The 60,948-nt window shown below is 48.0% G+C and overlaps 1 protein-coding gene and 3 long non-coding RNA genes across 9 annotated transcripts in view; 3 read left to right on the top strand and 1 right to left on the bottom strand.

The window, feature by feature from the left end:
* Positions 1-966: 966 nt before the first annotated feature.
* ZC4H2 (zinc finger C4H2-type containing) lies at positions 967-14,401 on the top strand. Of its 2 annotated transcripts, none has more exons than XM_050902073.1 (5): positions 967-1,098; positions 7,051-7,222; positions 8,507-8,679; positions 9,824-9,986; positions 11,149-14,401. In XM_050902073.1, the coding sequence occupies exons 1-5, from the start codon at positions 1,046-1,048 to the stop codon at positions 11,260-11,262; spliced, it is 675 nt and encodes a 224-aa protein (XP_050758030.1). In that variant the 5' UTR covers positions 967-1,045; the 3' UTR covers positions 11,263-14,401. The 2 variants fall into 2 exon arrangements, with proteins under 2 accessions (XP_050758030.1, XP_050758029.1); XM_050902072.1 differs by lacking the exon at positions 967-1,098 and adding an exon at positions 1,200-1,225.
* Positions 14,402-21,204: 6,803 nt separating this feature from the next.
* LOC127019834 (uncharacterized) lies at positions 21,205-33,067 on the bottom strand. 4 transcript variants are annotated; one of them, XR_007766984.1, is made up of 7 exons: positions 32,979-33,067; positions 31,276-31,421; positions 30,258-30,502; positions 29,145-29,321; positions 28,763-28,837; positions 24,621-24,693; positions 21,205-23,086 (listed from the first exon to the last, which is right to left on the bottom strand). It is a non-coding gene; the product is annotated as an uncharacterized LOC127019834 (long non-coding RNA). The 4 variants fall into 4 exon arrangements; XR_007766986.1 differs by lacking the exon at positions 32,979-33,067 and adding an exon at positions 31,606-31,664; XR_007766983.1 differs by lacking the exon at positions 32,979-33,067 and having other exon boundaries at positions 31,276-31,633.
* Positions 33,068-45,706: 12,639 nt separating this feature from the next.
* Positions 45,707-47,701, top strand: LOC127019734 (uncharacterized). Its single transcript, XR_007766969.1, has 3 exons — positions 45,707-46,422; positions 46,901-46,961; positions 47,654-47,701. It is a non-coding gene; the product is annotated as an uncharacterized LOC127019734 (long non-coding RNA).
* A 6,840-nt stretch (positions 47,702-54,541) lies between these two features.
* The window catches only part of LOC127019825 (uncharacterized), an 8,183-nt gene continuing 1,776 nt past the window's right edge, over positions 54,542-60,948 (top strand). Inside the window, exons 1-2 of one of the 2 annotated variants that reach the window (XR_007766981.1) lie at positions 54,542-54,820; positions 60,671-60,735. This is a non-coding gene — a long non-coding RNA (uncharacterized LOC127019825). Of the gene's footprint in view, positions 54,821-60,670 lie in introns of both variants that reach the window. The other variant, XR_007766980.1, reaches the window with a different exon arrangement.

The following is a 60,948-nucleotide window of genomic DNA, read 5'->3' as shown; positions in this document are numbered from 1 at the left end:
TACTGACGGACAAATGGTCCGCTATATTCGCTAAGACTATGGTACTATGCTTGTACATCTGTAACACACAGAAGTTTATGTTTGCAGAATCCAGTTTCCCTACTGACCTTGAGCTTAACATTCATTCTAATGTGCTGAACCTTCAGCCCAGCATGACCATCAGAGCTGGTAAACCCTTGGGCATACAGGTGTAGGATCATGAATTTACACTGTGGATCCCTTAGGACAGATCCTGGAAGAGACCTTCCAAAGTGTTGAGATATAATTGTTATCTTCATATCTTAAAACACAGTGCTTAGTACATTACAGAAGCCAAAGGAAAATAATTATCTGGCTTGAGGAAAGACTGAGAGCCTGTTCATCAATCTCTGAAAAGTGCTCTGATACTCTTGGCTAGAATGTCCATAGAAAGACAAATGGTCACTTTCCTCAATCCAGCAGTTTTATTTGCATTCTGTTTTTCTTTTCCATAGGTACAAGTGCTATGTATAGTAGCAGAAGTAAAAACGAAAAACCTAAAGAACAAAATATGTCTCTTCTGAACTCCAGACACAGTCACATCACTCAGAGCATCTAGTAGAAAACAGCATGGTAGTAATAAAGGCTACAGCATGCCTTTGTGTCAAAAAAGTTTTTAATCAACATCGTGAACTCATTCAACAGTCTCTTAGTGCGTATTCGATAATTTTAACGAAGTGCTAAACATTGCACAGATCTCAGGAGGAAGCCTTCTGCTCTTTTTGCACTCCTAACAACCTTTGACATAATGAGGTGTGACAAATTGATTTAAAATATAGTTGCAGGAAGAAGGGCAGGAAAGCTCTGCTCTGCCTTGTGGGTGTTGTAGTCTTTCTGCTGCCTGTCTGCCTAGGCAGCAATAAGAAGCCGGACTCTAAGTCCCATAGCTCCCACTAGAGCCTACCGCACAGGCTCAGAGACCATATGCTAGGAGGGGGTGACTACATTGTGTCTATTGTATGTTTTTTCTTTTTTTCCTCTGGCATTTTGTACATTTCACGGGAGGTTCAAATCGGGAGTGAAAAGCATGGCAGATGAGCAAGAAATTATGTGCAAACTCGAGAGCATCAAGGAGATCAGGTATGTTTGCTTTGTGCCGCATCAGTTACGTGAAGCAGCTTTTTCCTCGGGGGAGCGGAGGAGTTGCATCGATCTGGAAGTAGCTATTGTGCTACTGAGGGAAAGAAAACCACCCCTAGGCTTTATGGTAAGAGCTGAAAATACATTTTTCTAAGTAGAGAAGGAGCATCTGCTGCTGGGAATCGCCGCTGGAATGCGCAGTGAAGGGCGGCAATGGTCGTGCATTTCCAGAGAATTAGCCCGGGGTGATAACACGAGAAGGAAGAGTGCGCGGGTGGGAAGGACGCAGCAGCCCCACGCAGCTGGGGGAGTGGTGTCGGGCCGCGGGTGGGTTTTTTTAAGCCCTTTGAATCATTATTTCTTATTCCTGAGGCTCTCTGTCATAAATCTATTATCTTGCCCCACTCACTCCCCGGCAGGAGCCCCGACGGGCTGGGAAAGGAAGGGGATGGCACGAAAAGCAGAGCGTGGCACCGAAAGCCGAGGACGGACGTGCCCCCGAGAACGGCACGGATCCCCGAGCGCGGCCGGGCAGCGCAGCGCGGCGGGCACCGGGCGGAGACCAGCGGGAGGGCACAGGGCTGCTCAGCTGCCGGGGCGGCCGGTCCCCCCCCCCCGGTCACCGTCAGGGGGGGGGTTCCGGGTCAGCTTTGCGCTGGGGCTGCGGCCCGCGGCGGAGCGTGGAATTTGTGCGCGTTATGAGAGGGGAGCAGCCGAGCCTGCGAAGCAGCCAGCGCTCAGCTGGCTTCTTTCTGCCCTGCCTTCCCGCCCGCCCGACGGCGGAGAGGCGGCCAAGGCGGGCGAGGAAGCCCCGCGGAGGTCTCCGTACCTGCCGTTTCTGGCCGCCACCCCGAGGCGGCGAGCAGGGCGGCGAGTGCCGGGGTGGCAGGGTGTCGCGGGCAGTGATGGATGGGGACACAGCGGGACGGGGCTGCGCCTGCCGCCCCTCCAGGACCTGCCGCAAGGCAAGCAGCTGGCTCCCTGATGTTCCGCGCAACGCGGCACACCGGGAATTCGTACAGAGCGTCCTTCGTACGGTGAATCGCAGGACGCATTGAAAGAGGGGGCTCATAAACAAGAAGGCACGGTGCCGTGTGTGCCCGCGTCGGGGGCGTGCCTTTTTCTTAGCTTTAGGTAGGGCGTTTTCACTCTTTGGCTTCGGGCATTGGTTTTCAGGATAAGGCCTGAGCTGTCTACATTTAGTAGGAATTCATGCAACCAAAAGCCACAACACGTTACAAAGAAAGTGAGGGCAGTGATTTTCGGTGTAGCTGGGAGGTGCAAGGCATGCCGACAGTGGGCAACCCCAGAGCCATGAGCAGTGTTTTGGGACACGACAGCTGGAGAGGGGCTATGGGGGAGAGAGGAGAGAGGGCAGGGGACAAAGGCGCTGCCACCGGCAGCGCGTGCAGGTGGTCACAGAGACTTCTGGCTGGTAACGGCACCTCTAAGAAGCACATTTTACCCATGGAAGAGGTGAATTAGGCAGCAGCAGTGTATGGGCCTCGGCCTTCTTCACGCAATACCACAAAGGTGAACAAAGATCAAGCAAAAATATTTGTGTGTCTAGCATCCCAAAACTATTTGTAGAAAGAGATGGGACAACACATACTTTGCAGAGTAAGAACAATGCTTTTCTACTCAACTGTTCGGCAGGCTGTTTTAAAATACAGACCTAAATATGGCCTACTACAGTTTGTGGTCCAATTATTATAACACTTAATTTAAATATCTCATTAAATTATCTTTTCAGAGAGAGTGGTATCGTGTATTTGGAAATTCACAGTGCATTCAGTTTTCTGATAATATATTCAAAGGTGATATATAAACTGTAATTAAGACATTTTTGCTATTAGTTTGTGGCATAAGGTACTGTAAAGGTGACGTGACTAGCTTTAGTGTACAATGAAGTATCAAGGAAGTTGCTTGAATATATTTTAAATTAAAAAAAAATCAACGTCAGAAAGTCAATCCTACTTGCAACACTGATGTAAATTTTGAGTCACCTTTAACAAAATCTGATCAAATAAACCTATTTTTTCATCCCCAAATCTTTTTGAAGGAGCTTGCATTCTATGAAGAATTTCCTTCAAAATAAACATGAGAATTTATGTTTATAGACACACTTTTGATAGATTTGGCAGGCTTTGTTTTAATCTGCATTCTATGTATTATTCTACCGGCAGTGAGGAAAAAAGCCCTCACAATCAAAATCAAAGAAATTGCCTGTTCCTGTAGTTGATCTCTATCACTTATTAAAGGCAGCTTAGCTGGGTTTTTGAACGGATTCTGGAATCTGACTTTGAATACCTGTATCTATATCCGTATCTATAGATACATACATATAATTTGTATACGATGGAATACTGCTGTCAGTAAACGTATGTGTATGTCCACAATCCAAACATACCTGCACATGCTTGTTTATATGCATTAAGTAGTTCCACAGAAATAACCCCACTCAAAAAATTAAGCAAATACCTAAAGACTGGACCTCAGTGTTCTGGCTGGGAGGAGATAAAAGAGAATGAGAGTGAACTCATTGATGACAGATGCTAGTTTCACTGCTTAATGCCCTATTGGGATGCACTTAGTGACTACTCTCATCAATTCACTGTAAGAACTTAAATAGAAGGGAAAAGAATATGAGGGCAGAATTCATTAGGCAGTCTAGAAATCACACTTACGGTTTCTGTTTTAAAACATTACTGCATGTTGCCTGATGCTAACAGGAGGCATTCTAATTTGTGTGCACTTTTTCTTTCCTAATATCAAAAGCTAATCATTTGGACTGAAACAATCGCCTGCAACTCATTTGTTGTAGCAATTTGGCAGAGCATGGCAGCCAGTGACTAGTAACAGTGAGGAAACTGATCTATTTCCATTGTCTCAGGTGAACGCATGCCATAAATACAAGAGAGGAAACAGGGAGGAAATTTGGGACAAATGCTCCCATTTTCAGTAATCAAAGCTGCCATTACTAAATAAATGTTTTAAGTAAACAGGAACAATGAGACTTGATGAAAACAGGGGTAGATGGTTGGATGGTGCTTTTTAGTGGGATATTGCCACATTTAAAATGGAAGGCAGAGAGGATCTCTTTTACTGGTTTAAGTCCAATATTTACATTCAGACTAGTATATGCCATTGTATAGTAAATGACAGAACACCTCCAATGACATTAAAGATTACAATGTGGTAGCTACATACTTGAATTCTGTCTACATCCAGGCTTCTTCTGCACTTCATTCATAAAACTTTACTAGTTGACTTATTATTCCATCACGTATTTTTTAGTCTAATGGCGAGATACGGACTAATCAGAACTGGAATGACTGCATACCTTTTAAAATAAATGTTTGCTTGCAGGTATACAATTCATATTTTCTATACTAAACATATTATATGAAACAACATGAACTCTATGATGAGCTACAGTACAGACATAATAATACTTACCAAGTGAATTTTATCAAATTTGGTTTTAAATATTTCTTCCACAATATCTGTAAATGTCTCTGAGTGACCTCTGACGTGACCTTATTTGTCATTGGCTTTTTCTGTATCAATCTTTGGTCTGGTATTTCTATTCTTAACAATCATGGGTTGCTGTCACTGGGAACAGTAATCCGTATCTCCTACAACTCATTTATATAGAGGAAAGAACTTTACTGTTAAGATTATTTCTGAAGTACCAATGCAAGGCAGAATTTTGTCTTACTTTGTTCTAAGGAAACAAGCAGCAGTCCCTCTGACCTTCCATTTTTTATTTGTTCCATTTTAAATCTCCTTCATTCATATTATCCCTACCAGGCAGCCCATTTCTGAATAGATAATGGAGAAGTTATTTATGATACCGTTTTTATCTCTTGCAGCTTTATAAACTCCTGAAGTGGGAGAGGGAGGAACCCTGGTCACATTACTAGCTATAATACTTGGAATAGATAGCCATAATTAGTTGTCCCAGGGACTGACTCTGCTTTCTGCCACACCCTTCAGCAAATGGTGGAAGCCCATTGTGCCAGTGATGTCTCATGCACTCAGGAAAAGGTTACCAAAACTAGGTGCATAAGCAGATACTGAACTTGCAAAGACTGATTTGGAAACAGAAACGAGGGGACTGAGAGGAGGATTCACAGGCACAACATCAGAGCCTCCCCAAGAGGGATGGTGACAGAGGGTGAGCTTTGGTCAAATGAAAGCAAGAATAAAATCTATACAGACACCTCTCATATACTTTAAAGAAGAGTCCTTGGGCTAGCTTTAAAATTTCTTTGGGAATTTTGGTTGGAGTGAGAGAAAACAGTAACTCCGTTAAAGCCCAGGATATATATGTTCTCCTATTCTTACAAGTATGATATAGAATAACACTGAGATAAACTATCCATTCCTCAGTGCTGTGGGAGCAGTTTCAGAAAGAGCCCTTGGGGACTGGGTATGGAAACAGTTTGTAAAGGGAACAAATGCCCCACAGAGGTTTAGGAATCCCCTTTCCTAGAAATAGGTGACAGACCAGCTCCCTCCAGGGCGCTCAGCGCTTTCTGCTTCCATTAAAAACGTCAGACCTGTGTTGCTTGCTTCAATGGGAGCAAGTCTGGGCTTAGTGGGAAGGGAAGTCACACATCCAGTTCTAGGATTGGGGTGAAATCCCTGTTCTGGGATTTCACTGCTAATCTGATAGGCAGCTTCCTATAATCTACAGACTGCATTCTATAGTCAGCTTTGCTGCTTACGGTGAATTTGAATCAAACTTACCCTACTTTGCATTGGAATAGGAATAGGATATTTAAATATGAATGCAAACCTCTTCTTCCCCAGCCCCCTCTTACATCATGCCTCTAGGAAGTCTACTGTGTTATTCAGTAGTGCACTTGGAAACCAATATGGATCTATTTGTACTAGGCATTAGGTGACTAAAAAGGAATGCTACATTCTTGTTTGTTTCACACAAGGTAAAGCAAGGAGTCCTGGAACTCTTGATTACATGCCTGAAATGTGTCATTGCAGCCTCTTGTTAGAAACATTTAAGTGTCGTTGACACATTGTTTACCCAGTATCATATTCTAACTTCCTGTACAGGAAAAATAACTAAGGTTTCTTCATTAACGAAATTGCAGGAACAAGAACAGTTTGTTAGTTCTGTTCAACAGCTTGGACAAGCATTGAATCACAACAGCAGTAAGCTATTCTGCTGCTTAAAACTGTCTGATGACTGAAACTCATACTCCTTGATTATTAGCTTTGAAGAGAGAGATAAGGACTGAGTATCTAAGCATGTTTGCTATGGAATTACGGATTGGCACAAATAAAAAAAAAAATCAGAATGCAGGATATGGGCAGAAACTTTTACGAATTTGTGACAGGTACTAGATCTTAGCAAAGAACCAAGAGAATGCAGTTACTTGCAAGCAGGATGTTGATGGCCAGTGTCATTTAAGTTTTTGCTATTCTGACATGTCATTGCTCTGGCATTTTCCTTAACCTGACATTGAAGTTAGTATTTTAGCAGTTCAAATTACTGTCCACATAGTTTTAGTCAGTGTATATGACGCTATAATCACCTCCAATTCATTTTACATTTCTCAGAATCCTGTGCTAAACCCCCCAGATTTTCTGGATTTCTCTATTTTGGAACTAGGGTTTAATCCGAGTTCACTGATGCAGTAGAACTCTGTTGGTACAAATTCTCTGTTAAAGTCTGACAATGTTCTGTTAATTTCATAATTCAGTACAAGAATTCTCATAGCACTGAAAAGCTCAGCAAAAAAGCTGGGATTAGAATTCAGTTCTCTCATTGCACCTCATCCTTTCTCAGACACGTTTAGTCTCACCCTTGTCTATTACTGCTATTACCTTCTTCCATCTATTCACATATAAAGTGACACCTCGCAAAAGTATGTTGCAGTGACTTACTGTTGTCTCTCTGTATTTTTAATTATCACTGGGATCCAGGAATAAGACTTTGCAGATGGAAAAAATAAAGGCACGACTGAAAGCAGAATTTGAAGCCCTGGAGTCTGAGGAGAGGCACCTGAAAGAATACAAACAAGAAATGGACCTGCTGCTGCAAGAGAAGATGGCCCATGTGGAGGAGCTGCGACTGATCCATGCTGATATTAATGTGGTATGCAACAGTCCAGCTGCGGACAGCCTAAGACACAGTTGTATACGAATCATTGCACAGGTTGTGGAATTGTGCACATCAGTGACCTATCACTGGTTCAACTTCACAACACCATCCTAGGATCCTACAAAGAGTGCAAAGTAAATTTACCTCAGGATAATTGTTTTCTTCCTATCTGTGTTGGGCAGGATCTATTGTAATGTTGGCATAGTAAGCATTTGCACCAAGAGGATAGATAACCAAGCCCACTGTGGCTACAACTTTATGAGTAGCCACAGTAACATCATGCTGGCAGTCCCATAGAAAACTGTTCTTCCTGTTAGTCTTTTCTCATTTAGCACCTGGAAACAGAGAAACTTTGGCAGCTAGGTGGGACTTTTGATTGGAGGTTTTTGGAAGAAAAGAGATTTGGGGAAAATGCATGCTATTTGTTAAGTTCTTAGTAAGAATTGACCTTCGTCACTAAGTGGAACAACCAAACATTAAGAAGCACCAGCCTGAAGGGAATTAATACAAATAAGAGAAAAACAGTTTATAAACAAGGAAGATTAGCCAATTAGAGGGGCTAAATGGGGAATATATTTTTAAACCTGCAGTTTTTATGTCATGTTAGGGCACTTACATGACTGTACAGTGGTTTCTAGCTCTGAAGGTATCTGTGCTTTGCACCAGAAGAAAAAAGCTCCCACATTTTAAGCAACTACAAGCTATGTACTTGATGTGCAGACTGCATTTATTTATCACTTGAAATGTCTGTTCCCCTACCCAGCTGCATAACCTCAGTCTGTGTTTCATCCTCCCCTCTTTTTCCTGTCAGATTGTCTTTTTCTCTGCTGCTTTTCCCATTTACTGCAGTAAGAGAAGCAGGAACCTTTTCTTAGCTTGTTTGTTAACTTCTAACCATTGGTGTTCAGGTATCTTAGAAACACAGAAAATTAGTTTAGTCTACTTCAGTTTCTTTTTTAATGTCCCTTGAGAGTTTTCCATAGCTCCTCACTTGCTGACTTATCTGTAGCGCTTCTACCTTGTAGACCTTCAGAAGGTCATACAGGTTGAGTGCACCTTTTTTAAATGAAATGCATCTCGTGTGTCACTTTCAGTTGCTTCTTCCTTGCCCAGTTTTCATCCTCCCAGTATCTTAACTCTTTGTTTTGCTACTGCATTGTCTCCAATCTCTTCCAACTTGAGTGAGAAAAATCTCTTCTTTCTGATACAGTCTCTTGCTCAATCAGAGAGCTATTAAAGGAACAGTTATTTAAAAGCATGCCCATCCTCCTGTTTCAGATGGAGAATACTATCAAGCAGTCTGAGAACGATCTCAACAAGCTCTTGGAATCTACTCGTCGCCTGCACGAGGAGTACAAACCCCTGAAGGAGCACGTAGATGCTTTGCGGATGACTCTGGGATTGCAGAGGCTGCCAGATCTATGTGAGGAGGAAGAGAAACTGTCCCTTGAGTAAGTCTCCAAAGCAAACATTATCTGGCTTTATACCTTCTCTCGATTCTGCTGGTTATTTTGTCATTTTACTTTTGTTGGTAGGTGGAAAAAAGAACTTAAGAGGTAAGCATGAAAACCAAAAGTTAACAAAAAAGGGATGTGGGAGCACATGTATTTGATAACATTCAGTCTGAATTTGTTGGAAGTTAAATTTACATTATTCCAAGCTGCAAACTCTACACGACATGCAAAAATTCAAGGGTGGTTGGTTCTCTAGATTTTTCTACCGTTTGCTGCTTTTTCTAGCAACTTTTTTTTCCTGAAAAGAATTTTTTTTTTCTCGTTTAGCAAGCAGAGGTAGGAGGCATACAAGAAAGGGATACAAAACAAGTATTCGTCAGTTGGTTTGTGCTACTGCTAGTCAGAATTTTACTTTTTGCTGCATGCAAGCGGCAGTGGCATTTAGCGATATACCTATGACTGTCAACAAGTAAGTTTACCCTAGATGTGGGACAGATTTGGATAATAAATAACAGTTTCATTTTTAGGTATAACCTAGGTGGGGGAGGATGACAGAATTAGCTACTATTCAAAGAACAGTGTCCTTTGTTTAACAGATCAGTTTTAAATGCAAGTGATGTTTTAAGAAATTTACATTTCTCTTAATGCCCAGCACATTTGGCATCATTTTCACAGACACACAGTTTTCAAGATTTCTTTTGCATTTCTTCAGAAATGCAGTTTTCCATTCCAAGCACCTTGACACTACAAAGAATGTATTAATCTATTGCATACAAAAGTTACTCATTTTAACAGAATAAAGTATAAAAACTAAGTTTGACAGAGGTGCATATAAAGCTATTAAAGATTAAATATGTATGTTGTCTATTTTCCATCCTGTTAGATTTATATCCAGTTGTACATCAAGATACTTTAGAAGCTGACAATCTGGAATCTGGCTGAAGTGTACAAATGCAGAGGAAAATACCACCAATTCCATTTATGAACTAGTCCAAGTGGTGTCTAAGTGTAGGCAATTTGGCTTTAGTGGAGGAACACGATAGGGAAATGTGATCCATTATATTTTAACACAAAATATCCTTTACAAACTAATGGAATACTCCAGAAGGTGGTTATACTTATTTGTTTTTCTTTTGTCTAGCTACTTTGAAAAGCAGAAAGCGGAATGGCAGACAGAACCACAGGAGCCTCCTATCCCAGAGTCTCTGGCTGCAGCTGCAGCAGCTGCCCAACAGCTGCAAGTGGCTAGGAAACAAGATACCAGACAGACAGCAACTTTCAGACAACAGCCACCTCCCATGAAGGTCAGGAGATGGAATGCACTGGGTTTTCTCTTTTGTCATTAGAATGTATTATGTTTATAAAGTTGATCAATATTTAGAAAAAGGAAAAATGATGTGTCCTGATTCTGATTTTTTCCTGCAGTGGTTCAAATCAAGAGCAACCACAGTAGACTTAAAGTAGCATCATCAGTCATCAAGGGTTAAGGACAAGGCTCTGTATTATTTGAGTCCTTTATGACTTAAGAGTCTCCATCAGCAGAGATGTAGGCAATTCCCTCTCCTCTTGTGTTTCATGTGGGAGAAAGGCATGTAAGAAAAAAAAAATGCTGGGCAAAAGAAAAACTAATAGCTGGGAGTTAATCCCAAATGGATTCCTATTAGAAGCAATGCACATATTTTATGAGGGAGAGTAATTACTGATGGTACAAATTACCAGGAAAGGTGATTGTTTCTGCACTTCTTGGGATCTTCAAGTCAAGACTAATGTATGGATTAATTTAACCTCACCACAGGCACTTAAGTGACAGTTTTACTCAGCTCCTTCTGTAGTCAGTAAAAAGAGCTAAGTAATTCCATAGGGGTATTCATCCCACACAAGTTCCAGAGATTCACCGACTAAGGAGGCAAACTGACGTAGGTACACTCCATAGTTATGTACTTACTATCTGGAGTTAGGCCATCAAAAAGCCTTTCTGAAAGTAATATGCTTCAGTCAAATGGAAGTTAAAGGGCTTAGTATGGGGCAAAAGGGCAGAGTTCTGCATCTTGTGTTAAATATGTGGAATTCATCTAATCACCTGCTCCTGCCTTGAATTCTGTGACATCACAGTTGGCCTTCACTGTAACCTCTCTGACTCAGTGAGCTATTACACATGTAAACATCTTTAAAAAGATGTTTAACACAAAATAGAATTTAATGTTAAAGTTATTGATACATGCCGGAACCATGTGTCTGCTGAACTGTAGTTTCAACTCAATGAGATACTCTAGTTTTTCAGTTGGTCTGAAGTTACTGTACAATCCAGAGACCTGGATTGTATAGAATGTAGCATTGGTTTGCCTTTGAAGGCAAGAAGCCTTAGTTATTTTTTTCTGTACCGTAACTTAGAATATGATACTCAATAACCCATGTAACACCACCACTTAAATATTTGTAACAAGAGGCTGCAATGTCGCATTTCAGGCATGTTTATCGTGTCACCAACAAATTCATCGGAATGCGCCCATATGTCCACTCTGCAAAGCAAAGAGCCGATCTCGGAATCCCAAAAAGCCCAAGAGGAAACAGGACGAATGAAACCCAGAAGACTGACAAGCAAACACATGACCTGTTCCAGTACTCTTCCAGTAGAACTGCAAATGTGGCCAGACTGTACTGAAGTGCAAACTCAAGTATGACCGACCCATTGTTTTCTATTTAATGCAATGTAAGCACAATGTTCCTGTTCTGTCTTAATTTCCTTCCAGTCCTTAGGATTTGGTTTTAGGAAAGTAAGTATTACTGGTGCTACAGTTTAACATTTCAATCATTCCATCTTTTCGACTCCTAAACAAAGTAGAATTCTTATGCAAGTATCCCAAATACCGGGCTATTCCTATTGGCCAAATGCGATTACCACAAATGTTTTATGTTCTCGTTTTAAAAACAGACGTTACTAAAAGATTATTCTGTTTTCTCCTGATAACAGGAGACTATTTGAAGAGCTGAAATAGCAGACTGTCTGTTTGTTTCACTAAAGAACAATTTGTTTTCCAAGCTAGTAAGACTGCATAGGTTTGGGTATCCAGTAGAGCTCTTTTTATACAGGAAATGTTCAGGGAAAAAAAGAAATTGGTTATACAGGAAATTAGTGCATTAAGGACACACACGAGTTTTGATTTACTGGAGTTTGATTGCACCATTCCCTCAAACTTGACTTAAAATTTGGAAGGGGGATCAAGTTGCTGGCTGTGTATGAATTTCTAAAAATGATTTAATTTGTGATGCTTTAACATCTTAATATGGTGTTCTTTTCAGCAGTCGGAAGACTGATTAAGTACAAGGCTCAAATGAACTGTATTAGTGGTCCTCCTAGGCTCTATGGCCAACCAGCTCACTCTGGTTCTCTAGGAAACATGCATCAAATATCCCAAATCTCTATGCGCACAGACTGCAACATCAGCCATTCTGCACGTCTTCTATTCCTGGTTTCTGCAGCCAAAATCTCCCTTGGCAGACATATCCTCCACTGGAGCACAGTGAAGTTCAGTAACATGCACCAGGAACAGTGTCAACTAAAAATGATGTATTTCACCAGAACTGCCTGGCTTTGGCGTCATCGTCCTCCCTCAAACAAAACTTCCTATTTTCGTATATTTTAATAGGTCATTTTCAAGTACGCTTTATTTCAGCCCATTTTTTTTCTTGCTCTATATGTATGCCAAAAGAACCCTGACCAAAGGATCCTTTAGACGCCTCCCTGTATCCGTGTCTTCCCTTTGTTTCACCTCGTAACAGTTCCTCCAATGGGGACGATAGCAGTGACCCAACTACAGAACCAGGGCTTAAAACTTATTTATTTCTAATCCCAGTTTTGTCACCGCCTTTGTTGTCTAAACTGATCTCAAGTATTCAATATTCTTTTCACTAACTTCAGTAGGCAGGGACTGCCTGTTTACATTCTTGTCTCTTTAGCCCAGGTTTTCCTCTACTATTACGCTAGAGTGGTTATATTGAGAACTTTGCTTGTTAAATAGGAAGAACAGGGAAGCCCCCAGTCTCTGGTCAGAACTTTGCCAAATGCTGGGGACTGTACAAATCCACATAAACCAAATTTTGCTGGCCAAATCACATATGTTGCCATTAATTTCCCAACTCCGCCACAAAGTACATGAGTATTTTATTGACTATAGTCCTACAATTTATGCCAAGTTTAGTTGGTATTCTCCCATTTTAATGTTTCATAGCCGAATAAACACCTGTCAACAGCAGAGACAGAATGTGGACCACGTGCCCCTGAAAATATGTGAAGAGCAGATTCTGCTAGCTGAATTACTGGGATTCAGTCCCTATGAGATAGCAATAATGGAGGATAGTCTGACCCCATGCTCCAAATGGCAGTAGTACGCTAACTCTATCGTTATGCATGTTTCCTAACACAAATACTGGATTCTACTTTTAAATGTCAGAGCGGCCACATACTGTGTGCCCTGTTCAGAGCAATTCCTATTGAGTTTAAGGGAAAATGCACACAGAGTTAAAGGACAGTATATGGACTCCCCCAAAGTGCATGCATGAGAGCAGCATACTTTGATGACAGTTGTACATAACTTTAAGAAGTAGTGACAATGGAGAACGGGTGAATGACCTGCAATGAAGTAGGGCGAATAGAAGGATAGATTTGTAGAAACTTCGACTTACAGTTCTGAAATAGATAGGGTTAGTCGTAGCTGCTCTCACTTCACTGATACTTTGTCAGGTTCTTTCTTTCTTGGGAGATCTCTAGAGCTCTAAACTGAAGTATGCTTAAGGATGCACCATTTACTAATTTAGTACGGCAGGTTTGTATTTTTACTTTTTTAAATTAGTCTCTTAGTCTCTAATTAGTGTTTAACAAGGTTTGTTTTTTTAAAAAAAGAAAAAAATGTGAATATGACACACTGTGTTTGTATCAATCATGTACGAGCATTTACAAATCTGTTTTCACATCCTTTACGAAGTTCTGCCATATGAATAGCATGCGTTGCTGAGAATGAGTCTAACTGAATATGACTCAACAGTGTGCCCTGGCAGCCAAAAGGGCCAACTGTGTCCTGGGGTGCATCAAGCACAGCATAGCTAGCCGGCCCAGGGAGGTGATTGTCCCACTTGACACCGCACTGGTGCGGCCTCGAGTACTGTGTGCAGTCTTGGATGCCTCAATGTAAGAAGGACATCAAACTATTAGAGTGTGTCCAGAGGAGGGCGACCAAGATGGTGAAAGGTCTCAAGGGCAAGACTTAAGAGGAGCGGCTGAGGTCACTCGGTTTGTTCAGCTTGGAGAAGAGAAGGCTGAGGGGTGCCCTCATTGCAGTCTACGGCTTCCTCAAGGGGGGCAGCGGAGGTGGAGGTGCTGCTCTCCTCTCTCTGGTGACCAGCGACAGGACACGAGGAAATGGAATGAAGCTGCATCAGGGGAAGTTCAGATTGGACATGAGGAAAAGGTTCTTCACTGAGAGGGTGGTCGGTCACTGGAAGAGGCTCCCCAGGGAAGTGGTCATGGCACCAAGCCTGTCAGAGTTCAAGGAGCGTCTGGATGACCCTCTTAAGTCATATGGTTTAGTGTTACGTAGTTCTGCGAGGAGCAGGGAGTTGGACTTGAGGATCCTTACGCGTCACTTCCAACTTGAGATATTCTATGACTCTATGATTCTAACTATTTCAAGGAGACAAAATCTGTATTATATATTAAGGGATCCTGGGGGTGAAGGGAGGGAGGGAACCAGTATTCTCCTTTTCTCTCACAGATTAATTAAGGAAGTTTAACTGAAGAGCTTTTCTTGTGACAGCCCTGGGCCCTTTTCTCCCAGACACCTTTCTCAAGAGACTAGAGGGATAATTATGAAATATTGATTTCTTGTTTTTTAGTCAGAGGAGGAAGCTGTCTGAAGTACAGTTCTTACCACAAGTCTACTGCATTTTTGCTCTGTAGAGCAACAATGGCCTCTTCCTTTGTACCTAAGGTTCTTTGAGGATACTTCTTCACTTGGCTTAAATTCATTCTTATTTGGGTTAAATTCTCTTAATAGCCACAAAGAGACCCTTCTCAAAGCTTACAAGACTTTTATATTACTATAGTCTGGTTTAACCCTGGCTTTGTCTTTCCCTTTTCAATGGGTATTCAAGCGACAACAAAATCACTGGATTCTTTTCTTATAAATGGTTTCCAGGGTCTTTTCCTGGTTCCTCAAAGGATAGCCCTGTTGTTCTGCAACAAAATGGCAAAAAAATCACAAGCCTCTCCCCCTGTCCCCTACCTTAAGCTCATGCTAAAAGGATGTGAACGTTTTACTGTGTCTAAAGGCTTTGCTATAGAAACTCTCATACCCAAGCTAGGGTAGATCAGTTGTTCAAACTTTAGTGCCAAGGACTCCAAGGACTCCATTAACTATAGAGAAAATGTAAGCCAAACTTTAATACTTGCACTTCCTGAATTCAGCTTTAGCTTTCTAAACAGGACACTGACTGACTGAACATGCCAGTGGCTTCAAGTTACAGAATCTAATTTTGAAAGAATAGCCATTGATGTGTTACTCTAAATAGCAGACCATTCAAGAGATTAAGACTTTACTAGCACTTAAAATAAATGAAAGTGCTTTCCTTTATTTTACAGTTTTCTAATTCCTCCAACATAGGTTTTCATTTTAGCATTTAGGTATTTTAGCAATATCTGGCGTTTTCACTGGCTTCTGCGTTTTAAGTATTTTACTCCTGTGCCCAGTAGGAGTAAGTGTGCTACCTGTTTTATTTATCTGTACAGTCCTTTTTAATAAACGTTTGTTTCATGTCATGCTTTCTTCCTGCAGAGTAATTTCACATCTATTATTTGCTTATGCTACTGAGAAGCAGCCATATCCCGAAAGGTAAAACCCAGCTCTCTAATTTTACAGGATGCAATTAGCCACAATTCTGTTATACCTTTATAGAAACTTTATGGAGATAAATATGGGGAAGGAAATATCCATTCTAATGAGCTTTAGAAAATAGAAAGGAAAAGGAGATAGCAAGACAGGTTTTAACCTAGCCTAACTTCTCAGTCACTTTTCTGGAACACAAACCACTGTGTGCTTAAGCTCCAAGATTTCTGCATCTGCGTAAGAGTCATAGAAACAGCGTCTAATTCTCCAAACCAAATACTTCTGAAACAAACCTATCCTCTGCTACCACTGGCTACTAACACTAGAGAGTCTGCATGCATAAAAATGCCTAATTTGCACTTGCAGGTCTCCAGTTATGAAACTCAAACAGACCCAGAAAAATAACAAGGAAATCATGTCCCTCTGCTGCAGTTCAACCACTGAAAGCTCTGACTGGGGCGTTTATTTCAGTTTGTGACCAATTCACAGAGCTTCAGCTTGAACTAGTTCCCAGTCAATTTAAACTAATTCAAAACAAACCACTCTTAGGTGGGAACAAGTCTTGCTCAGACAGGTTTCAGTTTAAAGAGAGTCATATCCAACACCTTCTGTCAGGCGCTAGATTGCCAAGAGGCCAAAACGCAGATGTATTCTTCACAGTTCTTTACTACTGAGGAACCTCCTGTTTTGTTTTGCTTTCTAAAGTTAAACTGAAAGCAGCAATGATTCCCTCTCTGATTTGAGGTAGGGGATAGCTGTCCTCCAAACAGTCTTTGCCATTAGGAGATTATATCCTCTGCTAGTGCTTGCTGGAAGTTACTTCTCTCAACAAACTGGTGACTGAGGAGCTTATGGGAGCGCTCCCTAACCCAGCTCTGTCAGGAAAGCCCACGTATGATGTACACTGCCAGCAAAGGAGGTAACCTACTACATGGTAATGAAAACAGTTCTGAGAAATAACATACTCCATTGGCATACCTGGATTCAGAGAAGAATGTCTGTCCCAGACCTCACACAGCTCAGAACCTGAGCTTGGTTAAATATAAGCAGCATGATTTTTCTCCATAGGTACTGTTTTCAAACACACATAAACCACAAAACCTAATGACTGCCCTCATCTTCCTTGGTACCATGACAGCCATTCCAAGATAAAATAAATTATTGCGACTTCTGTTCATTTTGTTTACTGCTATCTGAATTGTTCAAACTTTGAAACATCCTGCACTAATCTCTGTTCATCCAGCTGCTCTTTCCAGTTCCTTAATCCTAACCCCAGCTGTAACATTACTTACAACATTAGTCACAAAGCTAACGCACTGACTTATACCTTCCTAAGAACTAACCCTGAAATACTACCTATAACTGACACCAGCTTCCATCATATTTTCCTGCGCTTAGCAAGATCCTGCAGTAAAATGAGCTCCTAAAGCCCTGATCTTCCTAACTGTAATATTTAATGTAGCATTAAAAATCACCTAATACATTTCAAGGAGGGGGGAGCACTGAATCTTGTGCTAGCCTTAAATCCACTCCTTAAAAATTTCTACTATTGTGCTCTTCAGCCTTTACTCTCACTAACCTTACTCTAACTTCCCTCTCTTACCAGAAACCAGTAAAAACCTGAAAGATCAGTGATATCTACTTACTTGTGACCCACTAAAGATCTTCAGTGTCTTGCAGTACGTGAGTTTTTCTACTTATCCTGTCCCACTGCCTAATTCTTTGGTCTTTGCCCTCCTTTAATTGGCACTGTTTTATATGTTTGTCACCGAGACAAAATTGTCCTGACTGTGTAACAATAACTGAATCCAGTAGACCACAGTAGCTCTCACGATGAGGAGGGAAGGAGAATACTGGAAATACAGCCCTTTTTAGCTACAGTCAAAATGGTAATTTGTATGGACAGCTATTTTAAAGATTAACTTTCTGAACAGAAACAGAGCTTTAGAAGGGCTTTTTTTCTGTTTCTGATGGACACAAACTTCTATCACAGCACAGACATTACATGCATGTAGTTATGTAGTTAGAAGAGGTGATTTCTTACATAGGTTTTCTCTTAAGAGGTCTGCAGCATCTCAGGTCTGTTAAGTTTACTACTCTGATCAAGCAGACGGACTGAAGTTGCATTTCCAATGGTTTAAGCTTCAAAATTAATTCCACTTAACATAAACATCATTAAATACATAGTCTCATCGGTGATATAAACCTCATTTAATTCAGCCAAACACAAGTGGTGTCATCTGTGTTGAAGCTCTGAGTAATGGACAAAAACTGCACATTTCTGTGTCCATTTTCATGGAAAACTACTGCCTTCTGCATCCTTATTTCCATCTTTTTTCCCCTAATTTATCTAAAGAGATCCCTAAATAGTCTCTGTTTTTCAGACAGGTATCATCATTCTTTAGTCTGTTTTCATTCATATTTGTAAGAGAATAATAAAAACTAAAAAGTTTGAATCAGTGAGCAAACTTGGTTCTGCCACTGCTTCAAGCAGCTTCTGGTGTTCTTTTGCTCAGCACTCCCTCTCAAACTTTCATATAGAAACACTTAACCCACATTTCTTTCAATGCTTAACTGCCTAGAAAAGTGATAGCACTTAACTAATTTCCTGCTGTTTTAAACCTATTACCTTTTTGATACGTCTTCTATACTTGGATGCTTGCCTCAAAGAAAATGACTGAAATGAACTACTGTATTACTATGTCCAGCTGCTTGTCTTCAAGTGTCCTCCTTTGGAGGATTACCCTGCAAAACAAAGCAAAAAGAATGTTGAGACCAATTAGGCTATCATACTTTCAGAGCACTTTTCCAAAGCTTTAACTGTGATTGATGGAATAACCTCTCATTACACAAAGCTACACAATTCTGTTACTGAAGCCCAAATAGTTTGCTTTAGGTTAACTGCTTGGTGTGTTCTTTTGTTCTTGGGGTTTTTTGTTTGCTTGTTTGTTTTGTTTTTAAAGCTTTACATGTGCTCCATGATCTGCTGGGCCAGAGAGCTAGACGTCTATAGTTCCTTCTGCTTTTACAACACTTCTGGTATTTAAAGTTGGTAATTAATGGTGCCCATTATCCCATCAGCTGGAGTAACACATTTCTCCTTCCCCAGGGACGTGCCTAAAACCCATGCTGTGTCCTGCAGCATGGCTGAGATTTCCCATTAGACCTTCAGTGTTCTCTTTGGCTTTTCCTGACCCTTTTATTTTCTTAGGCTATTCCTTAGCTTGAAATTTTATCTTCATGTTCCCCTTAAGGATTTTGCAACATGATACTATACCAGACCAGGCACATTTAGAGAGTTATATAGACAGAGTGTTCTGAAAGATGGCTTGGAGGAAAAGTAGAGAGAAAAACCAACCAACCAACCATTACCTATGCATCCACCCATCATCTTGTTCACCAAAAGATGCTGAAAATTCCCTTTTCTCCAATAGGAAAAGAAAAGGAATTTTTATGGGGCAGAACGCAGATCACAGGTAACATCCATTAGAAAAGCTTTCAGAAATCAATGTTGTTATTAACAAAACCAAGCCCTTATTACACCGGGAGTTTGGGGGCAGGGTTTGGGCCGGTGGAGGGTTTTGAGGTTAGCAGTAGATACGGGGCCAGTGGGCGCGCTGAGGCAGGTGAGGGGCTCAGAGCTCTTTGGGGGGGGGAGTGCCGAGTTCACTAGTACAACACGACCCTTGCCCGCCCCTGCACCTCCCCAACACCATCGCGGCCCAGCCCGGCCACATCCACCCGTCCAAACGCTCTCGGCCCACCCCGGGTGGCACATCACCGACGCACCAGCTCCCAGACGGCCCACCGGCCCGCAGCGACGGCCGAGCCGCCGCCGGCCCGCCCGCCTCTCCCTGCTGCGAGGGGCGGGGCGGGGCGGACCTCCTCAGCGCGTCGCGGGCGAAGCGCGTCACCGGCCGCCGCGCGCGCCTCCGCTTTCCCGCGCCTCGTCCCCACCGACTGACCGACCGGGCCCCTCTGGAAGCGACCGGCGCCTGACAGAACCCTCCCCAACCGCGGCACCCGCCCCGGGCACCCGGGTGAGTATTGCCAGCAACCCACTGCTACCCTGAACTGCCAAACGGATTGCGAGGTTAGGCAAAGAGCTGTAAGTCAAACCGACCTGCACAAAAGCTACAGGCCTTTTCATACAGTCACGAAGGTATTTAGTTATTCTTACTAGTGCCAGAGGAAATGGGGAAATTAATTACCCTTGGGGGGTATAGGCTTATGCCATTTTGAAACAAAAGAAGTAGATAGACAGTCCCACCCACCCACCTTCTCCAAAAGAAAATAACTGAAGGACATAGGTAAGCTTGGTAAAAGAATGGGAAAACAAACGCGTGCTGTGCGCAGCGCTTGGAACACCCGATCTTTAAAGTCAGGAGAGGATGACCTCTCAAAAGGCATACCTTCTTTGTGCCACAATGTCGCCTGTATGTAAGTAGGCTGCCTCTCCCTGCTAGAATGGCATCCAGTACAGCGAGGACATGGTGAGAAATTTAGGAAACTACAGTATTTACCAGAAACATTTCCAATACATTGAGAAAACCATTCAGGGTGAGGATCAGAGTGTGCAACTAGAATGAATACTCTGCACAAAGGCTTGAGCTGACCAGGGACTCTCAGGGCACAGCACATACTTATTGACTGTGAAGCCTATTTTCAGAGCCTAAGTTCTCATGGTCTGACTGAACATAATTGCTGCTTGTGGAATACCATACAGCACAGAAATACTGAGCTTTAGGTGTAAGCCTAGAGTAAGAGTGAAAGAAAACCATGCAATGAAAACAAGAAGTTACAAGCCATACAGAATTCAGCCACATTCTTCTTGATTTACTGCCTATTTAAGTACAAAAATTGTGGAATTCTCTACTAGTTTATTTTTCCAAAACTGCTGATGCCAGAATGAAATGCATATCAGAAGGATGCAGCACAACTGCTCTGGTTGATAAATTACTGGCGTTCAATGCTGCATAGTTACAGTGCTACATTCCTGCCTAGAATTCATGTCAAAGCAGCATTATAAAGTAGATTATAATTCTGAAACTGGGTATAAGAGATCCTGGTTTGCAGTCAGGAGTTGAAATGCAGCATTCTTGCCGATAACCCATTGCAGAGATTGGCAGCTATAGAGTGGCTTCCACGCTTGTGGGTTAACCCCGGTAGGCAGCTAAGCCCCACGCAGCCAGTCGTTCACCCCCTCACCCCTGCAGGATGGGGGAAAGAATCAGAAGGGTAAAAGTGAGAAAACTTGTGCGTTGAGATAAAGACAGTTTAATAAGTGAAGGAAAGCAGTGTGTGCAAGCAAAGCAAAATAAGGCATTCATTCATTACCTCCCATCAGGAGGGATGATGATGATGTTTAGCCATTTCCAGGAAAGTGGGGCTTTGTCACACGTAACAGTTACTTGGGAAGACAAACGCCATAACCCCACAGAATCGAATCACAGAATGGTTGAGCTCAGAAGGGACCTCCAGAAGTCATCTGATTCAGCCCGCCTGCTCAAGAAGGGCCTAGAGCCAGTTGCCCAGGACCGTATCCAGACAGCTTTTGTATACCTCAAAGGATGGAGACTCCACAAGGTCCCTGGGCAACCTGTTCCAGGGCTCCGTCACCCTCACCCACCCTTCCTCCTCGTTTTCCTGAGCTTTTATTGCTGCGCATAATGCCATATGGTATAGAATATCCCTTTGGCCAGTTTGGGTCAGCTGTCCTGGTTATGTCCCCTCCCAGCTTCTTGTGCAACCCCCAGTCTACTTGCTGGTGGGGGGCAGCGTGAGAAACAGAGAAGGCCTTGACACTGTGCGAGCACTGTTCAGCAATAGCTAAAACATCGGTGTGTTGTCAACACTGTTTTGGTCACAGATCCATACAAGGTGCTATTAAGAAAATCAAATCCACCCCATCCAAAACCAGTGCAATACTACACAGAGGAGTTAGATACCTAGTAAGTGCCATGCTCTGGGCGTGGAAGTACATTTGAACACACAACCTTAAACAAATGCCTGCGGTGTACCAGAGATCAACTATTTTTTAGGTTTACCAGATATCACTTCTCCTCGGTGGATACACTGTCTTTATTTGGTAGCTGACAGATACTCTGCAAGGAAGCAAAGAAAGCAAGAAATTCAAAGTGAAATCAAACAGATTTGAAGTAGTTTCATACGGTTTGATCGATGCCCTGTCACATCAAAACCACCTTTACAAATACACATCTCTGAATACATGCAGTTCTGCCAGGATGTGCATTCTTGAGAAACTATAGTAATAGATAATGCTTGTCAAACAGGAATGAAATTGTAACACAGAAGTTTAACAGTTTCAAAGGGATTCACGGAACATACACAGTAAAATAAACCAAAAAGGAAAATCAAAACACTTTGAAGAAAGCCTTAAAGCTTTCAACAACAGCATATTACTATAGCTTATCTGTACCTTAATTTGGACTTTGAGTGTAGGTCAGCATTTAGCAAGTTACTGAAATCCACATTCATTAATGGCAATGTATGACACAGAGCTGATTGCCAGTCATCTTGGAGATTGAAGTGAAATCCCTGCTGAACTGATTAGTTACATATTCCATTAGAACATCCAGATGGCATACAGTACTGTGAAACACTGTTTTATACTATGAGTAGTAGTGTTCACCTTAGTGTACACCTAAAGTGATATTAGAGCAGGAAGGACCATAGGACTTCCTACTTTCCGTTCCCCAGCCCTAATTGTTATCAGGCTGCTCACCACGCAACAGTGTGAGCAAATCACAGCAGCCTAAGAAAAACACAGATAAAGCTTGTGCTGATAATTGCAAGAAAGCAGACCTCTTTCTGCAGATCTCTTCTGCCACTTTTCCTATTGAACTGTTTTTTAATCTCTACACAATTCACTTTTCAGCTATGTTGTTTTATCTCTAGTCTGTCATCACCTAAAATGATAATGCAGCAAATGGGGGGGAATGAACTATAATGATTAGACATATTTAGACAGTACAGTCTCATAAATGTACCCTCCAGTTTCATGCTTCCCCTTCTGTTCTTGGCTTTATTTTGAAAGCTCAACATTGCCTATCCTTTGAAAGTTGTCTGTCTCCATACTGACACATGCTCCTCTCAGATTCTCAGCTGCAATCACATTTCCATTTCTTGCAACATTCCTTTCTTACCTTCTGCTTTGAAGACAATGCCTATTCCAGAACAATTTCTTAAAGCAGACAGGGTTACACAGAGAAAATGGTCAAATTATAATGAGCTTGCAGAACTGCGAATGCAAACTAGGATCCACACACATCACACGAATAAATCACAACCTAAGGTATTACTTTTCAGTTTACCCAGCTAAGCCATGATTTTAGATCTGGCTGCATTACACATAGGCTTTTCTAGCAAGTGATTTTTACCAGGATGGTCATAGTCCCTTAAGTTAGATTCTCCTAGTCTTCCACACATTCAAGACAGTTTTGAACATGGTGCGCATGGTCCCACCATGGCCACTTGAGTTCTTCTCCAACTGCTACCTTCGAGCACTGTAACAGAAATGAAATTGCAGTCCACAACTCCTAAGAAGCCACCTTACACACACCCCTCATCCAGATCTGTTAAAAGTCACAACCAGAACCAACCCAAGACAACGCACAGTCCAGGTTTAAAGAAAACAAATAGAAGTTGTGCTGTAAGTAAAGGACCTAACAAAATGTAATGCCATCACCTCCTCTAATCCACTACTCTCGCTAGGCACCTCCCACATTCCATATTATATCCCCAGTCTACCAGCATATCCTCTAACCCTGCTCTGCAACAACGTCTACAGAAAAGGAGACAAAAGTGAGTTTTGTGTTAGCCAAAACACAGTAAAGATGCAACTGAAATCAGTAATCAAGTTCAAGATGGTTAAGACACAGGAACGAGAGGTCAATGATGTGGCTTAAGAAATGATGAGGTAGTGCCAAGCTTGTGGGGAAACATTAGGCAAAACAGAGACACGGTCAACATGATTTCAGTGGGTTTCAACTACAAAACATACAGGAACAACTACAAAAGTATCTGTAGATTTTCTAATACTGAAATCCTTAAAAGAGATTCACTAGGCTGCAACTGCCAAAGTCTATAAACAACGTATTTTGTAAATACATCCAAACTTCTGTCATGAGATATAACCTCCCCCATATCCCTCACCTCCAAAAAACCCTTACCATGAATTTGTTTTCACCTTTAGACAGCATATCTGTGACAAAGTAGATTTTTTCCCTAGTTGTTCTACAACTTGATGCAATAGCTTTGGCTAGGAATGGTGATAACACAATAAAAACAACAGAGTAATTTACAAATCATGAGTATCCTACTTGTTCAGGAATGACTTGCATTAGCACTGTACCTCACTGTTTCTACATGAAATCTGAACACAGAAATATGCTGTGACAATATTGAGAAAAGCTAACAATTTTAACTGTGAAAACGTAATAAAATATTCCACTGATACCTATGTCATCAGATAACTTTCATTAGAAATGACAAAACTTGTTTCTTAGTTTAAGTGTTGAGCTTTCAAAATCATGACTCTATAGGAAAAAAAAAAAAAAAAAAAAATCACTAAATATGCAAAATGTCATGGGTATTTTCCCAGAGTTATCCCAGAAGTGTTACAAACCACAGTAGGATATTTGTTTCTCCTCCAAAGGGTTACAAACACATAAAGAGATACTGAGTTTATCTTTAATCACTGCTTTATTCAGCTGGTTCTTACAATTAGAGCTTGTTAAAGTAAAACAAATTATTGGAGGGGGATGAGGAGAAAAGTAAAGGGAGGGAAGGATAAGAGTAAGCAACTAAATGTTTCTGCAAGGACATCATAACATAAAATACATAGACATGAGAAGTGGTTTTAACTCCTTAAACAAAACATGTTGATCAAAGAGAACAGGTCACTATTACAGTAACAGAGAGAGATGCAAGAATCTGCAATACATGTCTGAGATTGCATATCTTCTGCTGAATTTCAAAATGTGCACCATTCTGGTAGTAAGGCATAGTAGTACTTCACAGTAACGCAAAGACACATACCTGTTCGTATGATTCTGTTGTGAAATTTGGACGAGTTAGGAGCTAATCCTTATCCCCTGGCTTGACTCTGTGCCTAGGAAATTAAAGAAGCAAAGAAAATACCTCAGGGCGAACTTTAACAACCAGTTAAAGCTAAGCTTTCTGTCTAAACTCTAGTACTGGTCACTAACAGAAACTATACTAACACTGACAGACATTCATCTAACCTGTTCTATAAATGTGTTTTTCTAGTAGAAAATACTCAGTGACTAAGACATCTGCGGAAAAACTGATCTTTAAGTAAGAGAACACTGCTCTTCCATCACAGATGACTTGGCATCACCCTTCATCTCAGAAAGTACCCGAGAACTTCCTGCTGTACTCTATAGCAATGAATGCTGCAAAGGTAAAACAAAGAGAACAATTTATACTTTGCAATATACTATTTGGGGTGGGGGTGGGGAGAGGAGGAGGAAGCAATGAAGTTTGTGGGAGCTTTGTCACCAAACCAACCAGCCCAGTTAATTCTAAAACAGACAGCAGGGATTTGACGTAAACTGTCTCTCCAGAAGAACATCACATATTAAAACAGTCATAATAGCGATTTCCAAGTCATATGCATACCAGTAAGTTCTACATCTTATTAGCCTGAAATAAACACGAAAATGCCACAGAACACCAGTCTCGTCTAAAACTGCCACAAACTGTAGCAATACAGTTTGGGTCCAGTTTCTTTAACTCTACCAGTACAATTTCCTATAGAAAGAGGGAGGATTAGTCATTCAATACGTCAGCCATTCAGTTGCCCTCACTGCCTCACGTCCTCATTGAAAACTTTCTAATGAGCATTTTCAGCATTTCTTCCCTCAGGATTCTTTTCTCAAAAATCTTCAAAATATCAGCATGAAATATCAGCCAAAACTGTTGTTAAGTGCTGCATCTTAAAGCTGTAGTCAACTAAATGCGTATCAGAAATAACAATACAATTTGTATTACTGTTAGGTCACAAATAAAGCTCCCCTTTCTCAGCACAAAGAGCTTAGAAAACAACATTTCACAATCGCAAAGCAATGGCAAAACTCTCAGCTGCAAGTTTGGCAGGTCTTAGACGATGGCTTCATTGCATATTCTTTTCCCTTTATCTAAAAAGCTGCTAAGAGCCAAGAGTAACGTTACCATATAACAAACTGATTTATATTTACATAGTACTTCAAAAATGCAGAAGGTATTTGACAAAACTCAGTCCATGAGCAGTTGTCAGGAAAATGTCCATCACCCAGGGCCACAGGTGACCTGCAGAGCCAAAAGCCAAACGGAAGCTCACAAGCCAGTCAAACACAGCTCCCGAAACATCTACGCAGAGAGCTGTAGAAGACATGGACTGCCAGGGCTCTGCTCAACTGCTGAGGGGAAGAGGTCAGATGAAATTATGGTGCACTGCCTGCCCAACAAGCTGCCACATTTGCCTTGTCTCTTGCCCCAGAACCATTGACAGGAATCACTGGCAACAGCACAGTGGCCTGGAAGCACCACACGTTCACTGACAGCCTGATCCAGCCAGTCTAAGCCCTGTATACCAGGGTTCTGGATATGAGACAAGAAATCACTTTTTTTTCAGGTGAACGTAGTGGAACTGGGGACAAAAAGAAAAACATATTGCACTGAAACCGTTCTTAAAGTTCAGCACTTTCTGGTGGCTGTGAAACAAGATCTGAACACAATGCCAGGACCAGACCCGTGGGCAAGGCATGCACTAACAACATGCAGAAAACCTGGATGGAGCACCTGCATTATGTCGTATTTATTTCCACAATGAAAAAGTTTTCACACATGCAAAGGTGAAGATGCATACCAGATACGGGGCTCAGAGATGAGCAGTGAGAAGACAATCGTTGTGTAACATTTCTCACTCAATAGTAGGCAGTTTGCTCAGGTCACATATTCTGTGATTTTACAATTAATGCAGAAACTCTAGAGCTGGCCCCACACAGAACTAAGTCAGATAGATGAGGATTTAGTAGTTCATTTGCAGTTTCTAGCAAACATACCTATAGTTTTTCCAAGACCAGCTGTCCTGGTTTTGGCTGGGACAGAGTTAACTCTCTTCTTAGTAGCTGGTACAGTGCTGTGTTTTGGATTTAGTGTGAGAATAATGTTGATAACACTCTGATGTTTTAGTTGTTGCTGAGTAGCGCTTATCTTCAGCCAAGGACTTTTCAGTTCCCCATGCTCTGCCAGCAAGCAGGTGTGCAAGAAGCTGGGAGGGAGCATGGCCAGGGCAGCTGACCTGAACTAGCCAAAGGGGTATTCCATACCATGGAATGTCATGCCCAGTATATAAACAGGGGGGAGTTGGCCGGGAGGGGCGGATCACGGCTCTGGCATCTGTCAGCGAGTGGTGAGCAACTGCGTTGTGCATCACTGGGGGTTTTTTCCCCCCTTCTTTTTTTTGTTATATTCCTTTTCATTACTATTATTATTATATTTCATTATTATTGTTGTGTCGTGGTTTAACCCCAGCCAGCAACTAACCCCCAGTGGGGTAGGGAGGAGGAAAGAAAAAAAAAAGTAAAACTCATGGGTTGAGATAAGAACAGTTTAATAACTAAAGTAAAAATAAAATACACTACTAACTAAGAAGAATAATAATTGTAATGAAAAGGAATACAACAACAACAACACAACACCCAAGAAAAGACAAGTGATGCACAATGCAATTGCTCACCACCTGCTGATCGATGCCAGAGCCGTGATCCGCCCCTCCCGGCCAACTCCCCCCTGTTTATATACTAGGCATGACGTTCCATGGTATGGAATACCCCTTTGGCTAGTTCAGGTCAGCTGCCCTGGCCGTGCTCCCTCCCAGCTTCTTGCACACCTGCTTGCTGGCAGAGCATGGGGAACTGAAAAGTCCTTGGCTGAAGATAAGCGCTACTTAGCAACAACTAAAACATCAGCGTGTTATCAACATTATTCTCACACTAAATCCAAAACACAGCACTGTACCAGCTACTAAGAAGAGAGTTAACTCTGTCCCAGCTGAAATCAGGACATATTGTTAGTATTATATTTCACTTTAGTTATTAAACTCTTCTTATCTCAGCCCATGAGTTCTACTTTCTTTCCCGATTCTCCTCCCCATCCCACTGGGAGCGGGGGAGTGAGGGAGCGGCTGTGTGGTGCCTGGCTGCTGACTGGGGTTAAACCATGACAGCAGCACAGTGGAATAACCACTTGGCAAGCAGCATTCATACTAGTAAGTAGTTGAGCGAGAGGCACACACACTGAATAACATTCTTAAGTTTAGATATTGCAAAAGCCTCATCTTGCATGCAGCACATAAGAAAACCACCTTGGGGCACCTCTGTAGCATTTTGGTCAGAGTGCAGGCCATTTCAGAAATGGATCATCAAGGAACACAATGCAATCTTGTTAAAGCAATCCTCCATAAGCCAACTGAGACGTGATTTAGAAATTCCTTCAAGGTGGAGATTAAGCCTACTGAATTCTGAATCCAATGACACAAAACCTGTGTTGCTGGAAAAAAAGCATAAAGCACACAAAAAGAATGAGGCCTAACTAAATTGGCCTCTGCAACCTCAGATAACATCCTGCTGTCTACAGGAGTCATTAGAAAAGCTAAGCACTGGCACCCAAGAAAGCCTACTTCAGCCCTGTTTGCTGACGATGGGTCGGCTTGTGCTCGTTATTCCTTAGAGTTACAAGAAGGAAAAAAAAGAAAATAATCATGTTACCCGAGGACCAAAATTTGGACAGTAAGTTTCCCATACTACAAAGATGATCCAAGTAAACACACATAATAAAACAGCAACTTCAAAGTCAAACACAAAAGAAGATATTTTATGCAGAGCCTGGTCAATACCTTATGGTAGAAGTCAGAACACATACAGAATCATCTAATAAAGCCGTAAGACTTTAACAGACCTTTCACCTCTATTACAGAATCTATGTTACTCTGGAAACATCTTATTGTAGAAATGTACATAAAGCACTCTCTGCACTAACTTTACATTTTTAATTCCTCAAAACCTCAGTATAACTGCTAACAGTATCACTGTGAGGTACACAGCTTGACAAAAGAAACACTATTTGGAGTTTGAATTGAGGACCCAAAGTCAGTGCAGTGTATGACATACACTCACCTTCTAAAGTCTTAATTCCTTCCTTCACAAAGTTCCTGGCAGTTTGTAAGAAGAAACAGGAAAATTCTCATAACACTGAAAGGAATTTTAGAATTCACTGTCACCCGCTTGGCTCTTCAAGATCAAGGCTAAAGTAATTTTTGACATTTGCCTTCCACTTGGCAGACACATTTTCAACCTGTAATTTCAGTCAACAGAAATGGCCACTGGAGGCTTGGCATGCACAGTTTTAGTGTTAATAGAACTATATACGGATACGTAATCGTTTAAAAAACCCCAAACACCACAAAACATCTCATTCAACAGACTTTGGACAACAGAGATCTAATTGGCTGCATGCTAAGGTCTACTTTCACCATAATCAGTTTTTGGATGAACTTACGGTCACAGCAGCAGCAGAAGCATCTTTAGATAAGTACCAGCTTGCAGCCTACAGTAGAGCAAAGCAGTCCAAACTCCAGTTTGGATGGAGAGTGCATCATAAGCACAACACTCCAATGAATAGTTGAACTTTTTTCGCCATTAAAGTTGTGTGATTAGATTACTCTTCACAATTCTGCTGGAAAAGACCAACATTTCAAGTGGAAGGCAAGTAAAACATTTTATTCCATCATCTAAGTGTAATATTTTATTCCATTATCTGTCCAGTACCTCACAGCACCAACAATGATCAGCCTGGAAACCATCACACCTTCCTGCCCTCCAACTCCAAAATCCCACAGTTACAGCTTCACCACCACCCTTACAGACTTTGAATCCACTTTGTCCCACCATAAACCTCACCCTCACGTTACCACAAAACTGACAGGTCTCAAATCATCATGTAATAGTGGCAATCCCTCCTATTATCTTCTACCAAACTCCAGATCAAGAGAGGCATCTTTCACTGTCCTGAGACACGCACCCAAACTTCACATGCTGCATGCAACCCCGATTTCTCAAGCACAATCTCAGGCCATTATGTATCTTCAAACTTTGAACAAATCTTCCAAACACTTGCAAACCATTGTGGTCCTCATAAAAGTAGTTCTATTCTCTATACCAACACTTTACTCTGCTTTGTTTCTAAGCATAAATTAATTTTTCATTCTCTCTATTCAGCCAAACCTGTTCTTAGCAACCAGTATCATAGCCCTCTTTGCTCCCAAGGGATCCATTTCTATTGCTGCTGCCTTTGATGCGCCTGCAACCCCCATGTCTGCAGGCTGAACTCTTTTCTGTTGGGAATTCTCTAGACAAGGGACAGAAACTGGAACAAGCCTTGGACCTTCTTACAGCACCTTCCTGAACAGCCCTGGATTTCTTTCTGCTTCAGGGCCCCTTTGCTCTTCTGAGAAACACACCATGGAATACCATTATTCCTGGCCCAGTCTCCCACCATACATCTACAGGCTCCTACTCTGCCTTTCCGCTTCTACTACTCTCAGTCTTTCATGGCTCTCTTTTTGACCAGCTCCTCTCTCCTTCCCCTCTCAGCTTGCACACATGAACTCACCACTTTACTTCTCTACTGCAAAGTCCATATTGGGCAACTCTGTACCCCTTTCTTTCAGTGAATTTCACATCTGGTGTCTCAGTTTGGGCACTGCAGCATAAGCCGAAATTCTTTCTTCTCACAGTCTCCAGTCTCCCAGTTTCTGTTCATAATTCCATCAAACAAACAGGGCAAAAAAGGTTGTACCCAATGCCACTAACTCCCATCAGGAACTTGACTGATGGACTTCCATCATCCTGACAAAGCTGCAGAAACAAACAAGCGAAACATACCCTTCTTTACTCCAGTTGTACTAAAGAAATCTTCAGAAGACAAAACAGGCTGATGAGATTCTTTTCTGAAGTCTTATTACAAATCACAGCAGAAGACTGAGGACAGCATTGCACATCAGGAGAAAGCTACATGGACCAAGCTGGAAAACTAGCTGCCATAACTACTTACACTAAAGTGAGTGGTATGGTCAAAACTCAACATGCCAGACGTCAACATCCAGACTTTCTTTTCTCACAGAAGATATTCATATGTTACTGATATAATTCAAAGTATTTTCCTATACAGGTAGTTTTGAGACTTTTGCTGAGCTTCCTGCTCTCTGCTTTCTACTTGCCATAGAATCCCTGCCTATAAGGGAATCCCTGCCTATAAGGGAATCCCTGCCTATAAGGGAATCCCTGCCTATAAGGGAATCCCTGCCTATAAGGGAATCCCTGCCTATAAGGGAATCCCTGCCTATAAGGGAATCCCTGCCTATAAGGGAATCCCTGCCTATAAGGGAATCCCTGCCTATAAGGGAATCCCTGCCTATAAGGGAATCCCTGCCTATAAGGGAATCCCTGCCTATAAGGGAATCCCTGCTATAAGGAATCCCTGCCTATAAGGGAATCCCTGCCTATAAGGGAATCATGACATCAGTCTCTCCAGAGACAACAGCAAACGTTTCCGAAAGCAAGCAGGTTACGTTGCAAAGTACACAGAAAAACAGCTATTGAGAACTACATGCAAATTAAAGAAAACCCACCTTTTCCAACTTGCATAGTTTTTCAGTGGACCAAAGATTGTCTATCTTCTCAGGTATTTTAGTACCTACTCCACCCTAAATATCAGAGGGGGGGGGTGGGAACCAGCATACAACTTAACTTCATGGTCACTTGTAGATTCTTGTAGCTACAAAAAAATAAAACACAGAATTCAGAGTTCATGAAAAACTATGACTATTTACTGAGATGCCAACCAAGTATTGGACAATAAGGGAAAGCCGGTGCTCCAGGGTACCATAAGAGGAGCGTAAGACAATGTAAACCCAGGTCTGCATTAAGAGTTCCCTGGAAGCATTTGTTTTGAACCTTACTAGTAAAGTTCACTGAATTACGTGAGCAGAGCAGTAACAAAGCGCTGCTCCGACAGAAACCCGTTACATCCAGCGGAGCGCCCCAGCCAGACGGACCAGGCAGCCCCAGTTCCCGCGGCAAGACCCCCCCCACTGCAGCCCCAGTTCCCGCGGCAAGACCCCCCCCACTGCAGCCCCAGTTCCCGCGGCAAGACCCCCCCCACTGCAGCCCCAGTTCCCGCGGCAAGACCCCCCCCACTGCAGCCCCAGTTCCCGCGCAAGACCCCCCCCACTGCAGCCCCAGTTCCCGCGGCAAGACCCCCCCCACTGCAGCCCCAGTTCCCGCGGCAAGACCCCCCCCACTGCAGCCCCAGTTCCCGCGGCAAGACCCCCCCCACTGCAGCCCCAGTTCCCGCGGCAAGACCCCCCCCACTGCAGCCCCAGTTCCCGCGGCAAGACCCCCCCCCACTGCAGCCCCAGTTCCCGCGGCAAGACCCCCCCCACTGCAGCCCCAGTTCCCGCGGCAAGACCCCCCCCACTGCAGCCCCAGTTCCCGCGGCAAGACCCCCCCACTGCAGCCCCAGTTCCCGCGGCAAGACCCCCCCCACTGCAGCCCCAGTTCCCGCGGCAAGACCCCCCCCACTGCAGCCCCAGTTCCCGCGGCAAGACCCCCCCACTGCAGCCCCAGTTCCCGCGGCAAGACCCCCCCCACTGCAGCCCCAGTTCCCGCGGCAAGACCCCCCCCACTGCAGCCCCAGTTCCCGCGGCAAGACCCCCCCCACTGCAGCCCCAGTTCCCGCGGCAAGACCCCCCCCCCACTGCAGCCCCAGTTCCCGCGGCAAGACCCCCCCCACTGCAGCCCCAGTTCCCGCGGCAAGACCCCCCCCACTGCAGCCCCAGTTCCCGCGGCAAGACCCCCCCCCACTGCAGCCCCAGTTCCCGCGGCAAGACCCCCCCCACTGCAGCCCCAGTTCCCGCGGCAAGACCCCCCCCACTGCAGCCCCAGTTCCCGCGGCAAGACCCCCCCACTGCAGCCCCAGTTCCCGCGGCAAGACCCCCCCCACTGCAGCCCCAGTTCCCGCGGCAAGACCCCCCCACTGCAGCCCCAGTTCCCGCGGCAAGACCCCCCCCACTGCAGCCCCAGTTCCCGCGGCAAGACCCCCCCCACTGCGCTCCCCAGGCGCCACTCCTGCCCAAGGCACCGCGCAGCGACGCCGTCGCCGGGAAAGACGAGCGCCGCGGGCCCGGCACGGAGGCGGCCGCTCCCGCGCTGCTCCGCCCCTCCCGAGGGCTCCGCAGCTACCGCGCCGCGGCCCGCCCTCGAGGGAACCTCCCGCCACCGCGGCGCAGCCGCAGCCGCAGCCACCAGCCCCACTCGGCTCCTGCCGGGTTACCGAAGCGCCATCGAGGCTGCTCATCTGCAGAACGGCACCAGCGTGCACCTCAACTGGGCAGCGGCGGCAGCGGCGGCAGCGGCGGCCCCGGGCTGGGCGGGGCGGGGCGGCCCTGTACGCGCTGCACTTGCCGCTGGCCCGGTTCAGGTCGCGCTCGTAGCTCGCCAGCTCTAGGAGAAAAAACAGCGACGGGGCAGCCGCACCGGGCCCAGCCACCGCTGAGCAGGTCCCCGATGCCCTCGCCGGGGCTCTCCGGTGGAGCCTTCAGCTTACGCATCACAGGCAGCCGCACGCCGAGCGTGAAGAACTGCACACCGGATATCGCAGGGAGGCGCTTCCGGCAATGACGTCAGCAGAGCACGGGCGGCTTCGGTGCACGCGTGAGCCGGCGCGTGCACTCCGCACCGGCAGCCGGTCCTGGTCACGGCTGACCTCACGTGGTCAAAGCGCGGTACTGCAGCCTGCCGGCCAGCGCACGCATGCGCAACGACTTCTTTGGCGCAGTACTGCTCACACCAGTACCACACATGCGCAATGCAGCCCGCCAGGCGCCCCGCTGCCGACTCCAGTGCAACGAAATACTGTAGCTACCGACAGCACGCATGCGCAGTGTGGCCTGCCGTACCCTGCTGCCTCCGTTACTTACACCGGGGCACTGCAGCCGGCGCATGCGCAGTAGAGAGTGCCCCGCACTGCTGCGCCTGCTGGATTGCAGCGCGGTGCTTGCTCATCGCCGTGTTCGCTGCTGCTCTGGTGTTTCGGTAGCGAGTACGGTAACCGGCCGTTCTCGCCACCCCTTCCCGGTGCTTACAAATCGGTAGCACAACAGGTCTTAGCTCTTGTTGTTAGTCCCTGTTGTCACGGGGAGGCGAATTGTTTTCTCGTAGCTGCCTCGCGTCGCTCACACGCCAGTACAGCCGCTCACCCAGTTGATCCTCGCCGGTGTACCGGGACAGACAGAGCAGCCCAGCAGCGCTCACTGCTGCGGGTACAGGGCCGCGCTCGATGGGCTGCAGTGCGCATGCGCGAGCGGCGGCCTGCAAGCCCGCGGTGTGACCGGCAGCCGGGAGCGGGGCGCGGCCGCCCGCAGTACCGGGCTGCGCTCACCGGGGGTCAGCGGTGCGCACGCCGGCCGCAGCGGCGGGCTGGGAGCGCGCGGTGGTGCCACTTCCCGTCTGGCGTCGGCTCCGCAGCGTGCGCCGCGGCCGGGAGCGGCGCGGGAGCGCGTCGGGGCGGGCGGCGCGCGGCGCCGAGGGCCCGGGAACACCGGCGAGGCGCGCGCGGCCCTTCGGCTGCGCTCGAGCGTGCGGGCGGTCGCGGTCGCTGCCTGGAGGCGGGGGTGCAGGGCGGGCTCGGCCCCGCCGCGCTCAGCGCTGGGGCCCTCGGGGAAAGCTTTCCCGGCTCCTTCGCTGGCTTTCAGGTCCCGTGGGCGCTTCCCCGGCGTGGGCCTGTGCGCCCGCTCGGCTCCTCCGGCGCCCTGGAGCAGAATTTCGGCACAGCATCTGTGGGAGGAGGTCAGCTGGTGGTAACAAGCGTGCCTGAGAGTGCTGGTGAGCAACGTGACACTTTAAAACTGGTGAACTAAACGGATTTAAGGTGCTTTTGAGTAAGGGACAATTAGTGCAGCCTCAGGTTAGTTACCTGAGAACTGAGGAAACAAAAACAGAGAGAGGAAATACATCCTTGGGCACTCTGAAGCTACTTCTGTCCCTGCGCACAAAATGTGGGCACCAACTAAACCAGGTGCTAATTAATTAAAACCTCCACTGAGCCTCCACAAGCCTTGCACAGCTTGTACAGCTGCTCCAGAGCATAAGGATCCCCTGTCCCCGAGGCATCCACACACCACGCTGGGATCTGGATATTTCCAGCGCTGGCATAGCAGCCTGATGCCTTCTCCTCCTCTGGGACATAGGGGTCCCCCATGGCTCTTCTGGGATGTGAGTTCCCTGATGCTTCTTTTGGGCTTCCCCGTGAGTTCTTTGCCCTCACCATCTCCTCCTCTGTTGTGCTCAAGCATCCCTTGGCCAGTCTGAGATAGTTTCCGGTGAGTCCTTAGGGTGGGATTTGTTTGCCAGAGGAAAAGGCTTTTGAGGCAGCGTTAGTGACTACAGGAGTTGTCTTACTGGTTGTCTTAAATGCTTCTCTCTCTCTCAGCAAGTACCGCTTCCCTTAGGGACATGCTGGTTGGTGGTTATAGGTGGCATAGAACAGAATAGAATAGAATATTTCAATTGGAAGGAACCTACAACAATCATCTAGTCCAGCTGCCTGACCAATTCAGGGCTGACCAAAAGTTGAAGCATGTTATTAAGGGCATTGTCCAAATGCCCCTTAAACACTGACAGGCTTGGGGCATTGAGCACCTCTCCAGGAAGCCTGTTCCAGTATTTGAGCACCCTTTCAGCAAAGAAATGTTTCCTGATGTCAAGTCTGAACCTCCCCTGACGCAGCTTTGAGCCATTCCCAGGCGTCCTGTCCCGGGATCCCAGGGAGAAGAGCTCAGCACCTCCCTCTCCACGTCCCCTCCTCAGGGAGCTGCAGAGAGCAATGAGCTTGCCCCTCAGCCTCCTTCTCTCCAAACTAGACAAACCCAGAGTCCTCAGCCGCTCCTCACAGGACATGCCTTCCAGCCCTGTCACCAGCTTTGTTGCCCTCCTCTGGACGCGTTCAAGGACCTTCACATCCTTCTTAAATGGTGGGGCCCAGAACTGCACACAGAACTCCAGATGAGGCCGTACCAACACCGAATACATCGGGATGATCCCCTCTCTTGACCGGCTGGTGATGCTGTGTTTGATGCACCCCAGGATGTGTTTTGCCCTCTTGGCTACCAGGGCACGCTGCTGGCTCCTGTGGAGCCTGCTGCCGACCAGCACCCGCAGATCCCTTTCTGCAGGGCTGCTCTACAGCCATTCCTCTCCCAATTTAGACTTGTGCCCAGTGTTACTGCGTCCCAGGTGCAGAATCTGGCATTTACGCTTGTTAAATTTAATGCTGTCGATGATTGCCCAATGCTCCAGTCTACCTAGATCCATCTGCAAGGCCTCTTGGCCCTCGAGGAAGCCAACGGCATCTCCCAGTTTGGTATCATCAGTAAACTTGCTAATGGGGCATTCAACTCCTGCATCCAGATCATTGATAAATATATTGAAGAGAACTGGCCCTAGGATTTGAGCCCTGAGGAACACCACTGGTGACTGGTTGTGAGCCAGATGTAGCCCCACTGGCTCTGGATGTTTGCCCATGGAGCTGAGAGGACCACAAACAGTAATTGTCTGCAATGGAGATGAATTAGTGCTCTCAGTGTTGCAGGTGGGTTCTGTGGAAGTGCAGCTTAGTGCAACTGTATGGATTGATTCATGCATATGGTCACATATGAATGGTGGGTGAAACCAAGCTTATGAACGGTGACTGTAAAGTGTCCTTGGTCTGTTCATGTTCTGCTGCTCTGCCAGATAAAGGGGAAACTTTTAAAACTGTGGGCTAAAGTTACTCAGCTTCTCGTTACTGTCTTCCTGGTCATATATGCTTTGGTATTTGTTGCTTAAAACTGAGAGTTCAGAGTTTTTCACTTAGGGTTTATTGTTTTGGAGTTTGTTTTGCATGGTTTCTCACTCGAGAGTTGAGCTTTATTACTTTATTTTGTAGGTGTGTTGGGTTTGTGCGGTGGGGTTTTGGTAGCAGGGGAGGGGCTACAGGGGTGGCTCCTGTCAGAAGCTGCTGGAAGGTTCCCCGGCTCCGAACTCGGACCTGCCTCTGGCCAAGGCTGAGCCCATCAGCGATGGTGGTAGTGCCTCTGTGATAGCATATTTAAGAAGGGGAAAAAGACTGCTGAAAAACCTGCAGCGGAGAGAGGAGTGGGATGTGAGAGAAACAACCATGCAGACCCCGAGGTCAGTGAAGAAGGAGAGGGAGGAGGTGCGGGGGAGCAGAGATTCCCCTGCAGCCCGCGGAGGAGCCCAAAGGCCGCGACTCTGGGAAAGCCCACGCTGGAGCAGTTCGTGGAGGACTGCAGTGCGTGGGAAGGACTTGAGCTGGAGAAGCTCATGGAGGGCTGACCCCCGTGGGAGGGAGCCCACGCTGGAGCAGGGGCAGAGTGTGAGGAGCCCTCCCCCTGAGGAGGAAGGAGCACAGAGACACCGTGTGATGAACTGACCAGAACCCCCATTCCCGCCCCCTGCGCCGCTGGGGGAGAGGAGGTGGAGGAATCGGGAGCAGAGCTGAGCCCGGGAGGAAGGGAGAGGTGGGGGGAAGGTGTGTTTTTAAGATATGGTTCTATTTCTCATTATCCTACTCTGATTTGATTGGTAACAAACTAAATTGGTTTCTTTTTCCCCAAAATCGAGTCTGTTTTGCCTGGGACCATAAGTGGTGAGTGATCCCTCCCTGTCCTTGTCTCGACCCACGAGTTTTTTGTTGTATTTTCTCCTCCCCATCCTGCTGTGGGGGAGGAGTGAGTGAGTGGCTGCGTGGTGCTTTTTTTCTGGCTGGGCCTAAACCAGGGCAGTAGGGCTCAGTGTTTATCAACTGGAGTTCACAGTTTACTCTTTTACTGATCAGGGCACAGGATTTTAGATCTAACCTCATCAATAAATTGTAAATCCCCAATGATTGATTGGGTTCTGAGATTTGCAGTTTATCACTTTAGGGTTCAGGTTTGACGGCATGCCGTTAAATAGCAAGGTCTAAATCCTTAGAAAATAAACTGTAAGCCCTCAACCATAAACAGTAGGCTGTGAACCCTTCTTTGGGGTTTGTAACTGTAATGCACCAGGGGCAGTTTTTGTTATGATGCCAGAGGGAAAGGCACTTAGAGTCCATAAGGTATCGATTGAAATTCCATTTATTGATGCTCACTCTAGAAGGAAAACGGGGATAGTATAGATAATCTTATGTGCCTTCAAATGCCGGGAACCCCAAGTTGTGCAGAATCAGAGGGACTTCCAGTCAGGGCATGGCACGTGGTGCATATCCTGTCTGTGGGGGAGGTTCTGCAGACATCTTTGCCTTTAGAGCTCTTATGGGATTCTCTTAGAAGAAAATAATTCCATTCATTATTTCTACTATCAAACAGAAGAATGTTCACATGACAAACTGCTGCTTTGCTTTAAGATAAAAGACAAGGACATGCAGTGGTGTAATTGCCAATGTGAAGTGGGAGCTGCCTACAAGCTCCTTTGTTACAATTAGCTGGCTAAATTTATCCTACGGGCAAGGAATACACTCAGCACAACACAGACTTGAAAGCCAACCTATACGTGCAGCACAGCACAGGCCTCCGCCTTCTCGGGTTAACTGTTGTGTAGATCACCAGCTCCTTGGTGTACAACAGTCTTCTGGTTAGGATCACTATAGTTATCTTCCCCTGTGCTCTGATCTGAGGTCTAGGATTGATATGGTGCAGGCACAGTATAGCGAGCCAAACTGCTGAGGTGGCAGGGAGGTAAGAGCCGTGAAAGTTTCTTGCAGGGCTCTTGCTTACGGGTAGGGCAGAAGCACATATAGATCAGATAAGGGGTTTTCCTCTCAAATACCAGACCTGAATCCTACCTTTGAAGGAGAAAGCTTGGGCGATGTGGACAGCTCCTCAGTGATTTGCCACATCCAAGAGCAGTAACAGGACCTGACTCTTGGCAACTGGATTGATGAACGCTGGTCCAGTAATGACTCTTAAGGTGCTGCAGGTAAAGTGGGAGTGTACTGGCACAGAGCCCTGTGGCAGACTCTCCGTGGTTGCTTTTGTGCATTAATTAATTAAATGATTGCTTTATTATTTGCACTCATGGCTGTGGTTCTTGCACTCCCTTTGCACTCAGTAAAAAGTGTGTGAGGACAGCGTCTGGGGGAGGAGGTTACACATTTTATGAGGGGGTTGGTCCCAAGGTCTTACGGACCACCTTGGAGTAACCCCTGTGCTGTTCACAGGGTTGTGGGGGATTTCCCTTTCATTGCCACGGAAACTTGAGAGTTGTCAGTGGCATTTCCAATCATGCCGGCAGCACTTGGGACCACTCCATGGCCTTGTGAAGTCCCCACACTGCTCCTGGATTTGCTGTCAGCACTCTCGGCTATGTGGGCAATGTCTGGGGTTGAGGGCCAGGGCCAGCAAAAGCAATGCTGGGAGACAGGGTTTCCACAGGGTCAGGGGCTGCCTGCAGGCGATGTTCTGTGAGCCCCGTTGAGCCCTATGACAGGCCTTAGGGCCCTTTTGGTGTGCAGCAAGGCCCTTCATTTGCACTGGGAGTGTGCCCAGCGCGCTCTGTACCTCTCAGGTCACATTCTGGGTTGCCCCGCAGCGCTTCTGTGCGCTCCAGGTGCTTGTTTGTGTTACAATGTGCCACAAAGTTTTCTGTTTGTTTTTCCTATTGCAGAGTTTTCCCAATGCTTTCCTGTGTGCTCTGGGGTCCTATTTTGACAGAGCCCGCAGAGGAGGTGATGCGCTGTGGGGGTCGGGCGATGGCTCCGTTCCTGCTGGGCACCAGCTGTGGGCCGGGGCTGGAGGAGCCCCAGGTGCGGGCAGTGAGGCTGATGGAGACGGCCTCTCCCCGTAAAGGGGCTGCTGGTGCAGGGGCCGATGCTGGTGCTGCCCTGGGCGGCCATGGCGGGGCCGCTGTGAGCCAAGGAAGGAGCAGAGCGGTCACTGAGCGTTGCCGGGCTGTGGCTGCACCGAGGGAGAAGGTGAGCCGGGCCGGGCGTCCCTTGGGCCGCGAACGTCCCGGGTGGCGCCGAGGGCCGAGTCTCGGTGGGGGCGGGCGGGCGCTGGGGGCTCACCGAGGGGCGGGGAGGACACGATTGTCCGGCGGGTCCCGGGAAAAGCCCCGAGGAGGGCGGCGGGGTCTGTGGCGGAGGATCGGAGCGGTGGGTGCAGGGCGGCCGCGCCGTGTCGCAACCGGAGCCGGGGGCCGCCCGGAGCCGCGCTGGGGAGCGCGGGGATGCGCTCGGGGCAGCTTCTGGGGCGGGGGCGGCGTCCCCGCAGGGTCAGAACGCAGGGGAGGCTGCTTCGCGGCATGCCGGGAGCTGTAGTCCCGGGGCACGGAGCTTCCGGTCGGCCATGTTGGTGGCGGCGTAGTCTTCCGGCATTCGGCTTCTGGGCGGCCATGCTGTGTTTCCCAGGGCATGCCGGGAGGTGTAGTTTTTGCAGACTCGGCTGCCGGGCAGCGACGTTGTTGTCGGGTGCGTGCGGCGCGGCGTAGTCCTTGATGCCGCCGCGGCCCCCGCTGCGCGGCGCGAGGTGCAGTTTTGTTGCCGGTTTCGTGTGGTTTTCTGCCGGCTTCCAGCTGCGCCGGCTTCCAAAAAAGCGGTGCGTCCGTGCCTCCATTGCGCATGCGCGCTGGCGCGCCTCCCGGCAGCCGAAATCCGATGCTGCAGTTCGCACGCCGCGCATGCGCGGTGGCGCGCGCCGTCGCTCTCGCTGCTGCCGCCCGCCGGCCAAAGGTGGGTACTGCAGCTTCGACGTCGCGCATGCGCGGTGGCGCCTCCATGCTCCACGTTGCCGTCCGCCGGTAACGGCAATGCGATGCCGCAGTGTCTGTGAGGTGATGCCGCCGCGCTCGTTCCTGCCTCCCGGTAAGGAAACGCCGCTGCCGCCCCACGTCCGCGGCGCCGGCGGGCGGTCGGCGCGCAAAGCGCGGCACTGCAGCGCCGGTGCCGCCCCGGGGCGAGCGCCGCCCGGTGGCCGCAGCGCGGTACTGCAGCCCGGCACGGCGCAGCGGTGCGGCAGCACGGCGGTGTGCCGGGCGCAGCTCCCGGTGGGCGAGGGTCAGGAGCCCCGGTGAGGCGAGAGAGCCCCTTTGGCTGTTCCGGGGGTGTCTCCTGGCCGCCCGGGGGCGGCGGGACGGGGAGCTTCGAACCGCCCGCTGCGGCAGGCTCCCGGTGTGCTGGAGGCGAGTGGGTTCTGGCCGCCCCAGGGAGTTACCCCAGAGCTGATAGAAGGGAAGAGAGGAAGGAGACGGACGCTCCCCCGGGCACAGACACCGTGCGCTTCCCCACTCTCCAGAGCTGCCCCTGAGCCTCCCCCGGCCCCACTCACCCCATACAGCTGCCCCCAGCTCCAGCACCTCCCCTGAAGCCTGTCCCGTAGCCCCAGGCCACCCCCAAGCCCTGTCGTGAAGGCGGCAAGCTGGCCCTTGAATGCACTCCATTGTCTCTTAACGCAGGTGCCGCTAGCAGCAATGCAGGGAGAGAGAGGCGTCTCCAGAAGCCCCTGCGGAAGGAGGGGATTTGGGCAGGGGCGAGCTATGGTAATAATGGTCGCTGCTTTTTCTTTCTCTCTCCCAAAGGCTGCACTGAGGATGCGGTTGTCTGTTCCTCCCCTGGGGATGCCGTTGGCTGCACTTGTCTCAGGATTGCATGGCTTGTCTCTGCCTGGCCTCGCTCTCCTCGCGGCGTGGGGGCGAAAAGGGGCAGGCAGAGCACTTACTGCCTGTGGACAGGAGCTTTTCTCTTCCTCTGTCCTCTAGCCCATTGCTTTTTTTTTTTTAAAATTTTTCCTTCTTGGTCTCTTTGTACAGATCTGACCCATTCTTTATTTCTTGATCCCTTTGTCCTGTTCCCTGTCCTTTTTCTCTCTCTGTCTGTGTGTCCTGCGCCCTGTCCCCATCCTTGTCCATCCTTTCTTCTTCCTTTCCTTTTTCTCCCCATCTCTCTATCCCTCTGTCCGTCTCACTGACCCAACATTTTCTTGCCCCATCTCTCTGCGGGGCTCCTCGTCCCTATTTTTCTTGATTTTTCTACTTTTCTGACCTTTTCTTTCGACCTTTCTTTCTCTCTCTGCTCCTCGGTCTTCTCCCTTGTCTTATTTTTCTCTTTCTAGTCCTCCGTCCTGCTCCCCATCACTGTATGAGCAGGCGGGGCACCTGCATGGGCCCAGAAGAGTGGCGGCGGCTGGTCCGGCTGCTGCGTTTCGTTCCGCTCTGGGCTGTGCGGTAGCAGGAGCCATGCTGGGGCAGGTGAGGCGCGGCGGGTCATGGATGTGGGATCCCCTGGCCGGAGCCTTCCCCGGGCAGGTCCGGGCTCTGCCCTCCTGAGGCTGGCGGGGGCGGAAGCGGCCCTGGGACGAACGCTGCCCCGGGGTCGTTGGGGGGTTTTGGGGCCGAGCCCGTGTCCGGCCGGGGGGAGCAGGGGCAGCCTCATCCCGGCCCCAGCTGCTCCTCGCTGGGGCCGGGCAGCCTCTGCTGCTCTTGGTGCGGGTCACGCAGCGGCACCCGGGGGGTTCCTGCGGTGGCAGGGGGGTCCCCGGTACCCGCATGGGCAGGGAAGGGCCCTGGCTGCTGCTGCTGGGTGTTCTTGGAGGGGGACCGGGCTGCGCTCGGCTCGGAGAGAGGGTGGCTGAGCACGGCTCCCCGCGGGGGTCCTGTGGCCTGGGGGGGGTTGGGGTGCGGTGCTGTTGATGCTGGCGAAATAAAGCCTGAAACGGCAATAATAAAGTGACGCCCTGCCTGTGCTGGTGCTGCCCCAGAGATGTGGGGCCGGGCCCTCTGCAGTCCCCAGGCGCTCCCCAAAACGGCACGTGGGGCCCTGGGGGTGCAGGGCTGTGGGCTGGCTATACTCCCCCCACCCCTTAGCACCTCACATGGGGACTGCAAAGGGGGTCAGAGAGCAGACAGGGTCAGCTGTTTTAGGGGCCAGAAACGGAGACCAAGTGTTCTGTTCCTGAGGCTTGAAAACAGGCTCATGTGCCTGATTTTGGGGCTCAGAAACAGACTGAGTTGTGTGGCTTTGGGCTCAGAAACAGAGGTCCAGTCCTGCATTTTTGGGACTTGAGAACAGGCTCAGCAGCTGGGTTTTTGGGCTCAGAAATGGGCGCTAAGTGAGCTGGTTTGGGGGCCAAAAGCAGCAGCCAGTTTGGCTGGTTTGCAGGTGGGTGGGAGGGCACTGGGGGCTGTGGGGGAAAGCAGGGGATGGGCAGGCTGCATGGACCCTCCCCGGAGGTGGGCGTCTGGTCACGTTGGACCCCGAAGTTTGGGAGGCTGGCATGCACCAGGCAAACTCAATGTCTGGGATGGTCTCTGGGAGGAAAGGTGCTTTTCAGACCCCACATGCCCTCTTCGAGTCCAGCTCTTCTTTGTACGCTGCTTAAAATAGTTATTAACTAATTAATAATACAAACTAATTAATATTTATACAATGTACAGCTATGATGTTTAATCCTAATACTCAAGTTTTGACAGCGATTGATTTGCGACCTTATCAAAAGCCCAGACTGTTGCGAATAGCTGGTGCTTGGAAGGAGAAAGAGCTGAAATCAACGGGAGCTTCAGTGCAGAGCTGAAGCTTCAGTTAGCCAGAGCTGTAGCAAGCAGGAGCTGGAACAAGACGGGGTGTCCACTGTCCGGAGCATGCATTAGCCAGAGCCAAAATTACCTGCAGCTGTAATGAGCAGGAGCTGCAGTTAGCTGGAGTGTCTGTTCCCTGGAGCATCCATCGGCTGGACTGCGCTCCCAGCACGGCTGAAGAGCGGCCGGGCGCCGGCAGGGCTGTCCCCAGCAAGGAGCTCCGGGCAGCAGGGAGGCGAGTCGTCCTTCTGCCGGCGGGGAGCCCGGCCTCTTCCCTCGGGGACTAAATCCGTGCCACGCGCCTCTCTCTGCGCGGAGGGTCTCTCCCGAGGGTAGAAGTGAGGTGGGGGTCCCCTGGCTCTCCTGGGGGGCGCGGGGCAGGTGGCAGCACGAGGCGGCATCATGTCCTCGGTACCTGGCAAAGGGGAGAGAAACCGGCTGGTCGGAGCTCCTGGGGTGCACGGCCTGGCCCCACACAGCCCCCTGGCAGAATGCTCCCCTGTCTTTTCACCATGGGCTGGGTGGGATAAACAGGTTTGTTTTTTGCCTCCTCTTTTCCCAGTGTCACTTTCTGCATCATGTGAAGAAAATCCTGCATGGTTTGTTCCACTTGTTGGAATATTAGCATGTATGGGGCTGGGGGAGCGGGGAGAAATATTTGCTAGTTCAAGAGCACTACAGATATTCCACATTAAACCCACAGAAAAGGCAAATTTGCTGCCAGTGCAGAAAAGCTGATGAAAAATTGCTCTTAAGAGAGCATGCCCTGTTCCTGAATTGGTCCATTGGTAGTTAGGAATGTTTTTGTTTCAGATAAAGGAATGAACTTTCATCTACAATAAATTAAGAGTTGCTTGTTACCTTCTTTAGGGTCCAGTGTTTCTCTTCTGTTTGTTCATACTGATTTTATGGGCAAGTTGGAAATAGCCTTTTATTTTTTTATGTATAAATTTTTAGTAATATGTGGTGTCATTATAGTTAATTTTTGAGCACCTAGATGCCAGTAGAAATGTAATGAATGAAACATGATGGAAACTGATATTTAAACTTGTTTCTTATTTGATTTTTTTTTTTGTCATTAGAGTGTTGATGGCGTGTTGTCCTGTGGCTCAATCCCCATTCTGTTCAGTGGAGTCTTCAATCTAGGACTTTTAAGTAAAAAAGTTTGTCCTTCCAAAAAAGGACTAGTCATTCATAGGATCGACATATAGACTTGGAGAGTCGCTTAAGTACATGATCAGAATTAAAGCCAAATTTCACTTAATGTTGCTGCTGTTGGTCTTCACTTTCATTACTTGCCCCACCACTCCCTCATGGTTGGGAGCTCTGAGTCATAATTTTTCTTCACTCTCTAACACATTTTTTTCCCCAAGCAGAGGCTATGTTAAAAGTTAATTAGTTTCCTCACAAATGCGTAAGTCAATAAAATTGAGTTATGATTATTAAAACCATAAAAATGACGCCAGTCTTGCAGATCTGGACTACTTCTGAACATGTATTCATCACATGCAAATGTCATCAGGATACAGATCATCTGCACTTCATGCTCTGACAAGACAATATGCTGAGACAGGGATAAGCTCCAAAAGAAAAAAAGATACAAGGTCATGGTTTGGTTTTGTTGTTGTTTGTTTGTTTGTTTGTTTTTTAAAGAGTGCAGTGTTGACTGGTGCCAGCCTGCAGAGCTCTTTTGCTGCCTGACCTCTCCTTTACTTCTCTTTCACAGCTGTAATTTTCATTGGGATAGTTTTAGAAGAGCAATTAAGTTACTTGCCTGTGTAAATGTGCTGGTAATACAAGGAAGGTAGGTGCTTGAACCAGTAGTGAATAACTTGGCTACAAGTAGAATTTCTGAAGGAGCAACAACAGGAAGCAAATAGCAAATTACCAAAAATTTGTGTGTCAAACACATCAAAATTTTACTGCCAAATGTTGTTTGGCAGTATGTTCCAAATGGCTGTTTTTGGTAAACATAAATTTGCAGGAAATTTGGGGTTGTGTGTGGAAAAACATGTCCCTCTGTCTATGTGTCCTGCTATGTAAATAGCATCAGTTAATGGCATCTCCAGTGGCAGGGCTGTTGTTCCCTACTCTCAGTATTGCCATAGTAGTGCTGCAATATTTAAACCTAACAGATGGGTTTAGGAGTGGAAGGAGAATGCCTGTTTTTTCTAAGGGCTGTGAGTGCTGACCCTTTTCTCTGTCTGCTGCTTTCCTGTGCATGAGATGAAGCTGGCTTTTTTTTCTTCCTTGTTCCTGGTCTAAATGTTTCTGAAGCTGTTGCTGCAGTGGGTTTGCAATTTGTATTACTGCATTTTTGTAGAGTTCTAGTTACGGATCATTTCTACTCTGGCGAAGTGTCAAGATACAATTTTCAGTTTAAAGCTTCAGAAGCTATATTCACTGATTTCAGTAACTCACGGTGTAGGTGAAACTAATCTAGCTGTGCTAGCAGGGATGCTCAGTGGCTCCTCATCAGAACAGCAAGGTGTGTGTGGACATCTGTAGGGTTGTGCTCTGGGTCTGAGTGTGTCATGTATTTTTGCTGTTGGAAGGTGGACTAGAGCGTGTGCCTGTTAAACCTAAGGACAGTCAAAAGCTGGGAGTGACCCTAAGCAGGTTTGGTGGTACAACTGCAGTTTTAAAAGATCTTGACTGTTTGGAGAAACGGCCTGGAAAAAAATCATTCCTTTTTTGCAACGAGGCAGTTTACAAGGACAGATGTGTTGCTGTGCTCTTTAATAAAAATGTTCAACTTGGGACACATAGGGTGAAGAAATCTTGACTATACTTAGGCTTGAGAAACTGCATGTAGATATCTATGTCTGTCATCTGCATATATCTGGGAAAGTGAGTTCTAGAGAAACTAAAGCTGCCAATGAGTAAAAAAAAAGGCACGGTTGTCCAAAAAATGCAAAAGCTCCAGTGGCCTGTATCAACAACTGTACCAAAGATGATGCAGAATACGTTTTCCTCCGCTCAGTTGTACTGTCTTCACAAACCTTCGCAAAAAAAGGAAGCTTTAGATTCCTACCCAGCTTTATGCTAAAGGTTTTTTCCCCTCTCAGCTGGATGTCAACTCCCACCACTTCACTGTGGTCGCCCTTTCTTCTGCTGTGAAAGTACAAGACAGATGGAAAGAATCCATAGTGGTCTGCAAGTACAAGGTACGTCTATGGTGTGTGTCTGCATTTTTGCTAAGGTACTTGTAGTATGGACTTTAAAGTTAACATTAAGAATGTGGCAGCTGTCCTTCTATATTTTTTAATATGGAATATTTTAACACAAATACTAAAAATAAGGTCTGTTCTGGAGCATGTTACGCCTATGCAAAGCTTACTTCCCTCCATTTATTCTCTGTTCCTGAAAGCATAATCTTCTGTTTCTATGTGCTTACTATTAAATGATACTGTGAAAATAATTTTGTAATAAAAGAGGAAAGAAACTGTTCATAAGAGTTAAGATGTTCAGAAGAAACAGACTTTGTTTTCATAAAAGATTTATGCTTTTTCAGTAAATAAGTTTTTAAGATATTTTATAGTAGTACTCGAAAACCTTACTGAGATACTAGCATCTGTACTAAAAGCAATCAAGGTCAAAGAAGAGACAATGGACAAATCGGCATCGCTTCCACATGTTTTCCAGGCTTTCCCAAGAAGCATTAGCAGCCTTGTAACTAGTGACAGTGAGTCCTGAGGTGGTTTTGGTGAGTTATTGCTTCGATAATGTCCTTTTTCTTTAACCTACAGTGTGTAATTTTGACTTCAGTTGGAAAGAGATTTTCCAAAATGGAAATCTTTCTCATTCAAAGAAGTTTCATTTTATGAACTTCCTATCAGAGTGGATCATCCAAGATGATGTACTTGGCAGTAGAAGTTGTTAGCCACAAGACATTTCACTCTCTTAAAAAAAAAAAAAAAAAAAAAAAAAAAAAAAGTCTACTTCCTTCCAAAGACCCAAGCACAGCACATCTTCCTAGAGGTGATGGTATCGCTGGTCTTTGGGTTCTCAGTTGTAACAGTTGAGATATCATAAAAACATGTTCCTCTGCGTGCTTCAGTACAGCCAAAAGCATTAGCAAATCTGCCAGTCCTTTTTGGTAGCCTTATGTATTGCAGCACTGGGGATTTGATCCCCGCCCCCCAAAAGTAAAGCCATATGAGGGATCTTTTATCTCACTAGTTTTTCTATCATAAATGAAACTTTAAATATGTATATGTCTAAATAGATGTAAGTGGAAATAATAAGTGTCCTGGTTTCGGCTGGGATAGAGTTAATTTTCTTCTTAGTAGCTGGTACAGTGCTGTGTTTTGGATTTAGTGTGAGAATAATGTTGATAACACTCTGATGTTTTAGTTGTTGCTAAGTAGCGCTTATCTTAAGCCAAGGACTTTTCAGTTTCCCATGCTCTGCCAGCAAGCAGGTGTGCAAGAAGCTGGGAGGGAGCATGGCCAGGGCAGCTGACCTGAACTAGCCAAAGGGGTGGGGTATTCCATACCATGGAACATCATGCCCAGTATATAAACTGGGGGGAGTTGGCCGGGAGGCGCGGATCGCGGCTCTGGCATCGGTCAGCGGGTGGTGAGCAATTGCATTGTGCATCACTGGGGTTTTTTTCCTTCCCCCCTCCTTTTTTTTGTTATATTCCTTTTCATTACTATTATTATTATGTTTCATTATTACTGTTGTTAGATTATATTTTACTTTAGTTATTAAACCGTTCTTATCTCAACGCATGAGTTTTACCTTCTTTCCTGATTCTCCTCCCCATCCCACTGGGAGTGGGGGGGAGTGAGGGAGAGGCTGCATGGTGCTTAGCTGCTGACTGGGGTTAAACCATGACAATAATATATATAAAACATATATATTCCCTAAATATGTATATATGTGTAATATATACATCAGTGTAAATGTCCATAATATATAAGGTTTTTAAAATTTTAAAAATCTTCCTGAATTTTATTTATAGGAAGGATTTAACAACTTGACTTCCCCCTCTAAATATCTCTCTATTGATGACATAAAAGCACTTTCAAAAGTTGGCCCTCCCCCCTTCTCTTTTTCCCCCTTTTCCCATCCAGATCTGGGGCCGATTCACCCAAATGGGGACTTTCCCCTGTGGGCTGCACACACGGAGCGGGAGCTGCTGCCACAGCACAAAAACACCCCCAAAGCCCTGATTCTAGGTCTGCAGGATAAAAAAAAAAACAATTTGGGACTCCCAAGAAAGCCAAATCTGCCTGGATTTGTGCAGCCAGAAAGCAAAAAAAAACCACCCCCCATTTTCAGGCACAAAACCAAAAGCAAAAATCACCAATTTCTATGTTGTGGAAAAGTGCCAAAAAACAGCCTAAATTGAATATTTTGGAAAAGCAAAAAAGCCCTACTTTTATATTATGGAAAAGCAAAAAAACCCCCAATTTGGGGAAAATTTGGGGTGAAACACCAGCAGTTTGAGGAGCATTGCTGGGTGTCATCCTGGTGTGGATTATCTGTTGCGGGTTATCCCAGGTGAGTTATCTGCTGTGGATTATCCCAGGTGGACCCCCTGGTGTAGGTCATCCCCATGCATGTTCATGCATGTTCCCCCACGCACCTTTCTACCCACACGTACACCCCCCCCGCCCTGGTGGCTGTCTCTTCCCCTCCCTCCCCGTGCCCCCATGTCCATCTCCCCCCTGCCCCCCCGGTGTCTGTTCCCCCCCTGCAAGGTTTGCCCCCCTGCGAGTTTTCGCTATGACATGCCACAGGGATCCCTTGCCCTCCCATCTTGTGCCACCACTCCCCCCCCATCACCCCATATTCCGCACTGCTGCCCCCACAACCCCTCTGCCTCCGGACCCCTGGGGTTCTGCCTGCACCCCCAACCTGCCCATTGCCTCCCACCCAAACTCCAACACTCCCCCCCCTTCCCTGCACCCCACTCCCACCCCACTCTCCCTCCTCCTATGTTTTTCATTTGTGCTGAAAACAGTGCTGGTAACACAGGGACGTGTTAGTTATTGCTGAGCAGGGCTTGCACGGCGTCAGGGGCTGTGCAGCTCCTCGCCCTGCCCCGCCAGCGAGCAGGCTGGGGGGGCACAAGGAGCTGGGAGGGGACACAGCCTGGACAGCTGACCCCAGCTGCCCAAAGGGACATTCCAGACCGTGTGATGTCATGCTCAGCAATAGAAGTGGGGGGACGTTGGCGAGGGGGTGCTGCTCGAGGACTGGCTGGGCATTGGTCAGGTGGTGGTGAGCAATTGTTTTCACTTGTATCACTTTTCTGTCTTGGGTTTTCTTTTTCTCTGGTTTTTTTCTTCTTTTCTTAGAATTTATTATTGTTGTTGTTATTATTTCTTTTTAATTATTAAACTGTTTTTATGTTGGCCCACGAATTTTCTCACTTTGGCCGTTCTGATTCTGTCCCACATCCCACTGGCGGGGGAGTGAGTGAGAGGTTGTGCGGTGCTTCGTTGCCTGCTGGGATTAAATCATGACACAAGGTTAGTTGCAAGCCCTGCCTGGCTAATGCTTTAGGCTCTCCATGTTATTCCTACCATCTTGATAGGCCATCCTTGTTCTTCACTGCTGCTTTATAGTGCCTTTTGCTCTGTAAGCAGCAGTACTCAGGCTGTGCAAGCATACCTGTCTCCCAGCCTCTGGGAAGTAACTCTGCCAAAGACAGTGAGCGAAACCGCCACGGCACAATCTACAGCAATTCTGCCTCCCGAGGGACCCAGCAGGCCCCTTTCTCTCACCTCTTACTCTGTCTAGCTAGGCTGGGAAGTACGCTTGTTGCAGAAACTGCTAAATCCTCTGATTCCGTCTCGGGTTGTTAGCTTGGCCCTGTGTTGAGGTCATTGACTCTGCACAGAGCACAGGCAGCCTGGAGAGCTTTACACCAAGTCATTCCTTTCCCCTTGGGCAGCAGTGGTTCTGCTGCTGCTACAGGCAGCCGCTTTCTCAAGGGCAAGGGGCTGAGATGACAACAGGCTGCTGCACACTGCAGTCAGACTAAGATGCTGTTCTTTGGGGACCTGGTGCAGGGAAAGCTGGGGTACGTTTTGCACTGCCAATGGCTCTTCACAAGGGAACCGTGCTCTGGTTTTAACAGAAAAAGTGTCGGTCACAGGCAGCCATGTATTGCTGTGTACAACTATTTGGCAAGTGTCTTGCTTGTTCGAGTAGAGGCATATTTCTTGCCTTGCACTCTTGACGCCAAATCAATCAGGGGTTCAAGTTACAAAAGACATTTGACATCAAAGCAAGATGACAGCTCAGTTTCTAGCTGCACTCTATTTCAGGTGTGTTGCTAGCTGAAAATGGCTTGCAGGCCAGGAGGTATTTAGAGGGGTCTGAATTAAAGAAAGTGAGTGTTGAAGTGTTTGTTTTAAGGAGGCGAATTAGGCAGCCAAAAGAGCTGAGCTGCTCACCCAATGCATTGGCAGAACAGCCCATCCAGCCTACCAAGTATTGCGCGTTGCAGGCAGCAAAGTGCAACTGTGGTGCTTGCAGGCAGGAGCAGCAAGGAGTACAGAGCTACGCTCCTGTACAGAGCAAACATGGAACCTCCAGAGCTCTATGGTCATCTGCTAAGGACATCTAATATACCAATACGCCTCTGCTTTCCCTGCTTCATGTCTAATTACTTTGCATGGTGGAGGGCAGGGTGACGAGTAACATTGTGCAGTGTCTCTTATCTAAGTGACAAGGCCTGCGCAGGAGGCCTTGTGTGTATGCAGGATGAGGAGAGCAGAGTACTGATAGCACAGAGGTGAGGAAAGGTGCGAACAACACAACACAGCCCAAGGATCACCCGCGTATCACTCGTTTGCAGGTCAGCCACTTGCTGCTCCAATGCGCTGTTTCCTGCTGAACATAGCTGCCCCCGTCACACAGAGCAGCTTTCAGTCTCTTCTCTCCTGCCTTCAGGATGTCATCTGTGTTGCCTTATTTTTTTTAACTCTCTCACCAGCATCTGTTGGCTCGCTGCTGTCGCTCCCACACCCCTGATGCCACATGCAGACCGATACAGCAATCCCTGGGGCTTACTCTGGGGTAATGGGGTGGGAGGCACGAATGGAAACAACCACCAGACTTTTAAAGCAGTCAGACGCCAAGGACCGAAATGCTTGAGCCCCTGGGACGCTTTTTGGTACAAGAGGCAGTGAATACTGCTGTCTGGGCTGCGAGGGGGAAAAGGGCAGAGAAATGTAAGCCCTGCAGCCCCAGTGAGCAGTTGCGGTCTCCGGACGGCGCACGCTCGGCTGAGGCACCGCTCGTGTCTCACCCGGCCGATGCTGGGGACGGGAACGGTGAGCGCGTGCTGCCGCCCGGCGGCGACGGGCGGTACTGCAGCTGGGGAGCCGCGCATGCGCGGTGGCGCGGCTGGCAGCGCTCGCTGCTGCCGCCCGGCGACCAAATTTTGGTATTGCGGCTCTGGGAGCGCATGCGCAGTGGGGACCTTTGCAGTGCTCGCTGCTGCCACCAGGCGACCGAGTTTCGGTACTGCAGCTCGAGAGCCGCGCATGCGCGTTGGCGCGCTCTGCCGTGCTAGCTGCTGCCACCATGCGACCAAATTTGGGTACTGCAGCTCTGGAACTGCGCATGCGCGCTTTGCCGTGCTCGCTGCTGCCACCAGACGACCAAATTTGGGTACTGCGGCTCTTGAACTGCGCATGCGCAGTGACGCGCTTTGCTGTGCTCGCTGCTGTCACCAGGCGACCAAATTTGGGTACTGCAGCTCGGGAGCCGCGCATGCGCGGTGGTGCGCGTTGCCGCACTCGCTGCTGCCGCCCGGCGACCAAAAGGGGGTACTGCAGCTCGGGGCCTCGCATGCGCGGTGGCGCGCTCTGCCGCGATCGCTGCTGCCACCATGCGACCAAAACTGCGTACTGCAGCTCGGGAGCTGCGCATGCGCAATAGCGCGCTTTGCCGTGCTCGCTGCTGCCACCAGGCGACCAAAACTGCGTACTGCAGCTCGGGAGCCGCGCATGCGCGGTGGTGCGCTTTGCCGCGCTCGGTGCTGCCTCCACGCGACCAAATTTGGGTACTGCAGCTCTGGCACCGCGCATGCGCAGTGACGCGCTTTGCAGTGCTCGCTGCTGCCACCAGGCGACCAAATTTGGGTACTGCAGCTCGGGAGCCGCGCATGCGCGCTGATGCGCTTTGCCGTGCTCGCTGCTGCCACCATGCGACCAAAACTGGGTACTGCAGCTCTGGAACCGCGCATGCGCGATGGCGCGCTTTGCCGCACTCGGTGCTGCCACCAGGCGACCAAAACTGCGTACTGCAGCTCGGGAGCTGCGCATGCGCAATGGCGCGCTTTGCCGTGCTCGCTGCTGCCACCAGGCGACCAAAATTGGGTACTGCAGCTCGGGAGCCGCGCATGCGCGCTGATGCGCTTTGCCGTGCTCGCTGCTGCCACCATGCGACCAAAACTGGGTACTGCAGCTCGGGCGCCGCGCATGCGCGGTGGCGCGCTTTGCCGTGCTCGGTGCTGCCTCCACGCGACCAAAATTGGGTACTGCGGGTCGGGCGTCGCGCATGCGTGGTGTAGCGCTTTGCAGCTCTCGCTACTGCCTCCAGGCGACCGAAATTCGGTACTGCAGCTCTGGAGCCGCGCATGCGCGGTGGTGCCTGATCCTCCACGCTGCCGTCCGCCGGTAACGGCAATGCGATACGGCGGTGCCTGCCGGGTGGTGCTCCCGCGCTCGTTGCTGCCTCCCGGTAAGGAAACGCCGCTGCCGCCCCCCGTGCGCGGTGCCGGCGGGCGCTCGGCGCGCAAAGCGCGGCACTGCAGCGCCGGTGCCGCCCCGGGGCGAGCGCCGCCCGCCGGGCGCTCGCTGCTGCTGCCGCCTGGTGGCCGCAGCGCGGTACTGCAGCCCGGCGTTCGCGCGCCGGGTCTGGCCCCTCCGGCGCGCCGTCGGCAGCCGGTGCATCATGCGAGGTCCCCGGGAGCAGCATGGCGGCGCGCCCGGCGCGGTTCCTGCCGGCGGCAGCGGGTGAGGGCCGGGGCCACCGGTGAGGCGAGCGAGCCCTTTCGGCGGGTGCGGGGGTGTCTCCTGCCCGCTGGCCGCCCGGGGGTGGCGGGATGGGAAGCTTCAAACCGCCCGCTGCGGCAGGCTCCCGGTGTGCTGGAGGCGAGCCGGGGCAGGGCAGCCCCAAGGGAGTTACCCGAGAGCTGATAGAAGGGAAGCGGGGAAGGAGGAGGACAACTCTCCAGGCGCAGATGCTGGGCACCTCCCTGTCCTGGTTTCGGCTGGGACAGAGTTAATTTGCAGTCCAGTAGCTGGTATAGTGCTGTGTTTGGATTTAGGATGAGAATAATGTTGATAACACACTGATGATTTGGTTGTTGCTAAGCAGTGGTCAGGGACTCTTCAGCTTCTCATACTGCCCTGCCAGGGAGTAGGCTGGGGGGTGCAAGAAGTTGGGAGGAGACACAGCCAGGACAGCAGACTCAAACTGGCCAAAGGGATATTCCATACCATATGACGTCATGCTCAGTATATAAAATAGGGGAAAAGCTGGCCGGGGGCTGCTGCTCAGGAATTGGCTGGGCATCTGTCAGTGGGTGGTGAGCAATTGCATTGTGCATCACTTGTTTTGTATATTCTAATTCTTTTATCATCATTATTATTACTATTTTTCCCTTCCTTTTCTATCCTATTAAACTGTCTTTGTCTCAACCCACGAATTTTACTTTTTCCAATTCTCTCCCCCATCCCGCTGGGGGGGGAGTGAGCGAACGGCTGTGTGGTGTTTAGCTGCCTGCCAGGTTAAAGCAGGACACTCCCCAACTCACCAGAGCCCTCCTTGAGCCTCCCCCTGCTCCGCTCACCCCATGCAGCTGCCCCCAGCTCCAGCACCTCCCCTGAAGCCTGTCCCGTAGCCCCAGGCCACCCCCAAGCCCTGTCGTGACAGTGGCAAGCTGGCCCTCGATGCATCTCCAGAAGCCCCTGCGGAAGGAGGGGCTCCGGCCAGGGGCAAGCTACAATAATAACGGTCGCTGCTTCTTTCTTCCCTCTCCCAGAGGCCACACCGAGGATGCAGTTGCCCGTTCCTCCCCTGGGGATGCCATTGGCTGCACCCACCTCAGGCTTGCGTGGCTTGTCTCTGCCTGGCCTCACTCTCCTCGCGGCATGGGGGTGAAAAGGGATAGTTGGAGCACTTACTGCCTGTGGATAGGAGCTGCTGCGGCTGGAGAGGCCAGAGAAAGGTAAAGAAGAAGAAATCAAAGGCCATCCAGCCAGCAGCTGCCTCCCGCTGCAGGCAAGAGAAAGCCTGCCTCTCTGGGTGAGGAAGGATCCCTCTTTGTAGTCCGCAGCAGGCCAGACCGCCAGTGTGCACTGCGGGGTCTGTATGCGTAACCCAAAGCGTGGTACGGCCATGTAGTGCGCGAGTGAGCGAGGCTGCGTGTCTAGGAAGCTTCGCCTCGTAAGAACTGTGAGACACCCACGTATTCTCTTAGGTGGAGGACATCCAAGCGACCGGAGTTACAGAAGAGGAAGGGAGGAGAGCAGGAGAAAGAAGTGTCTGAACTGGCAAATTCTCCTGGCAGCACCGAGAGCGAGAGCTGCGGTGAGTCCTGGGCCCTTGGGGCCCTGTCGCCCCTCCTCTGTGTCCCAGTCCCTCCCTGTCCCTCCCCTGGCCCCCTCTCTTTCCCACGCTGCTGTGATTTTCTTTGCTTCCCTGTACCTCTCCTCTACTCTCTATTCTTCTGTCCTGCTCCCTCTTCCTCTCTCCCTTTCTCTCTCTTGTTCTACCGCTCCCTTTTCTTTTTCTCCCTGCGTTTTTGTCCTGTTCTCTCTCCTTCCTTTTTGTCATCCTTCGTCTCTGTCCTGCAGCCCATCACTTTTTTTTCCTTTTCCATCTCTTTGTCCTGAGCTGCATCCGTCTCTTTTTTCCCCACAATTTCTCTGGCCTGTTCCTTGGTGTTCTTTTCCTCTCTGTGCTTGTACATGCCACTCTGTGTCCCTGCCTTCTCTTTCTCTCTCTCTCCTTCCTTCTCTTTCTCTCTCTATCCCTTTGTCTTGCTCGCTGTCGCTGGTTTTTTTTCCATTCTGTATCTCACTGTCCCCGTCCTCCTTCCTGTTCCTCTCTTACTTTCTCTGACCCTTTGTGCTGTTCTCTGCCCCTTTTTTTTTCCATCCTCCATGTCTCTGCAGGGCTTCTAATACCTTTCTTTCTTTCTCCAATCCCCTGTGCTTTTCACGGTCTCTGTCTTTCTCTCTCTCTCGTTGTCTTTATTCTTGTCTGTCGCTCTGTCTTGCTTCCTGTCCCGTTGTTTCTCGCTATATCCCTTTGTCCCGCTCCCTGCCCATATTCTTACTCCTCTCTGTCCTGTTGACCATCCCAGTTTTTTTTCTCCATCTCCATCCTGCCGCTGCCCTGATTTTTCTTTCTCTGCCCTGCTCCCTGTCGCTCTTTCTGTCTCTTTTCCTCTGCCCCCGCTGCTTTTTTCTCCATCTCTGTCCAGATCCCTGTCCCTTTTTTTTTTCTTTTGCTGTCCCTTTGCCCTGCTTCCTTTCGCTATATTTTCTGTCTGTCTCTCTCTGTCCCATTCCCTCTCCCATCCTTTCTAACTGTATTGCCCCGTCCAGCTAGCTGGCTCTTCTTTCCTTTCTCTCTTCCTCAGTATTTTTTTCTTTCTCCGTCTCTCTCTCCCACTGCCCATCGCAGTTGTTTTTTTTTTGTCCAGTGCTGTCCTGCTCTCTGTCCCTTTTTTCTCTCTCTGTCATTCTGTCATGCTCCCTGTGTCTATTTTTTAATTCCTCCATCTCTGTCCTGCAGCCCATCACTATTTTTTTCCTCTTCCACCGCTTTGTCCTGCTCCCTGTCCTTGTCTCTCTTTCCCTTTTTTCTGCCTCCTGTCCTTTTTTCCTTTCTTGCTCCATCTCTCTATCCTGCTCCCTATCCTTCTCACTCTCTCTTTGTTTCTCTGTCCTTCTCCTTGTCTTCCCCCTATTTCTCTGTCCTGTTCTGTCTGTTTTTTTTGTTCTCTGTCACTCTGTCCTGCTCCGTGTCACTATTTTTTCTCACTCCATCTCTGTCCTGCAGCCCAGTGCTTTTTTTTCCCTTTTCTGTCTATCTGTCCTGCTGCCCATCCTAGGCTTTTTCCCCTCCATCTCTGTCCTGCTCCCTGTCTCTTATTTTTGCCTGTCTTTCACTTTGTCCTGCCTCCCTGTCCCTTTTTTTCCCTCTCTCTGTATCACCTTGTCCTGCTCCCTGTCCCTGTCTTTCTCTGACAATCTGTCCCCTGCTCCTTGTCCATCTTTATCCTCTCTCTATCATCCCCCATGCTTCTTTCTTTTTTCTCTTTCTATCCTTCTGCCTCAGTGCTTCTTTGTCCACCTCTGTCCTGCTCCCTGCCGCTTGTTTCCTCTCACTGTCTCTTTGTCCTGCTTCCTGTCCTATCTTTTCTGTCTTTATTTCTCTGTCCTGCTGCCTGTCCATTTGTTTCTTGCTATACCTCCCTGTCCAGCCGGCTCTCCCTTTTTTCCTTTCTCTCCTCTGTCTTGCTCCCTGGCCCTTTTTTCTCTGCCTCTGTCTCTGTTCTCTAGCCCATTGCTGGTTTCCCCCCGCCCCCCTTCTTGGTCTATTTGTACAGATCTGACCCATTCTTTATTTCTCAATCCCTTTGTCCTCTTTCCTGTCCTTTTTCTCTCTCTGTATGCCCTGCACCCTGTCACCGTCTTTGACCCTCCTTTCTTCTTCCTCTCCTTCCCCCCCGCCATCTCTCTATCACTCTTTCCTGCTCACTGACCCTACGCTTTCTTGCTCCATCTCTCTGCAGGGCTCCTCGTTCCTATTTTTCTTGATTTTTCTACCTTTCTGACCTTTTCTTTCTACCTTTCTCTCTCTCTCTGCTCCTCGGTCTTCTCCCTTGTCTTATTTTTCTCTTTCTAGTCCTCTGTCCTGCTCTCCATCACTGTATTTTCTTTCTCCATTTCTCTGCCCCGCTCCCCATCGCTCTCTTTCTTTCTCCATCCCGCTGTGCCGCTCACCATCCCTCCTTCCCTCTCTCCCTCCCTCTTTCTCTATCGTTATCCTTGCATCCCTCATTGTCTCTCCACTCTCCTTATCCCTAATTTTCCTTTTCCATTTCTCTGTCCCGCTTTCAGTCTCTGTTTTTCCTCTGACTTCATCTCTCTGTCATTCTCCCTGTTGCTCTCACTTGCTTTCTATCCCAGTGTCCTGCTCCCCATCCCTCTCTTTTTCTCTGTATCCCATTTTCTTGCTCCCTGTCCCTCACTTGTTTTCTGTATCCCTCTTTCCTTCCTCCTGTCCTTCTTCCCCCTGCCTCTGGCCTGCTGCTTGTCACTGGTTTTTCTTTCTCCCACTCTCCATCTGGGTTCTGTGCCTCTCGTTCTCTCTCTGTCCCTCTGTCCTTCCTCTAACCTGTATTTTGCACTCTCTATCCCTCTGCCCCTAACGCTTCTTTCTCCGTCTCTCAGTCCTGCTCCCTGCCCCCTTTTTCCTCCCACTGTCCATCTATCCTGCTTCCTCTCCCTGGTTATTCTGCCTTTATCCCTCTGTCCTGCTGCCTGTCTCATTGTTTCTAGTTATATCCTCCTGCCCAGCCAGCTGTCCCTTTTTTCCTTCCTCTCTTCCCTACTCTGGCCCTACTTTTTCTTGCTCATCTCTGTCCACCAGCCCATCGTCATTTTTTTTTCCTTCTCTGTCTCTTTGTCTTAATCTGCATCTGGTTCCCCCGCCCTGCCCCCAGTCCCTTGTCCTGCTTTTTGTCTCTCCAAGTCCCGTGCTCTATCCCCATCTTTCTCTCTCTCCCCCTCCTTCCTTTTCCCCCCTTCTTTTTCTCTGTGTCCCTTTGTCCTGTTGCTCATCAGTATTTTTTCCTTCCGTTCCTCTGTCCTGCTCCCTGTCCCTTACTTCTCTGTCGATTCCTCTGTCCTGTTCCCTATCATTATTTTTGCTGTCTGCATCCCACTGCCCTGCTTCCCATTCATCTCTTTCGGCTCTATCCTCCTGTCCTTCTCCTCAGCAGTGTTTTTTCTTTCTCCAGCTCTCTGACCTGCTCCCTGCCCCGCTCTTTTTCTCTCTGTCACTTCCCTGTACCTCTCTCTCTGCAATCTTGTGTCCCGCTCCTTGTCCCTCTCTGTTTATATCCCAGTGTCCTGGTCCCTGTTCCTCTCTTTGCCTCTCTACCCCTCTGTCCCTGTCCTTGTCCCTGTTGTTTCTTTCTCCATCTCTCTCTCTCCTGCTCCCCATCCTCCCCTTTCTCTCTCTTTCTTTCCTCTTCCCTGTACCTCTGCTTTTCCGTATCCTTGCAACCCACTCCCTCTCCCCTTCTGTCTCTATCACACTGTCTTGCTCCCCATCCCTCTCTTTTCTTTCTACCCTTCCGATGTGTGTCCCCCAACCCCCCCTTTTACGTGTCCCAGTCTTTCTCTCTACATCCTTCTGTCATTCTTCTTCCCTTGCTCTTCTTGCTCTTTTTCTCTCTTCCTCTATCCTGCTGCCATCACTGTTTTTTCCTTTTCCACCGCTTTGTCCTGCTCCCTGTCCTTGTCAATCTTTGCCTTTGTTCTGCCTCCGGTCTTTCTTTGTTTTCTCCGTCTCTGTCCTTTTCCCTGTACCTTTTTCTCTCTGCTCCTCAGTCCTTCTCCCTCGTCTTATTTTTCTCTTTCTGCCATCCCTCTCTTTTTTGCTGTGACCCTCTGTGCTGTTCCCTTTCCTTTCTTTCTCCAATTATCTGTTGTCTTACCTGTCCCTCTCTCTCCCTCCCCCGCTCTGTCCTGCTCCCTGTCCCTATTTATTGCTTCATCTGTCTGTCCCGCTCTCTATCTCTGTTTTTTTCTCGTGCTCCATCTCTCTGTCATTCTCTCTGTTGCTCTCATTGTCTCTCTATCCCGGTGTCCTGCTCCCTGTCCCTCTTTCTTTCGCAGTATCCAGCTTTCTGGCTCCCTGTCCGTCACCTGTTTTCTATATCCCTCTGTCCTTCCTCCTGTCTTTCCTCGTCCCTCTGGCCTGCTACCCATCACTATCTTTTTTTTCTTTCTCCCTCTCTCTGCCTCGGTCCCGTCACTCTCCTCCTCTCTCTGTCTCTCGTGTTTCTTTCTCCATCTCTGCCCCGCTCCCTGTCTCTTTTCTCTTATTCTCTCTGTCCTCCATCCTCCCCCTAACTTTTTGTCTGTATATCTCCATACCACTGCTTGTCCCGTCATTTCTCGCTATATCCCCCTGCCCAGCTCGCTGTCCCATTATTCCCCTCTGTCCTGATCCCTGGCCTTTTTTCTCATCCTGCAGTCCATCACTGTTTAATCTGTCTCCATCTCTTTGTCCTCATCTCTGTGTGTCTTTTTTCCCCCTCAATCCCTCTGGCTTGTTCCCTGTCTCTTTCTCTCCCTCCCACCTTCTTTATTCCCCTCATTCAATTTTGCTCTTGATCCATCTGTTCTGCTCCCTGCTCATCATTTTCTCTCTCTTTCCCTCTGTCCTGCTCCCTGACGCTGTTTTTCTTCTGCCATGTCCCTGCAGGGCTCCTCTTCCCTTTTTTTATTGATTTCTCCATCTCACTGGCCTTTTCCCTGTACCTGTTTCTTTCTTTGCTCCTCAGTCCTTCTCCCTCATTTTATTTTTCTCTTTCTGTTCCTCTGTTCTGCTCCCCATCGCTGTATTTTTGTTCTCTGTATCTGCTGCTAGCAGACTTACTCCCGGGACTTACAGACATTAACGAATAAACACTCACTGTCTCATTTGCACTCATGGCTGTGTTTTTAGTCCTTTGTACTTGGTGAGTGGCTGTCACAGAGTCCAGGGGAGCAGGTTACCTCGTGGGTGTAAGGGGCCATGGCTGCAGCTGTCAGCTGGGGCTGGAGGAGCCCCGGGGGGCCAGTGAGGCTGATGGGGATGGCCCTCTGTATCACAGGGCTGCAGCCCCAGGGGATGGTGCTGCTGGGGCATGCCTGCCTGAGAGTGCCAACAAGCTGCAAGGATGTTTCCAACCCACCGGTGCAACAGGCTGCAGGTCACTTGGAGTCAGGCCCCATCAGGGCGTTCCCAGGGATTTTCTGAGAGCTGGTGGAGAGGAAGCAGGAAGAGGGGCAGGAGATGGCTGCCCCCACCTCTCTGGGTACCTGGAGGCCTTCCCACCCCCTGGAAAAGGCGCCGGGTGCCTCCCCAACTCAACAAAACTCCTCCAGCCCCGCTCATCCCATGCAGCTGCCCCCAGCTCCAGCACCTCCCCTGAAGCCTGTCCCGTAGCCACGGACTGCTCCCAAACCCTGTCCTCACGGCAGCAAGCCGCCCCCTGAATATGCTTTATTCTCCATCAATGCAGGTGCCTTTAGCATCAGTTTGGGGAAAGAGCGGTGTCTCCAGAAGCTCCTGCGGAAGGAGGGGTTCCTGCCTGAGGGGAGCCCCAGTAATCCCTGTGGATAACAGTTGCTTGCTCTTTCCCTCTCCCAGAGGCAGCGCTGAGGCCTCAGTTGTGGGTTCCTCTGCGGGGACGTTGTGGACTGCATCTGGCTCAGGTTTGTGTGGGTTGCCTTTGGCCTCATTCTCCGAGCGGCACGGGCGAAAAGGGACAGCTGGAGCGCTTACGGGCTGTGGACAGGAGCTGCCGGGGCTGAAGCTGGAGAGGCCAGAAAAAAGTAAAGCATCTGAAGAATAAAATAAAGGGGATCCAGCCGGCAGCAGCCTCCAGATGCAGACAGGGGACAGCCTGCCTCTCTGGGTGAGGAAGG

This window comes from Gymnogyps californianus, chromosome 9 (assembly GCF_018139145.2).
Source record: "Gymnogyps californianus isolate 813 chromosome 9, ASM1813914v2, whole genome shotgun sequence".
NCBI lineage: Eukaryota > Metazoa > Chordata > Aves > Accipitriformes > Cathartidae > Gymnogyps > Gymnogyps californianus.
This window is presented reverse-complemented; position numbering and strand designations above follow the sequence as displayed.

Excerpts from the sequence above, each read along its gene's own strand:
- ZC4H2 (XM_050902073.1), top strand. The coding sequence starts at position 1,046 with ATGGCAGATGAGCAAGAAATTATGTGCAAACTCGAGAGCATCAAGGAG. Across the intron at positions 7,223-8,506 it reads TCCATGCTGATATTAATGTG|ATGGAGAATACTATCAAGCA; the intron begins GTATGCAACAGT and ends CTCCTGTTTCAG. Across the intron at positions 8,680-9,823 it reads GAAGAGAAACTGTCCCTTGA|CTACTTTGAAAAGCAGAAAG; the intron begins GTAAGTCTCCAA and ends TCTTTTGTCTAG.